This window comes from Sceloporus occidentalis, unplaced genomic scaffold (genome assembly GCF_023333645.1).
Source record: "Sceloporus occidentalis isolate IW3139 unplaced genomic scaffold, rSceOcc1.0.p SCAF_1, whole genome shotgun sequence".
Lineage (NCBI taxonomy): Eukaryota > Metazoa > Chordata > Lepidosauria > Squamata > Phrynosomatidae > Sceloporus > Sceloporus occidentalis.
Genome location: NW_028316981.1, coordinates 155,880,477 through 155,952,565, shown reverse-complemented (window position 1 = coordinate 155,952,565; position 72,089 = coordinate 155,880,477).

Sequence of the window (72,089 nt, the reverse complement as noted above, 5' to 3'; positions counted from 1 at the left end):
TGTGTGTCTCTGTGTGAGAGTCAGACAGCGGGGGGGGGGGCTTGTCTATTAAGGGTCTGGTCAGCAAAGACCATCTGAGTCAAGTTTGGGGTAGAAATTTGGGATTTTGAAACCCACCAAAACTCACAAGCCTGCCACAAAGGCCTAAATAAGATGTAGACACCAGATTCTGTCTGATCTTGGAAGCTAAGCAGGATCAGCTTTGGTTAGTACAGTGGACCCTTGTTATACGCTGGGGTTTGGTTCCAAGATCCCCCGTGTATAACAAAATCTGTGTATGCTCAAGTCCCATTAAATATAATGACATAGCAAAATGGTGTCCCTTATAAAAAATGGATAATCAAGGTAAATTTATACTTTTTTGGAACATTTTCAAACCGTGTACGCTTGAATCCATGTATAAAAAATCCGGGTATAAGAAGGGCTGACTGTAGTAGGTTGGGAGAGTGCCAAGAAATTCCAGGTGCTGTAGCCTTATTTTTAGAGGAGTGCCATGGCAAACCACCTCTGAGTATTCTTTGCCTCAGAGATGGAAATTCATGGAGTTACCATAAATCAGCTGGTGACTTGGAGTCACATGTACATGTGAGCGCCTTCAAGTCACACATCAACCATATGGTGACTCCATGAATTTCATAGGGTTTCTTAGGCAAGGAATCCTCAGAGGTGGTTTTTCCTATTCCTACCTCTGAAATATAGCCTACAGAACCTGGTTCTCATTGGCAATCTCCCATCCAAGTACTAATTAGGGCTGACCCTGCTTAGTTTCCAAGTTCAGATGTATTTGGCTTTGGAATTTTATTTAACTTGAATCTTCTTAACACCTACTCCGGCTGAAAAAAATATCCTAAATCAATCCAATGAGAACTTTGGAAACTTTAATCAGCTCTCCAGAGGCACAGTGGGACTATTCCCCATTCTAATGCTGTAGTTGGGATTATTACTGACAGGTCACTCTACTGCTGGATTGCTGCACCACCAATATATGATTTGAGTTATTCCTCTTTTAATACGAAATTGTTGTCATCATTGTTCTTTTTAGTGCCATCAGTGTACATGGCGCTTCACAAGATAAGCACTAAGAAATAATAGCCAGATGTGTACAATCTAAAATGGAGGCATCTTTGCCTTGAACAGGAACTTCAAACCAATTGGCTCTGCAAAACAACTAGACCTGGTGAAGAGAAAAGGTGCTAAAACTAATTTGTTGATGCAGATCAACGCAGCAGCCTGCATTTTTCGAATCTATCTGGGGCCATGGCTATGTGAGACTGTCAGGATGACAGCTTACATTTCAGAATTTACCACTAGTACACTGCCCACTTCTGTTTCTAGCAAACCTCTCTGGCACCAACCATTGATATTACAACTCTCCCACTGCTCTTATGGTGTTGTTATTATAGTCTTTGGTCTTCAAAGAACTATGTCTGCATAGACTCCTCTGGAATAAGGCAATATTGAGCCTTGACTACCATGTGGGTGTCAACACCAGTTATGATATGAATGAAACTTCTAGCACTAAGGCATTCTGAAGATTAGGACTGCTTGGCTTTGAACTCGGATTTCTTCCATGAGTCCTGGGATGAGTCATGTTGATCGCTTGTTTCCTTTTGATTCTTAGCATCAAGGCGTTCTGCTTATTGTGAGGAAGAGAAAGAAACTGGAATATAAAACAGATCACAGTTGTTCTTCATTTCCCTTCCAGCTCTTCCACATAAAAGAAGAAAGCCAGATAGACCAGCTTGAGTGGAGATTTCCCACCCTCCCCAGTACTTTTGATTAATTTTTTACAGTATTTCACTCCATCTCTACCACCTTGTCTATGCGGCCTGTGTACAAAACATCAGTGGCAGCTTCACAAAGCAGTCTTGGTTCACATCAGGAAAACAGCTTGATATTTGTCTATACCCAAAAGTGGTGTAATCTCAGTCATTCGCATCTTATTCACACAAAAGCTAAGAGGCTGCAAGCTAGACCTGCAAGATATGGGTCCAAGTCCCATTTCTATCCAACATTCAGGGGATGTCACTGGTCAAGTCATGGTTTATCAATATCTGTTTTTATTTTGTAACACTGGGGGGAGGGAACTTCTTGCATTTGTATGCTGAACATAATAATGAAAGAAATTCATTTTGAAATGCAGAGGAGCCTGGAGAATTCTGGTTTGCAAATGAGCTGCGTACTCCCCGGTGACGGGGAAATGTGATAAGATCCGTCTTCATAAAGTTACATCCTGCAGCTATTGTGGAAGCAAAGACAATGCGATAAACTCCTGTGTGTATGCACATGTGCATGTATTCTGGTCAACTAGAAATAATATCAGAAGGAGAGATAGAAAGAGAGAGAGAAGCTACTCTCCCTGCCACTCCTTAAAACAAGCTGGGAAGCTTTTCTCCACTGTAGAAATAATGCAATTTGACACCACTTTATGTGCTGCAGCTTTATGTATCCTGGGATTTCTAGTTTTACAATAGCTTTACATGTCTGTGACAAAGAGTGCTGGTGCCTCATAAAACTACAAATTCCAGGACTCTATAAAATGGAGCTGTGTGGAATTTGGGGTGATATAGAATTTGTTTGCCGTGTGAATTTTCTGCTTATGTGCAAGCAATTTAAATGGACAAATGATCACCAATGTTTGGCTGGAAAAGCAATGAGCAGATTAATTTATTCCATATTCAGGTCCCCCTCCCCCCAAAAATGTTTTCTTCCTAAATTTTCCATTTCCACACAAACATTACAGAAACATAAGATGAAGTGGATGTGATCACCAGACCAAAAGATCAAGGTGCTTTTTTTCTGGCATCTGTCCATCCACACCCTACTTTAGGACCGGGCCACTAGTGTTCTCTCTCTAATAGGTTTTCCATCTGCTATTCTCTCTCTTTATTGCTGTATAACTACAGTACCTTATGGAGTTGCCTACCGAAACTGTGGATGAGGGGTCTCCAGCCACTACCTAACTGTAAAATTCAGTTAGAAAATGCTGCTTTCTATCCTGGATATCATGTTCTGCTTATTTCACACAGTAAGCTAAAATGATATGGTCCTAGTGTCAAGCTGCAAAATGCATGAGTGCCAAAGGAACAGTCTTTCTAAAAACTGGAAATAGCCAGCATATGTTGTTGATATCTGCAGGAAGAAAGCAGCAGCATCTACAACCCACAATATGCCTGAGTAGAACTGTGGAGGCAGGAGGAGGGAGACATCTATTATTTCAGAGTTCCATGTGTAAGGTTTCATAAAGGACTGGAACATTAGAGAATAGCTGTTTCTCTAAAATGTTAATAAACATTGTAAAGGCACCATAACCTGCCTGATATTAGGAGCTAAGCAGGATCAGCTCTGGCTAGTACTCAGATGGAAGACTATCAATTAATATTAGGTGCTGTAGGCTTTATTTCACAGGAAGGAACTGGTAAGACCACATATGACGATTCCTTGCCTAAGAAAACCCCTATGAAATTCATGGGGTTGCCATAGGTAAACAAGCAACTTGAAGGCACATTTGCAAGTATCACACACATTTGCAAATACCAGCTGGAAAAGGTGCATCAAGACAGTAGGAGCTCCAGAGTAGGGTCATAGCCAGGGCAGCAGGGGCAAAGCATACATAGATCCAGTCTTAAAGTAGCCATTAGTCAGATAAATGCACAAAGCTGGTGGGAAAGAGCAATTTGACACATGTGGAAAGAAAATCTTTTAAAGCTCAGAGCAGCAGGAGTGGGGAAACTTTGTTCCTCCAGATGTTTTGGGCTGTATCATCTCAAAGCCCCAGCCAGCATGGCTAGTAGTAAAGGATAATAGGAGTTATAATCCAAAACATTGGGAGGTACATGGTTACTCAAGTGATGTCATTTGAGTACAAACTGAGGACTGAGGGGTTATCCACTGTGGAAGCATGCTATGAAATGATACACTCACCCTTACTTGAAGTTTGAACATTCTCCATCACAGGCTTAGCCTGGAAGCAGTTATCCTGCTCTGAGTCTGTAACAGAATGCCAAGTCCTCACAGTTCAATAGCCAAAGGATTATGCAGTACCCTATAACAAACAGTCCAGAGTCAGAAGCCATACATTCAAGCAAAATCCACAAGTAGCAAGAAAAAAGAATCAAGAAGCAGCCCAAGGGTCTTAAATCACAAGCATCAGATCTCTCAGTAGATGCAGGCTGAGACAGAGAAGCCATGTTTGTCTCCAGCAACTGAAATGGGGAAAGGCCGTTGGCTTATAAAGCCCGCTAACTCTGCCCGCCCAACCTGCAAACCGTATTTCAAGAAGGTGCTTTCCAGCTGTATGTGTTCAGCCTCTCACTTCACCTGCAGGGAGGGACTTGGTGTGTGCCAGATTCTGGAACTTTGTTCTTTCCCTAGGATTTGGAGATATCTCTCCTACTACTTCATCTTGTTGAACACTGAGGTAGCTATCAGACTGAGTTAGAGGAGGGCATGGCTGTGGTAGGTCTGTTTCATCTTCTGAAGCCAAACTCTCAAGGGGGGGGGGGGGGACTGACAAGTAGGTCTGTTTTGTTTCTGGTGTGTATGTCATGACACCAGTTCTCTTCAGTCTGACTAGCTTTCTCTTCCTATGTGACATTCAAACTAAACCATAATGAACTAGACTAAATTAGGTCATCAGCACAAAAGGATCCATGCAGGATATAGATCTCAGAGCTCTTGATACCCTTCTGTGGACATTAGAATGTGTAAAAATGACATTTTCTACAAAATCTGGCATGTGGTACCTGCTGTGCCTTCTTGTGACTGTGTTCTGGAGCTGTTGACCATCACTGACCTACTGGGACTTCAGGACTCATACCAAGATCATGGATCTTTCCTGAGGCACTGCTGAAACCCTGAATTATTAACTGACACCCGAAGACAGACTTTCTACTGCCACACAAATGTTGAGACAAGCAGGATGTTCATGGAAGATGAAAAGACTCTTAAGTCCCTGTTGTGCCAAAATTACACCATGAGTTGTTGAGCAGCATCTTGGCTAGGCTGTGATTCAAAAGAGCTCAGTTTGAGCTGAAGCTAAACCAAGACTGGACCAATATGTTTGAAGTAACCCTTTCTGATCCTACCTCAATTTGGTATCTCCCAGAAGATATATACCCTTCCTCTCTCTTTACAATGAGTGAGCAGTTAAACACAACTTAAAACACAGAGCTTAGGAGGCTGAAAAGACAGAAAAAATGTGGCTGGAATTGAGGGTAAGCATAACAGTTGAAAGACAATGGGTGAAAATTCCACTAGTGTGTCCTATAAGTTTGAAGAGAAATAGGCTTATTCTCAACCCCCTATCTCCTCCAATACAATGCACGCTTCCCAGTGGTTTGCTCCTTCATCCTTTCCCAAAGTTGTATGGATCTATTTCTACTTCTCATGAGGGAAAGAAAATCCCTGATGTGTGCAGTGAGGATGGGTCAGGAAAGAGGACATAAAAGAGTGTTTTGTGTGTCTGTGAAGTTTATTTCTTTTCAGTGGAGATTTACAGGCCTTTGCTTGCCATATATCTGTGAGTAACCTGCCTATAACTGATAAGATAATGAAATTAAGCAGGTCTCTAGGTGAAACCAGTCAAGTCAGGGCTTGAAGTGAATCTTATGCCTGAGGGTCAGCTTGAACCTGGAAGATGATAAAAATTTATCTCAAGGGTTCAGCAGCTGTGAACTCATATACTGAGGAATCTTTCAGCAAAGATGGGAAAGAGGAAGGATATATATGTTCTGAGAGGCTGAGCCACTGAAGCACAGAAAGAAGAGAAACCCTGATGTTCCTATGAAAGCTGACAAAAAAGGGGGAGGGGGAGAATGAACAGGGAAATTTGATGTCTATCCTTCACCACTTAATAGCCATGCCACTCAAGTGACAACTTGTACATTGCCAAAAATGAATAGATGCATCATTTTAAAAAAATTGGGGGGGGGGGATGTGAATTAGCATAACCTTTGCATATTTATTTGTTACATTAAATTTCACTTTCGTTCCAATGAGCTGAGAGCAGCACAGTATCAGGATCTGAGCCCCTTGGAGTTCCTGCCATCCTTGCTTGTCATTTATGCTATACCTTCTTGGCTTTGTATTACTGGATGATGGGGTGTGTCATAGCAATAGCAATAGCATTTACATTTCTATACTGCTTCATCGTGAACTCAGCACTCTCTAAGTGGTTTACAATCTGTAAGCTAATTGCCCCCTGTCAAGCTGGGTATTCATTTTACTGACCTATGAAAAGAAGGAAGGCTGAGTCAACCTTGGAGCCCTGGGATTGAACTCACAACCTTGTGGCTGCAGTACTGGTATTTAACTACTGTGCCACCAGTGCTGGAGAAGAGTGCTGCAGAAGAGTGTTGAGAATACTGTGGACAGCCAAAAATACAAGTAAATGGTTCCTTGAACAGATCAAGCCTGAACTCTCCCTGGAAGCCAAGATGATTAAATACTTTGGCTACATCATGGGAAGGCATGACACTAGAAAAGACAATGGCTAGACTCAAGAAAGTCATGGGCCTGAATCTACAAGACCTAAGCAGAGCAGTGGAGGACAGGGAGGCTTAGTGATGTCTCATTCACAGGGTTGCCATGAGTCGAGGTCAACCTGAGAGCAGCTAAGAACAATTGTGTTATTTAAATGAGCTATGAACTGAAAAAAATTTCTCATACAACCTGGTAACACACACATCTCCTTCATCTTCCATCATGAGCATAAACCCATAAGAATTTAACCTTATCCAGTAGAGGAATTAATTCACTCAAAAAATGAAATTATCTTGTGGGGAGAAGAGTCCTACTAGTTCCAATGAAGATGGGGGAGGGTGTGTCCTTTGTGTGCAGAGAGAGTTATATGAATGGGCAGCCTATTTTGTTTCTATGTTAATAATTACTAAAAACATGAAAAACCATTGCTCTGTATCGGGGGAAGGCTCTGCCTGTACAGGAGGTTCTCTTCTTCACTCTTCATATGTGAAGAGAGAAGGTAAAGTGGTGTGATTAGTACATTTTCCCTCCTCACATGTTTAAACTAAATTCTGAACCGCTGAATAGGGATCTGCCCCCAAAGTATTAAAATTTAATTAAATGTAATTAAAATTAAAATGAGATGAGATGTGCCAGTGTTTTTTATTCCCAGAAGCAGTTGCTCAATCCTTCCTTCCTTCCTTCCTTCCTTCCTTCCTTCCTTCCTTCCTTCCTTCCTTCCTTCCTTCAATCACTACTTATTTCACAAAGTATCTCCCATTTCAGATTTTTAAATGTCAAATACTTCCTTGACAAAGTATCCTTGGTTCTTGTGGGGGTGGGGGGATTAAATTATTTCAGTCTTTATTTTTGCCATGCTAATTGCATCAATTTATATTGGTGATAATTGCACACTTCAGATGGGTCAGAATGCTCCTTTCTGATCTATTCCATGGATCTCTAAATTCCCCCATGGAATATCCTATACTTGTTCTGCTCCAGAACTTCCATCTATCTCAATAGAGAGAGGTTAAATACAACTGACAGCCACATGCTTAAAACAAGGACAAAAGGATGAGAATAAATCAGTTTCTATCAGACTGCTAAAAGACAAGAAGGGAAAATAAATGATGGAAGTGAAGGATACCACCTCCCTGAAATGTCAGATAACCAGAGCCTATGCTGTTCTTGCTATGAGTGGATGTGAATTTGTTCTTTACCAACTATATCATATTTTTAACATGCAAAGAGCTTGACAATAACCCAGTAAAGAAATCCAATCCAATTCAATCAATCAACCAATAAATAAGTAACAGTTCAGTCATCCACCCAGTGATGCATTTGAACAGTTTTAGGCTGCAATTGCCCTGCAGAAATAATCCAGTTTGTCACTGCTTTAATTGTCATAGCTCTGTACTAAGGAATTCTGGAGACTGTTGTTTTGTGAGACATTTAGCCTGCTCTATCAGAGACCTCTGGTTCCACGACAAATTACAAATCCCAGGATTCCAGATGCAGATGCAGCCTTAGACTCTGGAATATATAATCTTGTGGTGATGATGGGAGAATGTCTTGGATATTAATAATGTACATGTGCTAAAAAAAACCCAACAATAACCAAACCTGTGCTTGAAGGCTCTGGATTCTACTGAACATGGCTCTAGAGTCCTGCCCCCGTGTCCTACCTTCGTCTTCACAGTTCCCTCTGCAGTAGAATAAAGACCCATCAGCAGTGCATTTATTATCACATTAACCTATCCTTTCTTCAAGGAGCTCAGAACATTGTTCTTCCCTCCCCATGCTTTTTATACAAAACATTCCTGCAAGGTAGAGGAAGGCCCTGTGCAGACCGGCTTTAAAGACCAGCTTGGATGCAGAGTCAGGCATAGTATCCACATGACACCCTGAGGGAGGCATGATGCCACACACCACTCCACATGGCAAGTGGCATCACAGCACTCCTCTGGCACTGAGTTCGCACAATGCAGCACCGAAGGAGTGCTGTAAAGCCATGGTGCCATAGCTATCGCATCATTTGCAGGATGCAAAAAGAAGCCACTTTCTGCAGCTCCTTTTTGCGCCCTGTAAAGGCCAGATCGGGGCTGTAGCATACAGTTGCTGTGGCCCTGATTTAGTTGCACAGCCCCTAAATACACAGATCACAGCCCCTAAATGCACAGATAGCAACTGTCTCTCAGTGTGCCTCATTGCAGAGTAGGGATCTGAACCTGGGTCTTTTATGTAATTCAAGGAGTTGGCCTTGATGGCCTTTCTCATCCCTTCTAGCTGTCAAGATTTTATGAATTTTTACATAGAAAAGAGCAATAGAAAATAGAAAATAATATTGCTGTGTTGAAATGTTATTTTCTGTTCAGAAAAGCCTGTAGTAAAAATTTAATCTGCACATTGACAAGTGGGGACTTTGGGGATGGGGGTGGAGGTAACAGCATTTTCTGCATATAAAATACTGTATAGGGAATGGTATTTTCTGCATAGAAAAAAGGGTGAATTTTGTACCAAATACATCTTGAAGATTTTCATCAGTCCAAGATTCTTCATATCATTGTTTCCCAACACTTGAGGAACATGGTTTTCAATACATTTTTTTTAATATTCTTGATTATCTCTTGTGTACCAGTTCCATCTCTTGTCTAACAATTCCCACTATATCACACTGGCTGTAAATGGATGCTGCAGTGCAGTGATTCTTAAGCTTTGGGTCTCCAGATATTTTGGATTTCAGTTCCCAAAAAGCACCAGCCAACACTGGATGTCAGCAAAAACTGAAATCTAAATTCCCCAAAATGGGTCGGTGAGAACCACTGCGGTAATTAATCCTGTGTGGGTTTAAGCAGGAGAGACTCAGGCTCAAATGTCTTCTGAGCTGTGAAACTGTGTGATAAGGTAACAGGCTTATAAAACCTTGTTCCATGATATAACTGGTCTGTTCAGTGTTACTAACCCCTTATCTGTATTGAGCAAAGTATAGATCACAAAACTCACACTATAGGAATCCAAAGGTGAGCCTGACCATAAACAGCAGAGAAAAAGAAAATGGGGAGGGGGAGAGACACTTATAAGAAGAAACCATTATTTACCACATAACAGTAGAAAAACATGTTTGTTAGCAGATTTTCTTGTGCTAATCTTGAATCGTTCCAAACCTTGGCACTATATTAATCTGCTCCCATAATTTATTTTGTTATATGAACTATGCCCTCAAGAATCAGAATGAGCTATATAACAGTCCAACCAGCATTTCAGATGTTTAAGTGGTGACTACAGCCAGAATCCTGTTGCTGGCTCATGCTGACATGTGGCTTTGCTGATTGGAGGATTCTGGGAGGTGTGGTCCAAATGTAACCTTTCCAAGCTCTAGAGGAAGAAAGTCCTGCTGTATTCAGTAAATCTGACACCAAGAGAAGTAGACAGAGGATTGCTCTATCACTTTATCTCTGGGCAGACATTATGATGAAAAGAGAATTGTTGAAGACCAACTTTGTTCCTATCTGAATTGTAAAAACACTGTAATGATAAATTATGTATAAAATAAAGTAATCAAGTAACAATCAGTTCTGTTCTAATGGCTAGCTGAAAGAATTATATTTATATTTATTTATTTATTGAAAATGCACATATTAAAATGTAGGTCTAGAATCACAGAGTTGGAAGAGACCACAAAGGCCTTCCAGTTCAACCCCTACCATGCAGGAATATACAATAAAAATACTCCTGATAGATGGTCATCCAAAGTCTGCTTAAAAGCCTCCAAAGAAGAAGACCCCCCCTCCAAGGCAATGTGTTTTACTGTCAAACAGCTCTTACCATCAGTAGAGGCATCATTAGGGGGTGTGGAGTGCAGCAGATAACACCCCAGAGAGGGTATCATCCAATGGGGTGGTACACCTGGTGGGACTGTTGCAGCTGTTGGATGATTGAGAAAGGGTGTCTCATCCCTTTTATGCTTGCTCAGCAGCCATGCTGGAGCCCAAACAGAACTCTAGGGGCAAAGGCACTGCCTCCTTCAGTGGTGGTGGTGTCTGGGGGTCAGTATCTTCCAGAGACTGTGGAATTCTGCCCCCCCCCCCACTACCCTCTTCCCCGCACCAGGTGACACCAATCCCAGCTGAGCCACTGACCATCAAGATGTTCTTCCTAATGTTTAGGTAGAATCTCTTTTCCTATAGTTTCAATCCATTGTTCCATGTCCTAGTCTCTGGAACAGCAAAATAAATAAATAAATAAAGAGAGAGAGAGAGAGAGAGAGAGAGAAAGAGCTTGTTCTATCCTCAGTTCACATGGAAGCTGCTAGCCTCCACTGCCATAAAGACACCTCAGGGTACCTGCCTGTCCCACTTGCCTATATCATTTCCCACATGTATCTGCCACTGGAAGCAGCAAATTCACAGCTTAGTCACTCAGCCCAATACCTGCACAAGTCTCACAGGCCATCCCACGGATTTGACAAGATGCATCATTACAAGCATAAGAAAAGAGGGAACCTAGAATCCTTATAAAGTTCTGCACATGAATGTAAAATGTCTTGGTGGTGCACAATTATTCCATCTCCCTGATTCTCCAGTGCTATGCTCACACCTCTGTTAACATTCTTCCTTGCTCTGTAACCCCAAGTGCTATCACCAACACTCTAATATAGGAAGAGCTCTCTTGATGGAAGAGCATTTCTTATCTATATACCATTTTCTCTTGTTGACTGGGGACAGAGATGATTGCCTCCTTTGTTTTCCTCCTGAGCCTTTATTAACAATTGCATCCTGGGCAGAAAGAAGCCAAGTATTTCCCACTGAGGAGATGCAGTCATAGGAGAAGCTTCATCTCTTGAATTTCTGCCCGTCATGCCACTGGAAAAGGCCCAAGGGCTTAGGCAGGAAATTCATTGCCATTCCATTAGGGCCAGTACATAAAGCTTTGTTTCTCAAGGACCAAGAACCACAGAGAAAATTTCCTATGGTTTCATAAAGATATTTATTAGAGCACTAGAAAACCAAGATATTTCAGTCTTCTGCTGTTAGTTTGGAGATGCATACAAATATATTGCTGCAAGAGCATAGCAGCAGAGGAGGGAGCATTACTGCTTAATAGATGGATACACTTCTGTTCTGAAGTAACCACTTTTTGCATGGAGGCAGGGGAAGAGGTAAATGAGCCCATAGTTAACCAATATGATAGAGCTCAAATGAGGAAAATCAGCATGAAATGTCATCCAGTCCTGACCAAAGCTCTGTTCAAAGTGTTTCCCTGAATATGTGCAGAGCTACATGGGTAGTGAGCCCACAACCAAGCCCCAACTCCAAACTTCCTCAAACACCCAGCATCCCCAGAGGTTTCAGTGTGTGGAGTACAAGGTCTGCAAAAGACTTGGGTCTAATCTGTACTGCAAAAAAAAAAAAAATGCTGTTTGACATCGCTTTAACTGCCATGTCTCAATGCTATATAATGCTGGGATTTGTAGTTTTGTGACATATTTAGCACTCGCTGTCAGAGTGCTCTGATGTCAATATCCCAGACTTCCATAGCATTGAGCCATGGCAATTAAAGTAGTGTCAAACTGCAAAATTTCTGCAGTGCAGATTAGACGTGAGACACTATTACAGAGGTGCCATGATCGGGAAGCCTGTCAAGGCAACTGCATTTAACCTTAAAACAAGCCAACCTCTGAAAACTGTACTGGGGCAGAAATGAGAATGCAGTTTTGTGGAAACAAAGAACCATTTCACTGTCTAGGTCAGGCCTAGGCAAAGTGCAGCCTATGGGCCCAAAGGTTATTTTTATGCTGCCCATCTATTTCCAAAATGGAACACTTTTGTCCATCTCTGCACTACCCCCATCCTCATAATGTTTAGTCCTATCTAGAACTTTTTTCAAAACAAGAAATGACCCAACACTGCCTACGGCCTCAGCTGAGCCTCTTAAGAGGCTTTAACAGTTATTTTAATTATCCTTCTTGTATACTTGTTGTGACGTCTTCTTTCTCAATATCTTTATGAGCTTCTGTCTCTGAATGTGTTGTTGCTATTGTTGCTGTTTCCTTGTAATATATTTTCCATCAAAGGAAACATTTTCAAGGTGATCTTTTTTAAAAGCCATTGGTTATGAAGCAAAATTGTTTCAGACTCTCCAACAATCCTGATCTGTCAGGAGTGATCCAAATTAATCTTATGTCATCCCAATTTTTCAGATGCTTTTGAAATTGGCCCCAATTTCTCTCTCTTCCTTTCACTTTCCCCCTTTGTCTTCAGTGTACTTCAACTGGCGCAGAGTTCAAAGTGCAAAAATAGCATGTACTCCATTAACTCAGCAGGGCGGAGAGGAGAAGAATGGGAAATCTTCTCCTTCCCACTAGGCTCAGGCAAAAGCAAATTGCTCCATCTTTCCTAGCTTGTGTATTCTTCCTCATTTACAGCTTTCCCTATCTTGACCACACTTAGGCTATGTCTGCACGGGTCAAATAACACAGTCTTTCCCATCTTCATGGTGATCAGTCCAGACAACTCAGGGTCCAATCCCTGATTCTGGTGTGAATTGTCCTGATATTATACAGCCAGTTCAGCACTGAACCCATGGTATGTCACCCTTAAATCATTTTTTTTTAAAAAAACTTACATTTTGCTCCAGATCCTTCCAAAAAATCCACAGCCCTCCAGAGTAATGCTGGGCAGCTGTTTACAATGCATCCTGCTGTGCTGCTTTCTGCTGCAGTTGATAGGGATCACACCCTTGGAGGTCAGAATGAGAAGTTCAGCTATATGATCATTACTGAGCACCCCGTTGTCATCCTCAGAAGGAGGAACCTGTGTTAGCAGTGGTGGGGTCAAGTGGCACAATAAGACATGCATGCCTCCTGATTTTGCTCTGCTGTGCCCAGATAATAGGGAGAGTTTGGAGCTGCTTCACGGAATACTTCAGGCTGCTTCCCAGAGTATTCTGGTTCATGCAGACATGGTCTTGGATGTTGTTTGGCCATAAGTTGTTTCAATTAGGTCCCATTAACGTTGTTTCAACAAACCACAGTGAAGACTGACCACATTTTAAGGTTCAAATGTTAAGGTTAAACCATGGCTGAGTGAAAACAGAAGTGAAGGCTTCTAAAACTTTACTGATGGCCACATGAGAGGCAAAGGGGGAGAACAGGAGTCCAAGGCTTGCACAGACTCATTCCCTTCAAACTAAGGTCTAGATCCATTTGCTAGCCTTAGATAGAGTAGACATGCTGAATCAATGGGATTTACTCAACAGTTGACTTACCATTGACCAACCAATTCAATTAGTCTCTGTCTGCCAGTTTATCATGCTATCTTTTTCTTCTCTTGCTTCACCCCCAAAAAACTACTTGTGGCTCCAGTTCAACCAGAAAAGAAAAAAGTTTGTACCTGGCAACAACAGCTGCTTTGGGTGAATGAAATCCCCCTCCTCATCTAGCACTCAGATTTTGTGTATGAAGGAAACCCCAGTCCTTTGATCCACAGTATTCCTCGTTCTGAACTTGCAAAGTTCACTGCTAATTTTCCTGTCTTTTGCAAGGAATACACGCAACCTGCAACCTTCCCTGCCAAAAATAATCCCTTTGATGGAGAGAAGAGGGCATAATCTACAAAAGCTGCTGTGTTCACAGTTTCATGTAACTTTGCTAACATTTTTACCAGTCCCAGCAGCAGACATCCATTGCTTCACAGAATATACAAGTGGAGAATCTTTTATCATGTGCCCTGAAAAGTTTTACTTGCTGGTTTCTGCAGAGCTTTCTAGTGTTAATGAATTTACAAGCAAGCCAAGCTTTTTTTTCCCTAATAAGTTGGCAAGCATACTGTATTGTTAGATATCTCCTATCCTTATAACCTTCTAGATGATAGAATTAAGCAGTAATGAATCATTATTATTTTTAACCCCTTCAGGGAAGTATTATTAGGGATGCACCCAGTCTTCCAGGTAACTGATCTTTGTCTGTTTCCCACCAAGAAATTTCCCTTAAATAGTTTTATTAAATCTTGATGTTGCTAGGATACATGGTTTTCTTTTTTTAAAAAAAATATCTCAGTGCAGCTGAAATATTAAGCAAGATGAGAGATACAGACAATTAATATGAAGCATTAAACTTGTACAAGACTTGCTTGCGCAATTGAATGCTTTAAGCAAAAGCTCTGCAGGAAAGAAGATGAATAATAAAACTCTGACTATCTGAACAGATCTGCTTTGGCAGGCAAGGCACTTCTTCAGATCAAAATGTCCAATTATAAGGAGTGAAATGGTTTTCTTGAGGTTAGTGAACTAATTCTACAACAGATATACCATTTGTAGAAATAAAAGTAGGAAGCCTGGAGTCACATTACACATGATCCAAGGGGAGAGAGGATGCACATTTGTTTCATTCCTGAAAAAGCACCTTTCATTTTGGATGATTTGTGGGGCAGGGAACTTGAAAATGCATGAAAAATTGTTCTATACATTAGGAAGGGAAAGAAATTCAGTCTGACAATACTTACATATCAGCCAAGGTATATCTCTTGCTGTATAGTTCAAAGCAATGGGTCATGTGAATCCAAATATGAGTGATTTCTGTACTCTGTATTCAGTGCAGACTTTAAATCTGTTCTAGATTTTAATCTGAATTTTCAAATTTTAAATCCAAGTTAGTGAACCTGTGTTTTAGATAGGGTTTGTCACCTTGGATAGATCTGCTGAAGTTAAATCTAAAACCCAGAAAGATTCCTCATCCCATTAACATAGATGCAAAATCATTTAAACCAGTACAAATAAAAAACATGTAAAAATCAGTAATAAATATTTCTGTATGTCTGTTATTAAAAATAAATAAAATAATTGTTGTTGTTGTGTTCCTTCATGTCTTTTTGGACTTATGGTGATCCTAAGGTGAACCTATCACAAGGTTTTCTTGGCAAGTTTCTTCAGAGGGGGTTTCTTTTCCCTTCCTTCAATACTGAGAGAGTATGACTTGCCCAAGGTCACCCAGTGGGTTTCATGGCCAAGTGGGGAATCATAACCTAGTCTCCAGATTTGTAGTCCAACACACAAACCACTATGCCATGCTGGCTCTCAAAAAGAAGCTATAGAGTTAACATTTTATGGAATTCTTTATGAAGAAATATACAAATGAACAAAATTATACAGCAGACCACTAAAAGATAATTGCAATTAATTCTTGAAACCCTGAAAAGGAAAAAAAACACCATTGCATTTGCTGGTGGAAGGAGAACAAGGAGGGAGCCATCATAAACACTTTAGGGGGAGAGATCAAACATTTGGGAGCAACCACTGAGAATGCTCTGCCTTTTGTTTCCATCAAACAAGTCTGAGAAGGCAGTGGGACAGAGGAGAGGGATTTCTCCTATAGATCTTAGAGTTTCTAGGGAGATACAGTCCTTAAAAATCACCTAGATTTGAGCCACACGTGGTTGTGTCATTCCAGTAGGTTTATCTGAAGGAGGCAAGAGAACATGCATGGACTAAATACATTAGAAGCCTCTAGGAGAGAATATTCAGACAAATTTAGAAGAAATACTCAGGAAGCAGGGGTAAATTTCATCTTGCTTACCCAATGGAAACAATGTTAGAGTTAAATATAGATAAAGAATCATTTGCTTGGACACAAACTTGCATATACCTGGACACAGGTATGCAGGAGGGATAGTGAAGGTTCCTTGGGGAAGATGGATGCGGGTGACTCACTAAGACTTTCCTCTGGAATCAAAGGCGGGTTATAGACCGCCCATTTGGGGCGGTCTGGACCCGCCCCTTTCCCCAGAGTATCAGGGCCTCAGCGGCTAGAATGGCAGCCGCTGAGGCCCCGATCCGCAGCTTTTCAGGCTGCGGGGAAGCAGCAAAACGCCGCTTCCCTGCAGCCTGAAAAGGGGTGTCCCTGGGGCTTCAAGCCCCAAGGACACCCCGTGGCGGCGGGGAGAAGAGAAAGGGGCCGCTTGGCCCCTTTCTCTTTTAGTCCGCTGGGTGCAGCCGTCTGAAGGCTGTGCCCAGCGGACTAAACCAGGAAGGAGCTCTGAAACGGAGCTCCTTCCTGCTCCGTGTTCAGGGCGCACTAAGCGCCCTGGCGTGGAGCAAGGATGTCACGTCCATGCCGCCCCGTCTAGAGGCGGCGCGGCCGTGACGTCCTCACGGTGGCGGCCGTATGGAAGGGCCGCTGCCATTTAGTGCGTGACGAGCACGCACTAGGGTCAGGGCGGTGCGGAAGCACCGCCCTTTTGTAACCCTAGTGCGTGCTCGTCACGCACTAAAGTGCCGGTCTGTAACCAGCCAAAGAATCCTAATTATAAACTCCTCTATCCACCACCCAAAGTAAGACAAGGGCATGACCTTGTTGAGGTCAAAGAAGATTATAGGATTGTGAAAAATGTTCACCAAAGGTCCTGTTTTTGACTAAAGAGGCTGTCTCAATATACTGGGACAGCCTGCTGAAAAATTGCCAGTGAGAAAGAAACAAGGAGTGCTTCACTTTTCACTGAGGTTTCTGTAATTTGCTCCCAAATATCTCTGCACAAAATAATTGTCCCTTGCTTTTGCAAAGCAAAATGTGCTCTCACACACATGCACACACACAGGAAACACGGAAAGACTGGCTGATTGATCAAAACGATTCTAAGAACCCCACCGATGTTTCCAAGTTTTCTAAGTCCATACATCAAGGGACTAGCTATTCTAGCTTAGCTGCACTTTATGAAAAACAACATTCTTGCAAATGCAAAAGCTCTCAAGCTCTCAAGACCAGCTGAAAATATCTCACCTGTCTTGCAGTCAGGGGGAATGCTGTTTCTTGCTGTTGCACATGAGAATTGGACATGCAATGATTTGCATTTCTAGAAAACTGAGTTTTCAGCCTGTTTGGAATTTCCCTCATCAGTAGGGTATGGGCCGCTCACTTCAGTACAGATGTGAAAAGTAGGAGAGGGGGTGGGTGGGAATGAAAGGTTTTTTTTTTTAATTCCAGGGTACTTTTTGATAACTTTTTGAAAGCAAACTTTATACCCAGAAATGACTGAGGGCAAATAGTCAGTACAATGCTACTATTAACTAAGCAGAGTTCTCTATAGCCCCTGTCTCTTAGCTCCTGAGATGTACAATCTGTATTTGTTTGTATGAACTCTGTTGATATTTAAATGAGATGTTTGTCATGGAAACCACAGAGTCTCTGTGCATATTCTGGTTATAAGCCATAGGCTGCCTTTCCAAAGGACATTTTTACATAATCTGGATCAACTTTATATATTCTAGGGCAACACAAAGATGCTTCAGGTAAATTTTATAGCCTGCATATTCATGAAAAAGGTCTTCGGATGGTAACTGGGTGGTGAAAGAGGCCATCCATATGACTGCACTCATCTTGGCATATGTTTGCAGTGACATCGCAAGCACATCTACCTTGCAGTATTTGACTTGAAGGAACATAATGATGCTTCATGACAGAGCTCTGAGCTGAAACAATTCTGCTTACAGAAATGGCTGGTGGGAGCACATTTTATGAGACACTCATGCATTCACTTCATGTATAATAAAGCCAAAATTTTCTATGAAGTGTTTGATCCTTTCTTTATGTGCGCCTGTCCCAAATTCCATAAAAGTAAAGCAACATGCCTTGAGTCCCAGTTTTGAGGAAAAGGCAAAGCATAAATAAAAATGATGATGGAGAGGTGATAAGTCATGATGATAATGAGAATGACTGACTCTCAACAACTGTATGTATGCTTTCCATGAGCAGAAAGTATTTCCCATCATAGTGTCATCTTCAAATTTGGGAAAACTGAATTTTTTTAAAACAGAGCTGAGAAGGGGCTACAGAGCATGGAGAGGTGGAAATTCTGTGGCAGAAAATTGATCACCAGAACCCCAGAACTAGAGCCAGTGTAGTTTTGTGGGTTGAACTAGGATCAAATCCCCACTCAGCCATGGGCACCCACATGGGCAAGTCACATTTTCTCAGCCTCAGAGGAAGTCAATGGCAAATCTCCTCGGAACAAATATTGCCAAGAAAATTGTATGATAGGTTTGACTTTGGAACACCATACATTGGAAATGACTTCATGGCACACAGCAACAACAGTCCCAGAACTGTTTTTCACCTATTTTTAAATGCTATCACAGCTTTTGAAAATAAATAAATAAACTGGGGGTCTTAGAACCTTGCAAGGAAGATCTTAAAGCTATTCCTCAGAAGGAAATTCCACTCTATTCGTGTGCAAAGACAATGCTTACTTCCAATATTGCTCTGAATCTGGAGTGCATACTGATGTACACACCATTTGACCCCCATGTGCAAGAATGTCTTGGCATAACAACACATTAGTATCCCCCCTCCCCATTCTCCCACTTAATTGTCTAAAAGGAAAGACATTTTAAAATATGTTACCTGCAGCTGAGGGCTGGAAAGGTGACCTTCAAATCCCTTCTTTACACTCTCATTTTTTTCTTTACAGCAGAACAGAGATGGTTTTAAACTAGCTGGCTTCTCCCACATCCCTAACCAAACAGGGTTTTTGTTTTAAAAAAATACAGGCAATAGAACTAATTTTATGTAGAAGAGAAATCTAAAATATAAAGTGCTATGAAAAGATATCAGCTTGTCAGTCACTCTCTCTTGCTGCTTCTCCTTTGCTCTTTGGACACAACTCAATGACCAATTTAAATTGGCCAGGGAGATTTCCCAAATCACAAAATGAAGTAGCCTTGACCCACTTCTATGTTATTACTTGAAAGGTGTCTCAGTAAGAGGGGAAAATTGTTATGGGAAGCAAAGGGGAAAGTGTCAGCTTGGACACTAATAAAAAGATACTAGTTTTGAAGAGGACAGGTTCAATAAACTTGGCTTCCTATTTCTCTTTTCAAAAATAAAGCTGATTAGATTTGTACATGCAAGAATAGCTTCAGCTGCCATCACCAGAAATATATACCAGGAATATATAAAAAATGTAATGGTAACAACCTGAGTACTTGTCATTCAAACGACATTTCTTAAGGAGGGAGGAAGGAAATAAAATGAGAGGAAGAAGATGAAGATGTCACTAGCCTCCAAAATAGGAATTTTTTTGCTTTGCTTTCCCAGATGCCTCAACAATCTCAGCTAACAAATCTGGAACTCATTTGCTGAGGGTTCCCATTTGCTGAACTCATTTATAACAAGACCCTTGAGATTTTAGTTTACAGTTCTTGCTTAAGAAAATCACTCTCAGCATCATGCAAAGCTATTCATCTTTCCTCTTGCAATGTGGCCAACTGGAGACTGTTGACAGAGACAGGGTTTTTTTAGCTCTGAAGTTTCCATCATATTGTTTTTCACAATTCTTGATTATTGTTTCCTCCCAGAAATTGCCAGAATGTCTTAACATGTTATCCCAGCCAGGTAACAGTTAGCATGTACTGTAGGAAACCACATTGTTTCTCCATATTCTGTCCTGATGCTATTATCTTGTTCTGAGTACAGCTTATGCATCAGGGCAATCAAATGTTGTAGCACATCCATTTCTTTAAGAGTGATCTAATTTGTTTCCTAATCTACACAATGAAAAGCTTTGCTATAAACTATAACGCACAGGCTGATTTTCTTCTGAAATTCTTTGATGCACTCCACTGTAGAACTTGTGCTTTTAATATGACCCCTAGGGCCTTTTCCTTTCTGTCTTGAAGCCAGCTTGGACACTGGTCATTTCTTGCTCCATATATTGTAAAGGTCTTTGCTGTAGAATTTTGAGCATCACTTTGCTTGTATAGGACATTAATGCAATGGTCTGGTGATTACTGCAATCCTGGGTGTCCCCTTTCTTGGGGATATGAATATATATTGAGTGTTTCTAATGTATGGGCCATTATTTTTTATTCCATACTTTTTGACATTTTAATTAGAACTAGAGCATATCTTGTCTCTGTAGTCTGTTGCAGCTGTATTCGTATGTCATCTGTTCCTAATGATTTATTTTTTCCAAGTGCTTGAGTGCACCTTCCTCTTCACCTTCTAAAATTGTAATTCTTCAATGAATCTGTCATACTTTCATCTCTTTCATATAGATGTTAAATGTATTGTTTTCATCAGTTTTTTGTTTTTTTTTACTGCTACTTGGTCATGTAATGTGTTCCCCTACTGGTTGTAGAGCATTCCCACTCTTGGCTTAAAATTCACTTTGAGTTCTTAGATCTTGTTGAAGAGGTCTTTTGTTCTATTTTGTTGTTATCTTTTATTTCTCTGCATTGTTTATTATAGTAGTTCTCTCTGTCTCTGTGCACAAGTTGCTGAACAGTTGCATTCAGGATGCTGGCCTCATTTCTGTCACCTTTTACTTTTGCTTCTCATTTGCCTTTAACTGATTGAAAAGTTTCACGTATTATGTTGTTGCTGTTGTTGTTGTTTTTCATTCCTCCCTGACTGTGACTGCATCCACACTGCAAAAATAATCGAGTATGACACCACTTTAACCACCATGGCTCAGTGGTAATGAACTCTGGGACTTGTAGTGTTGAGAGACATTTAACCTTCCCTGTCAAAAGAGCTCTGGTTCTAGAAGAAACTACAGTTCCCAGAATTCCATAGGATGGAGCCATAGGATGGAAGTTAAAGTAGTGTCAAACTGCATTATTTCTGCAGTGCAGATATGGCCAACATCGCTCGCTTCAATCTAGAGTTTTGGCTTCCATTCAATTGGGTTTAATAGCACAAATCTATTCTTCATATTATCTTTAAATTCTATGGGGATGTTCTTTAGGTTGTATTTTGGCACAATAGTTAGTTTAGTGTTCTTCTTTAGCTTTATTCTAATTTTTTTATATCAGCAGTTCATAGCCTGTGCCACAGTCTGCTCCTGGTCTTGTGTTTTTTTTTTGCAGAGAGAATGAAGCTTTTTCATCCTCTGATACCAGTTATGCAGTCTATTTGATTTCTGTACTGCCTTTTGAGTTGTTTGACGAATGTGTTTGTAATGAACCAACTGTGGGCCTTACAAAGTTTACATCATGCTTCATTTCTTGGTCTTAGCTGAAACTTTCCTACTATCTTTGATTCTGCTCTGTTTCCTACTTTTGCATTCCAATAATATATGATTAAGAACAAGTCCTGTTTTTGTGTGTGGTTACTTTTCTCCTGTACTCTATGACAGGATCTTTTAATTTCTTCTTCTTCTGCCTCAGTAGTTGAAGTATAAAGTTGGGTTGTAATTACAATGAGGAGTTTTCCCTGAAGACTTATTGACACAGTTCAGTCAAACTTTGTATTGTATTCTTTTACTGTTTTTTTCTATGTCTCTTCTCAGTACTAATACCATCCTATTTCTTATGAGATTTTCATTTCTTGAGCAAAACTCTGTTTAATCTGTTTCAAAATGTCCCATTTAAGTTAGGTTTAACAAATTAAATCATTTAAGGTTTCTGGAAAGTGAATAGATCAACAATAGGCCAAAGTGTTGGAAGCAATAAATCCTTTGTGATAGTGATATTTGTAATTTATGTTAATTTGGTATTCATGTCATTTTTAGATTTTCTTCTTCAGGTTGGGGTCGTCACTTGTTTGGCTTATCTTTTCTTTTTCCTTTTATTCCCCTTTAATTTTCTTTCTTTCTTTCTTTCTTTCTTTCTTTCTTTCTTTCTTTCTTTCTTTTTTTCCATTTGTGATTCAGATTGATGTTTGATTGAGATTTGTTTTTAATGTATAAAATACTAATATAGACGATTTTACCAAAAAAAAGTCCCAACACTATTTGCTTTAAATCACCTATCTGAAGTACAGTACTTGAATATTTATCCATTCTATTTCTTGTTTTAATATGAAAGGCATGCTGGGTAGGGCATAATGCAGGGAGGCAGGGTTAGGGAGGAATGCAGAAGACAATGCAAGGCCGCAGTCATGCTACTGTTGTCTGGGAATGCTGCCAACACACACTCACATGGCTGATAAGAGCCTGCTAGGCAAAAGGTAAACACGCCAAGCTGTCAAGAAGCAATCCTCCAGCAGCAATGCCAAATGAAGAAGAAAATCTACAAATGACATGAATACCAAATTAACATAAATTACAAATATCACTATCACAAATGATTTACTGCTTCCAATCTCTTCTGGCTAAAGGTAGGAACCTGAATGCTTTGCTGCTCTATGTCTCCCAAGTCTGGAACTTCTACTGGGGCAAGGCTGGGCTGCTGAGCCTCAGGCTCCACTGGAGAAGACCCCACAGAGCTAGGGTCTGGCTGAGCCAAATCCACTGGGGCTGGGAGAGCAGAGCTGGGACCTGGCAGGGCAGAACTACAGCCTGGCACAGCCTCAAGTTCCTCCTGTACCTGAGGAGCTAGGTCCTCCTCACAAGGACATAGCCAAGGGGGGGGGGGTCTGTGGGATCCGGACCCCCCCTCCGTTAAATACAATGAATGATGTGTAGTGCTGTGTCACCGCGCCCAAGCCCCATTAAAATGGTATCACTTAGTCTGGATCCCCCCCTTCCCAAAATCCTGACTACATCCCTGCTCCTTGTCATCCTCCGAGTCCTCTTCATGGCTGGCCCTGACAACTGCGATGATGTGTGAGAGGGAATGTTTCCAAAATGGTATGTATCCAGTTCCTCTTACTGGCGCAGTTGTGGTGAAAATGGGCCTCATATGATAAACTCCTATGTCTGGCTCCTCCCCAAAAACCTGTCTGAAATGGGAGACCCTACCAGCAGCACAGTTGCCAGCAGCTTAGTCTCTTTTCCACTGTATAAAATATGTTACGGGATAGGAAAAGACATGTTTTATATACAAAAAGCAATTTTTAAATTTTATATTTATTCATTCATTCATTCACCAGTGTATTTTGCACAAAAACATCATTTTTTGCAGATACCAGGCCAGTCACCTACAGGGCACATTTCATTCCTTGGATGCTACCACTGATAAAAACATCTTTCTTGAAGTCACGTGATTCACTTTAGATGGCATAGAAACCAGAGACATAGTTGTGTTAATCTGGAATAGGAGTGTGCAAAAGGATCTTGTAGCACTTTTGAGAATAACAGTAAGAAAGTTAGCATAACTTTGCATAACATTGTAGCATAAACTTTTTTAGATTTGGGTCTGCTTCCTCAGAAGCTATGAAAGCTTATGCCACAACTTCTTTTGTACTGTTTGTCTCAAAGGTGCTACAAGATCCCTTTATATTTATATGGCAGAGTTACCTAGAAGAAGACAATCTTAACATATTGGTAGGCGTATGCTGTGGTAAGTGATCCCTCAGTTACCGCTAAACTTATGGGCTTTGAAAATCATCATCTGCACTTCAAATTCTGCATGAATGATTGCATTTCCTAATTCTGTGTCTTTTTCATTTTTTTATGGGCTAGAATTTGCTGAACTAAAGTGAACAGAAATAGTCTAAATGAAATGGGAGGATTACTTAAACATGCTGAAATTGCAGAACAATTGTAGCAAAAGGGAAACACTGGGAGCAACTATTAATTTCAGATTAAGACTGTGTCAAGGATTGAAGGCTAATCCATTAAACTAAAGTGGCTTTGATATGAAGCTAATGTGAATCAATGTCAGGAAAATCAAATTGTGAGAGGTTACCAATCAATTTCATCACTGAGATCAAACAGAGGTCTGAGAGCTTTTGATAGGATTATAATGAAAGTCAATAGGAGAAATATGAAGTCCCTGATTCCTTTTCAGTTAATATTTGATTGGATTATGGAGAAGGGAAAGGATTAAGATGTGGTGTGTGTGTGTGCACGTGTGCATAAAATAAAAGAGGGTCATTGGGAATTCAGTATTATTCCAAGCAATTCAATTGTTTTAACAAGCATTACACTTTTTATTATTGTTCTTCACCACAAGACACAGTAATCTAGTGCTTCCTAATTGTATGTTCATTCAAACATGTAGAAGGTTCCAGGTTCATTCTTGGGCATCTTCCTTTAAATTGACTAGCCAATAATTTTTTTTCTCATGTGACCTTAAAATTCTTTCCCCTCCCAATTTTCATCTTGAACTCTGTCAGTGCAGTAAGGGGTGAAAAGAGAAATAGAATTGTTCCCTATTCTTTCCTGTTGCCTACCCCAATAATGCTGTCTCCTTCCCAAAACCAGGAGGGTTTTCTCTAGTAGCTACTCCACTGGCCAACATGTCTCTGCCCCCTCCATAAACACATTTCCTCAGGATTTCTGATTGGGGGGATGGTGACAGCCACTAGGAACAGCTTAGCTTTGCCACTTGTAAGCCTCACTCCCATTTTGCCCTCCACAAATAGGAGAGAGTACTTTAGCTTGGCCTACAGTACATAAATATATTTATTTTGGTCAATGGCCAGTAAAAATGAAACAGGGAGAAAGACAGGATAGATGAAACACAACACAATACATTAAAATACAATATTGCATGAAGAGTTAAAAAGAAAATTAAATATAAAATATTTGTGTTACAGTGATTTTAGAAACCAGCATAAAATAGTAATACTAAAGAGCTTATCACACAGAGCCTTACCGTGAACAAAAGTTTCCTGGAGCATTCCTGAAATGCGAAGGTGTGATAGGGTGTTGCACTTCTAAAACGTCATCTAGAATCATAGAATCATAGAGTTGGAAGAGACCGCAAGGGCCATCCAGTCCAACCCCCTGCCATGTGGGAAATCTAAATCAAAGCATCCCCAACGGGCATCCCACTTCTCTCCCATCGATGAAACTTTCATGGACCAGCCATTTTTTGAATAACAGAAGATCCCATTATTCAAAAAATGGCTGCTCCATGAATGCTTCACCAAAGGGAGAGAAGCGGGAAGCCTCAATGATGTTTTAGAAGTGCAATGCGCTATCACACCTTTGCACTTCAGAAACCTTTTTGCCAATGTTTTACTGACGGTAAATGCCTCTGTGTGATAATCACCTAAAACCCTTCACTAGGTTTAATGCTCAGTTTCATAGAATTCTAGAAACATAGAGTTGGAAGAAACCACAAAGATCACCCAATCCAACCTCCTTCCATGCAGGAAGATACAATCAAAGCACTTCTGACAGATGGCTGTCCAGCCTCTGTTTAAAAACCTCCAAAGAAGGAGACTCCACCACACCCTGAAGCAGCATATTCTGCTGTCGATCAGTTCTCACCATCAGGAATTTCTTCTTGACATTTAGGTAGAATCTTTTTTCCTGTAGTCCTAGTCTCTGGAGCACAGGCTTGCTCCATCATCAATATGGCATCCTGTTTTCTTAATGACAACCACCACCACAACACACCACAGGTACTAGGTGACCCTCCATATAGAGAGCATTTCAAACTGTTGCTACTGAAAAGGCCATTCCTCCAGTCCCTATGAATTTAACTTCAAAGAGTGGGAAAAATCAAACAAGGGACTCTGATGGAACTCATCATGGACAGAAAGTAATATTTGGGCTAAGGATAGATGAGCTCTTCTTTACATAAGACTACCACCAGTTTTTCTCAAAAAGTGTTCAAAGCCTTCTGCTGTTTCTAAACTACTCACCAATTCTTCATGCCTAGATATATATCGTTATAGTTGTGGCAATATGAAGCAGAAAGACCATGATCCCAAAGTATGACTTGTTCTTTAAGCTGACCCTTTAGGCTAAAAGAAGACCCTTTGGCTTCATACTGTAACAAACATTGTCCATCCTCTTCTCTGATAGGTTAAAATGCTTGCAAAGGCTTTACCCACAAGGTACTGTGCATTAGTTTTCAGAGATAAAAGGCCCTGTCATCTTACATCCCTGGTCTGTGGCCAAGGTCCTTGGGTATCACAAAGCAGTTAAAAATAGAGAGAGATTTCATGTTTGTAAACCCTCCTAGAAATGTCTCTCTCCCTCCACACCCGCTCTTGCTTTGCAAGCTCTGAATTCCCAGAGGTATTCTCATTTTATCATTATTAACCTCTGTGCGTCTTGCTGTTCCTCTGGTTATGCAGTAGGAATTTTAGGGATACCTAAGAGCTGGTGTCCAAGGAAAAGCAGTAAGCTTTTTGACAGCCTTGACAGAAGTGGTTTCCTTGGTAACAAAACTTACACAAAGAATGTTGGTGCTCCTAGGTCCCCTTCCCTCCCAGTTTATTATTCTACATGTAGGTTTTGTGTAGAGTATTTAGTTCTGACCTAGGGCTTTATTCATTATTTCTACCTACTCCCCTCACCATCCACATCTGAATTTAAAGTGGTGACTGCCTGATTTACAAGGACAGGCTGTTGCTTTGTGTAAAAACTCAAAAAAAAATTACTTCTGGAAGAGAAATACAGTCTTTTGTTCTTTAAAAGGGTATTTTTAAAACATAGTTAGGAAGGTAGGGCCAGTGACAACAAGTTGATTTTTCCCCCTCTGCTAAACAGAGCAGGCGTGTGAAATGCTGATATTGCTGCTTGGAAGCAAATGGAATATTTGCAGCCCTGGTAAGATGAAGGGCATATGAATTCTTTTCCTCTCAATTCAGAATCAGCTCAGTCATTTTGAGCATTCTTAGCAAGCTTTTTAGCAAGGCTTTAGTTTTAGATCTGGTGACTCACAGGTAGAAAATTTTAAATATAATTTTTTTGGGGGGTGGGGGAGCCTCTGAGCATATCCAAAACTTTTTTCTATGCTGCCTATATCATATGGTTCCAACATCCAGTTTTATCCCTCAAAATTTTATCCTGGATCCCTGAAAATCTGTGATCCACTGAAGAGGGGAGTGTCTGAAAACAAGAATGGGAGGGTAGAGGAGACATAGAGAGAGCAAAAGAGAAGGAAATGGAGAGGGTATTCCATTTGGTTACCCAGGTTAGCTTCTAAAATTGGACAAGATCAGTTGACTGAACAGCTAATAAACTTTCAGAGTAAAGACTGAGTGTTTCATTAAGAGTACAAGTTCAACAACTCTAAAGAACATTTGGATACACATTTCCTGTTCTACTAAACTTTGAGGTCAAAATTTTAGAATCAGATAATCATAGAGTTGGAAGACACCTCAAAGGTCATCCAGTCCAATACCCTGCCATGCAGAAATACACAATCAAAGTGGTTCTATATATAAAAATTCATGGTTATCAGAATGTGAAGCAAATTAAAATGAGATCTCTCACCTTTGCATCAAATCTTCCCCTTTAAATATTGAGATGTTTGGTTTCGTTTTTGTAAATATAACGATTTATTCAAAATTAGTTTCTTTCTGCTCAGATCAGGATGTTAAGGCTTTGACATTTTTCAAAAAAGAAAAAATCCTCAGTGTCAAAGAAACTAAAATGGACAAATTGTTCCCCAAGGCTGCTCCACACTGTAGAATTAATATAGTTTTCTTTAACTGCCCTGGCTTCATGAGCTATCTGACAAAGGCTAAATATCTTACAAAACTTCAAATCCCAGAATGAACCATGGCAGTTGAAGTGGTATCAAACTGCATTAATTCTGAAGTGGATGCATTCCAAGGCTCACAGCATTAGGTGTTTAATTCTCAGATTGCTAGGTTCAAATCTCTGTGTATTCAGCTTGTCACTGCTGATTGAGGGTTGTTAAACTTTTTTGTTCTCTGAGAGGCCTCTCATCCCTAAAAACTACATAGCAAGGAGGTGCAACCTGATTGCCAATTCGGGGAGCTAGCTGGGCAGTCATTGCACTTATTGGATTTGGCCAGGGAAAAATGGCAGATAATTTTGAAAATGGTTTCATTTCCAGGGTGGAAAGAGTTTGAGGTTTAAAAAATTCCAATGAAGAAAAAACCAAAACTGGCAGACTTTCACATCCCTAGAATTTCCAGATATTGGAACACATGAATGGATGTCAGGCAAGGGGACTGTTATTGTACTCTGTATTTCCCCTCCTCTGTGCATTCACTAAACATCTTTAAAGGGTTCAGTGTCTCCTTATATAAGCCTTTGAACTGAAATGATGCCTATTTTTCTGTACATTTTCTCTCATGCCTTGCAGGAACTAGACAACCAATGACTAATTCAGCTGAAGGCAAAGTCTCTTGACAAAGTTACTACATATTTATGTTTCCCTTTAGGAGTGTCTCAAACATCGTGAATCAGCTGCTATGCTATTTCCTGTCTGTTCTGCAGAAGTTGTGTGTTTGTGTGTGTTAAAAATACACACATCATGATTCTTACCCACCTTATTGGAAATAAAGCAGGAATGTAGCAGATTTCCTCTAAAACAGGTTCACAATCTGATTTTCATAAATCCTGATAAATTTTAATCTATCATCATCATCTTTTGCAGCATGCAGGCCTGGTATAATTTCAAAACAGCACTGATTTTCCTGAAACGAGAGTCAAAGTCAGAAGCACAGGTCTGGAGGTTTTTATTGTTGGACTGGGAAAACTTGCTTTTTCTTTCTGTTTGAAAGGATGAATGCTCTTTTTTAAAAAAAAAATGTTTAAAAAAAGAGTGAAAAAGAAGTGTTGCACAACAAAATCATAAACAATATAAAGAGGTTGTGTCTGTTTGCCAACCATTCTTTCATCCCCCCTCCCCACAAACTATATACACAAGCATTTTCTATTTGTACAGCGTCTTAAATGTCTTTGGGTTCAGTACTTCCATTTGATCTGTCTTTATGTTGTAGGCTTACTCTATAGCATTAACAACTTCAATTAATTCAATACTTAAAAGTCAACTCATACATTTTATCTTTTTAGAATTCCTAAAGAAATATGTTATCTTGATTGTCTGTAGCCAAAATACTCTTTTAGGATTATTTACACCATAATTTATCACAATATTTATAAAGGATGTTCCAACTGTCATTGTTTTTACCTTAAGATTTTCCCTCAAATGTTTCTGAAGTTTTTTCCATTTCAGCTATTTCAATCAGTTTATGTAACCAATCCTCTATAGATTGTTTTCCACATTTGTGCCAGCAGGATGCTTGCACATGTTATTATATACAAAATTATTCTCCATAGTCTTTTCCGATCTATGATTTGCATATTTTGTAACATATTTAGAAGATATAGTTCTGGAGTACATTCAAAATAAATATTCAAAATTTCACAAATAGTGGCATAGAGATTGCCCCATAATTTTGCTGTTACAGGGTATGTCCACCATATATGATACCATGAGCCATAACTTTTTTGACATTTCCAGCAGATAGAATTGTTGGTTTTATGAATCTTGGCAAATCTGGATGGAGTCAAGTGCCCCCTTGACTCCATTTTAAATAAATTTTCACACATATTTTGATTTTTTTGTAAATTTTTATATCACTTGTCTGGCTTGTGTCCATTTTTCTATATGAATTTGTTTTCCGATATTCCAGGCCCATTTTATCATGTGGTCCTTTACAATATCCTCTTCCAATTTTCTTTTTTTTAATTTAATTTTTTTAAATTAAATCTGTCTACAAAGAAAACATATAAAACAAACCATATTTCATACAATCGTCTTTTCCATTCCCCCTTCTTATAAAATTCGCATTAGTATTTTCATTCTCGTGTTTATTGCTTTTCTTCCTTTTTCCATTAATTACTAGACGTAAATATAGATCTCATTACTAAAGTCTATAGTTTGTGACACTAATTAACCAAATTAACCAAAAGAAATATTTTCTTCTTACCTCCCACACTTATTTCTTGGATTACAATACAGTAACCTTAGTAATTTCTAGTACAGGGAAATTTCTCTTGTGTTTGTATGCTAAGAGACCTTATGCTTCATATCCCATTTTTTCCTATATTATTCCTTTACATTATGAACAATTTGTAATCTATTAAATTTTAACATCACTATACCATTAGTCATTCACTTATATCGCTCTATATACTCAGAGCTTTACCCCTTATAGTTTCTTAGGCGGGATACAAACCGCCGCTTTGTGGCGTTCCCCCGCCGGCGTCATTTGCTCCACGAGGGAGCCGTAGCAGCTAAACCGTGCGGCTCCCGCGCGGAGCAAAAAAGAAGCTCCATTTCGGAGCTTCTTTTTGCGGCGCCTCTATGACATCGTGAGGCGCCGCTGGCGCATTCGCGACGTCATAAGCGCCGCGACACGTCTGGACGCTATGCGTCCAGTACGTAAAGATGGCGGCACCCATGTGGAAGGGGCGCCGCCATCTTGTACATATTGTATACGTACTAGGGTTAGGGGGGTGCGGAAGCACCGCCCCTTCCTAACCCTAGTACGTATACAATACGTACTATATGGCGGTGTGTAACCCGCCTCTGTCTGCATATTGTCCCCACATTCACCACTATATAGTTTCTTATATCCTCTTCCAATTTTCTATGCAACAGAACTCTATATAGCTTGGCTATCTGTTTTGGTTTTTCAGTCAGTAGAAGATTATCAATCTCATTTTTTTTTATAAATAAAGCATCTGATTTTTTTTTATCGGTCTTAAATATATCTTGTATCTGATGATATAGAAACCAATTTATTTTCCAATCCAGGTTTGCAATGACCCTAGATCTTTTAATTCCATCTTTCCCTCATGCTGTACAGTTTTTATTATATCCTTGTAACTCAACCAATTTTTTGTTGTTTTGAATCTACTTAATAAAGCTTCCTGGGGGGACATCCAACCTGGTATCCCCCGATAAAAAGTTGTTCTTATTTTTAACCACACTCTTAAAGGATAAATGCTCTTAAAGTAACTAACAATATTTGTTGGAGTTTCCAAAAGACTCAGTCGATGCTCTCCTTAACTGAGACAATTTGGTGAGGAGAAGACATTATCAGGTGTGCAAGGAGAGAAGCTCAAGCCCTGTCATTGTCTGAATCCAATTGTTTGATTAACAACTCCCTAATCATATCAACTACTGTGTTTCTCACAATTCAACAAATAACAGTAGGAAAGCCTCTGGTTGACAAAATGGAGACACAAATTGCAAGTACCATGCCAGGGAATGAATGCACCAATATATCTGACTAATTCAAGATTTCACACACATTATGTGCTGCTCACTTACAGACTACAGTATCCCAGTTCTACAATGGAACTGAAGGTATTTTGAATTTTTGCTACTGAATCTCCAGACTTACAAAAAAAAAAAAAAAAAAGGGGGGGGGAGCAATATTTCAAGTTTCTCAGACCAGAAGAAATCTGATGACTGGGGTCATTGCTAGACTATTATGCTAGAATGTCTGTGTTTCTCAGTGATGTTAACAGATAGTTACTTCTTTTTACAACAGTAGGCCAGCACAGCTAACTCACTGAAAACAAAAATGATGAAGATTTCTGGAGCATTTCAAAGTCTAATGCACTAATCATAGCCTTAGTTTTTGTGGACTATAACCCATTTCATCATATTAATGAATTTTGTTATAAAAAATTCAAGATACATGCAGTACACATGTTTTAGTGGGAGGGTAATTGTTATTCTAGTTTTAAGTGGATCATGTTATAGTGATATTTTTTTTAAAAGGAATTGTGTTGAAAGAGTGGGGGAAAGAACTGTTGGAGTTATTCATTGCCTCAACAGAAGTTCATAACATGCCATAAACCAAAGCTAAAGAGTACCTAATACCAACCTCAACAAGAATATTTGTGGATGCTATGGCTGAGCTTCTAAAAGGAAAGTTGGAATTATGTTATAAAATGGTTCATTCACATTAATTTCAAATTGGTGTTACAGCGAAAGACTTTTATGTTGAAAGACCTGCTGAAAATTGGTCTAACAAGTAAACTGAGTGATTGATTGACAAGTAGGAAATGATAACATGAATTACTTACAAAAGGTCAGACTTACCTGCCTGCTGAGGCTTTTCAAATACCACACAGATTATTTGTATAGTGAATGGCTGATATTTAACCTCATTTGAATGGACTGCTGTGTGTTTGCTCTGTTTCTACCTTGGAAGTGCCTGGGATAATATCTGTGTTATATTCAATTTCTTCCTATCAATACATTCCTAATGAATATTTGACCTCTTCTGGTCTCCTTGGATTTCAGAAAATGTTCATCTTGAGAACTATAATTAGTTGCTGCAGTGTGCATTTGGCGGAAAAATCAGGGGGTTTACAGCTTGCTTTCTTGGTTTTCCCTCCCATTTATTGAGCTAGTTTCAACCTACATATTCTTCTGGAACAAGGGGATATTGTAGTAAAAGAGGTTTGCAGCACCTTTGAAAGTAACTGAGATAAAGAAAGAAGTTGGTAGCCTGTTGTTTGGTAGACTTCAGTCTACATTTCTCATTTGCATGGAGTGAAGTGTCCAAGAACAGACTTTTATAGGCAAGCTATGTGAATACAAAAATAGTGAGACTGGGTATGGTGATGGTAATCAGTTCTAATGATGGTCATTGTAGGACAAAGGCAGAAGGAAGTATGATAACTAAAGCCAAAGTGGGTAGATAACCATATAAATGCTGATGGGTATTGTGTAGTGTGTAGTATCACACTACTAGAGATGAAAACTACTAGAAATTGTTTTTGATCAACACAGCCACGTGAACTTTGGCGGTCCATGGGAGAGCTATCTGTTTAGAATAATAATAATAATAATAATAATAATAATAATAATAATAATAACTTTATTTTTAGCCTGCCTTTCCTGGGATCAAGGCGGGTTACAACAGTAAAAAGCACAATACAATCAATAACAATAAAACTAAAATACAGAAAATACAAAATTATAACAGCTATTAAAATACAGCTAAAAATTATCCAACTAGCACCGAATTGCAACAACAATGAGGAGAGAGAAGGGGGTTACATTGGAATGTTAGGGGTAAGCCTGCTGGAACAGAATAGTTTTAAGACCCTTTTTAAACTGGTCCAGGGAGGTGGCCGAGCGGAGCTCGTCTGGAAGCGAGTTCCAGAGGTTGGGGGCCGAGGTAGAGAAGGCCCTCTGAGTGGTGGTAGAATATCTTACCTCTGGAACTCGTAATAATTGCTTCCCAGCAGATCTGAGTGTGCGGAATGTATGGGGAGAGGCGGTCCTCCAAGTACCCTGGGCCCAAGCCATTTAGGGCTTTATAGGTAATAACCAACACCTTGTATTGTGCCCGGAAGCGAATCGGCAGCCAATGGAGATCTTTCAGAGTTGGTGTTATATGAGTGGTCCTGGAGAGGCCAGTGACCAGTCTCGCTGCCATGTTTTGAATCAACTGAAGCTTCTGAGTATGGTACAAGGGTTGCCCCATGTAGAGCACATTACAGAAATCCAAATGAGAGGTTACCAGAGCATGTACCACCGTTTCAAGGTCCTCCCGGCCCAGGTAGGGTCGCAGCTGGCGTATCAGACTAAGCTGATAACAAGTGCTCCTGACCGTTGCATCCACCTGAGATGTAAGATGGAGCGACGAGTCCAGGAGCACCCCCAGACTGCGAACTGTGTCCTTCACGGGGAGCGTGATCCCGTTCAGGACAGGTGGACAAACAACCTTTCCCGGTCCAGGGGAACCTATCACGAGCACTTCCGTTTTCTCTGGATTCAGACTGAGTCTGTTTTCCCTCATCCAGCCCATTACCGACTCCAGACCGGCATCCAGAGGAGAGATGCCATCCCTGGTCACTGCAAGAGTCGGAGGCAAAGAGAAGACTATCTGGGTGTCATCAGCGTACTGATAACACCGTGCCCCGTGTCTCCGGATGATCTCACCCAGCGGTTTCATGTAAATGTTGAATAGCATGGGGGACAGAATGGCTCCCTGAGGGACACCAGATGTAAGTGCCCTCCTATCGGAGCACACGTCCCCCAGCTGCACCATCTGGGACCGACCGGAGAGGTAGGAAGGGAACCACTGGAGCGCAGTGCCCCCAATTCTCAACTCTCTCAGGCATCCCAGAAGGATACCATGGTCAATAGTATCGAAAGCCGCTGAGATGTCTAAGAGCACTAACAGGGACACACTACCCCTGTCCATGCCCAGACGGAGATCATCGACCAAGGCGACCATGGCAGTCTCAACCCCGTAGCCCGCCCGGAAGCCAGTTTGAAATGGGTCTGGTGAGGCTCTGCTACACCATTACAGCTGCTGTACAGAAGGTATCACTACACCATTACATAACACAGACACAGAAGGAAAAGAATATAACACCTTCCTTACATAAGCAAGTCAGAGAGAGCCTTGTAGGCCTCATTTAGTTGTTAGATACATTGGTACACATGTCTCTCTACCATGGAAGACCTCTGCTAGCCCATATGCTCACTGTTTTAAAACATCAAGAATAAAACTCACCCTTTATCAAGGGTTGAATCATGTGACCTTCCATATTTTGCTAAATTGCAACTCCCAGTATTACTCATCATTGACTGTATTGGCTGAGACTGCTAGGATTCACAGTCCAACAGCATTTATTGAAAGAATCATTCCTTTCATATTTGGAGGACAGCATGATTCCTACCCCAATCAACCTTAATTGATAGATCTACACCTGTCACTGTTCTGTTGATTAATGGCAGAGGATGGCAGAGTTGGTAGATGACAGTATTGGCACTTCCATGCTATCAAACATAGGCTATGAATTCACAAAGAAGAAGTTTCAGTTCTCTGTTTTTATTACTGAAAGAGCTATTCCTTTCCCATTTAGTTCAATGAAACCAGACTTTTTCATTCACTGGCATGTGATTTGTTTTATTTCCACTCATTTGCTTCCATTGTTTTCAGTGGAAGGCCTGGGTGCACTTTGTTTCTTGTATCTTTGGTGTTTTGCACCCAATTAGCACATATTTGGGGGCATTCTGTTTGTCCACCCATTTACACCACATTTTAAACAGAAAAGAATAAACATTCCCTATTTTATATACTTCCATATCTTTTTTTTAAAATGCAGTGGAGCAGAATAGTTCACTTTTGTTTAAAGACATCATGAAAATGATGAAGTAAAATGAAGGTGGAAAAATGGGTTTGTTCACAGAGTCAGATATGCAGTTTGAGGCATTTATGAGAATCAAATGTTTGCAATGGAAATTATTTTGCTTCAGTCTAAGATTTGCTACAAAAAAACCCCTTTTTCTATTTCTCAGTACTCAGGTGGTATATAAATGAATAGTTGAGTAATAATTTCACACCCATTACTACTAAAGCTGGGATCATTTATAGCCCAAAGTAGACCGGCGATTCATTAAACAGCTTGTCGCTGAGCTCTGATGCCTCCATTTTGAAGCAATGGAAAGGGAAACAAAGTTCTACCATAAATCCAAAGGAATTTTAATTAGTTAAACTCCAAGTAATAGCAAATCAGTTCAACCACCGTGTTTTAGATTTCTTGCGACATCAGCTATCACTGATATTCCATTAAACATTATTAGCTTAATTATTTTGTCCTTAGTAGAAGTGTGCTAATTAACTTGGTAATGATAAATATGGAATTGAATGTCATTTTGAAACCCTGAAAGATTCTAATTATCCTTAAAAACTGAGGTATGGATTTTTAAAAATAAAAGATTACAAGAGAAAAGTATTTTTCAAAGGTGAGAAGGAAATTCTGCAGCACCCAGCAAAAGAACATTTTAACAATTCTGCAGTTTCCTATCAGTGCTTTTTTTTAAAGCAACATACTCTAAATAGACATTTTGTTCTCGGTCTGCTTTGATTTGGCAACTGTATTCTGCTTTTGTGAAGTTCAGAGCCTTTAAGAACTTGCAGGGTGCATTCTGAGAAACGCTGACCGTGAGAGGCATAGAACTTGTGACAAACCAAGAAACCATCTCGGAGTCAGGGAAATATCTTCTTCATTAGACTTATAGCAAAGTTTTTCTTTTCAGAATGTGATCAAATGGGCTTTTAAGTTTAAAGATGGGGGAAAAAATAAAACAATTCAAATGTTTAATTGCTTATCTTTTCCCATCTGCAGATACTTCCAAATTTTCCCTTTTCCAGATGTCCAAGGAAACAATTTCTTCCTGCAATAAAAAGCGATTGCCTGAATGCCCAGGCAGGCCACTTTGCCACTTGGAGCAACAGCAATCCGCCCCAGAATGCATCTGGAGCGAATCCTCTGCCCTGATTGGTCGAGCAGAGCGGAAGGGGCAGCCCCTTCCGCTCCGCTCCGTTCTAGGACAGGCGGAGGACTCTATGGTGGGGAGTTCCGGTCCTCCAGGGCAGCTCATTGGTCGAGCTGCCCTGGAGGAGGAGTCTCCCCGCCTACATCATAGGCCGGGGCCATAGGCCTATATAAGGCCGAGCGGCGTGGCCCCAGTGTCAGTCCTTGCTTGGCTCTCCCACCTTCCCACCGCTTGGGTCTGTGGGTTTTTGTCACTACTGTGGTTCGGCAGCATAGGCCATGGATCTGCACGGTGTGGTATCAGGGCTAAGGAGTTCTGGTTTGGTAGTCATTTGGGACCCGGGGGCGAATAGGGCAGGCGTTGTGGCCATTGCGGGGGCCATAACGCGGGAGTACCTCCCGGTGACTAGGGGCTTAAGGAACAAGTGAGCGCATGGTGGCATGGCGGTCAATTGGCATTCCTTAGCCCCTAGGTCATCCCAATGCCTGGCGGTTACCAGGCTTATTGCTGATCAGACAAACATGGGGCTGTTTGATCTCGCAGATCCTGTCCTTATGCTTTGTGCCAACCCTACCAATTGTTTGAGTTTGTTTAATAAAGTTGTGGCCTTTCCTCCAGCTTGGTGTCATGTGGTTATTTGCGGCAGCCTCCTAGGCAATAATCTGCAGAACAAAAATGGTGGTTTATAGACATTGGATGTCCCAAAAACTGGTTCCCAAGATGTCACCTTTAAAAAACTGGCAGCAGCAGAAAAGGAGAAAGTGCTGGTGAGGATATTAGCTAGGCTACACCTTTCCTGTCCCTGACATCCCCAAACCAGTGCCAGAGAAAGTAACTAATTAATTACAAGGAAGTAACTACTAATTAGTTATCAGTTAAGTTATCTGGAAGTTGTAAGTTTTTGAATGAAAAGGGGTCACTGAATTAAATTTATTTTTAAGCTAAAGCAATTGTCTTAAATTGTAATTTCACCATAATTCCAAAATTAGGTTATAAGTTAACTCAAAATTTTTCTTCATTTCTCTTATCACAGCTGTTAACATCCTCCCTTTGCATGCACAACTCACTTTTGTTGTCCTTTGAAAAAGCTTCCAGGATGCCAAAAATGACTTCAACATGTGCCATTTTCATACTCTCCACTCTGTCATCTGCAATGATTTCCTCCCTAACTGTCTCTCCTCTGCAGCTGTCAGAAGGTGACCAGAACAAATCATCTGAAGCATATGGGGAATGGGAAGAGCTGGTGGGAGAGAGGAAGACACAAGCCAAGGGGAAAAGAAAAGAATATCCCCTCCCCACATTTTTCCACCTCATTTGCAATCAAAATATTGTAGAATATCCTGCAAAGTAATGATCTATTTAAAAAGAAAAATTCCCTCCAGCTGCATAAAGTCCAAGTACTACTTGTCAAAGGCATGGGTTCTCACAGGAACCCCCACTCCTCACAATAAATTAGAGTGTCTGAAATTTGGAGACTTTCTTGTTAGCAAAAAAAAACCCTGGAGGGAATTGTGGAACATGAAGTGAGAGCTGTTTGACAGTGGAACACACTCCTTTGGAGAGTGGTGGAGTCTCCTTCCTTGTCTTTAAGCAGAGGCTGGATGGCCATCTGTCAAGGGTGCTTTGAGTTCCTGCATGGCAGGGGGTTGGCCTGGATGGCCCTTGTGGTCTCTTCCAACTCTATGATTCCATGATACTATGATTCATTAGGAAGCAGATATTATTCCATATTTTTTTCTTTGAAAATCCTCTTGGTGCTTTCGGTTGTTTTTTAAACAAGAAGAAGCCAAAAAAGATGATGATAAATGATATCACTGTTTATCATGGTTTTATATTTGGCTCACATCAAGGTTAAAATATACATTGAAGTAGCTTTGGTCTTTGAGGCATGTGAGTCAGGAAGGTGTACTATTAAGAAGGTGTATTAATTAATAGGAGAATTAATAGGATGGTACAATGATACATTGCTTGGCCTTTTTTTATTGCTAGAATCAACTCACATCAAGATTTATTACTTCTCACAGACTTGACCCTGTCAGCCAATCAAAGTTGCACATGTCTTCTAATTAAAAAAGTAATTTCCCCTGTGAGTACAGATGTTTTGCTGCAACTTAGTTACACATCTGTGCAGTCAAGAATACAGAAATTGCACTTCATACATCCTCAACAGAATTGGACTAATGAAATGTTATGGCTTTAAATATTTGATAAAACAGAGCAAGATCAATCAGTTTGGAATAAAAATCAGAATTGCTAACCCTCTCTGTATTCAGCATTTGGTAATTTCCTGGAATAACTTCTTAGAAATTCATTATTGCTAACCCTCCCCCAAAGGAAGGCAGCATGACTATGCTCTCTGAAGGATGTAATTTGAACTTGATGTTGTCAATAATCCATCACTAGAGCCTCTTAAAGTTGCAATAATACAAGGGCTATGAAAAGCAAAAAGGATGTAAGTGTCTTCAAGTTACAATGATAATGAGTACAACAGTTTGCAGACATGGTTGTAAATCAAATGAACTGTGGCTATAAAAGAAGCAGTAAGGCATTTGGATGGGATCCTGGACCTCGTCTGCAATAAAAGAAGCCTTGCATAGAAATGAGAAGCCATCTATATCAAGTTCTGGCATGGGCCACCGAGATGATGATGATGATGACATCTTTGAAAAAGAGCTCAGGCTCTGGTGGCAGAATAGCAGTGTTACCTCTCTGTTGTAGTTTTGTTGTTCCTCAGAAACTTATCCCATTTTACTATGCACAGGCTTCTGTAGACTGGAACGATTCCCTTTCTTCAGCATACTGTATCTCAGCTCTCATGTTGAGCTCCTACATGATTTGTGATAAGGAAAGATTAATCCATATCCATTGTTTACTATATCAATTAAACTAGAGGCATAGAATATTTTTTCCTTCGAAATTTCATAACTGTATTCCATATAATTTGCTTTGCACTTGTTGCTTTTTATAAACTGTGGAACAAGTTCTAGAAGAAGAGGTGTTGTAAATTAACACTCCACCTTATATCAGAAAATAACTAAATAACTTACAAACACAGTAAGAATGTGGATTGGATTTAGAGGTTGTTGTTGTTGTGTGCCTTCAAGTCATTTCCGACTTTTGGACTCCCTAAAGTGAACCTATCATGAGGTTTTCTTGGCAATATTTGTTCCAAAGGGGTTTGGCATTGCCATCTTCTGAGGCTGAGAGAGTGTGACTTGTGCAAGGTCACCTTGTGGGTTTACATAACTGAACTGGGAATTCAACCCTGGTGTCCAGAGTTACAGTTCAACACTCAAGCCACAAGACGACACTCGCTCTCAGATTTAGAGGTTTTTTGTGCACCTTCATGTCTTTATGTGATGAGTGCCATTTTCAAACAAATTATCCAAAATATTATGGGAGGAGGAAAGAGAAAGTGATTCACTCTTTCTCTGCAAAATTTGGCAATTGCCCTTTTACTGAAACAGATGCAACAATGTAGTTTTGCCAGGTGTGTTACCTGGGACCATTGCTATGCTATCATTTTCATATGGTCACAAAGGCCTCAAGCAAACAGGACAAAAGTAGTGGCTAGAGGCTGCTCCTGCCCCAATTGCTGCAGGACCATGGCAACCACACATGGCTGGTCCTGACCCAAGCCACTGCCATGGTCCTGAATAGGGCTACTGAAAAGGAGCAGTTTTTCCCCCCACTCCTTTTTGGCCAGGCTTGTCTGAGTTGGAGTGGGCTTGGTGCGGCCTCCGGCTGCATTTGGGGTGTGCGTCATGCCACATCCCCAAAGTGGCCTGATGGCAGCTCATTAAACCCATCTGTTTCATCCCAAATATATCTTTAAAATATACTGACTACAACACAACATCCCCTTATCAGAACAGTAATAGTCATGTGCAAAAATATGCTATGCTGGCAATACACAACCCTATGCAGAATAGCAATATGAATAACACATGTCAATGACTGGGTGCCATTATGCAGTGTATGTTGTGTGAAAAGGCATGGAGAAAGACACTACTCTCCAGCTTCATTTCTGTTTTGTTTTCTTGTGTAATAAGTCTCTTGGAAAACCATCCAGTTTTCTAAGCCTCTTCACAATTCAAGACTTACTCTGCACAAAATATGCACATGGTTGTTTTACAATGAAAACAGTATCTTCTGCATAGAAAACAATGTTTTCCATGCAGAAATACCATGTCCTATGTAGAAAATACTGTCCTGCACAGAAGATCCTACTTTCTGTGTAAAACAACTACATGCAAATTTGAACAGAATAAATCTGTAATTGAAAAGCTTCTTATCAGTCTAGGATTTTACTCATCAGGCCTCCTTGAAACTAAAAAACTTCCCATAAACAAAACAAATTAAAAAACTATGGCTTTTTAATAATTATTCAAATATTATATTAATATGAAGTCGAAGGCCTTCATGGCTGGCATCCATAGTTTTTTTAGGGTTTTCCGGGTATGTGACCATGTTCTAGAAACATGAGGAATAAACTCTTCTAGAACATGGCCACATAGCCTGGGAAACCCACAAAAAATATTTGAATATTCTTTCCATCCCTAGCAGAGTCACAATGTGCAGTGCACAGCTGCAATGTGTAACCACAATACACAAAATTGCTGCATGTGTTACTCTTCTGCTGCTGCTGCCAGCAAAATATCTTCAGCTCACAAAAGCTGCCAAAGGTAAACTAACTGTGGTGAGGATGAAGAGAAAGACGGGGAGTGTTATCCAGAAAGCCTTAAACAGTCTGGGAATAGGAGATCTGAAAGATTGTTTCCTTCCATACACAGTTGACCACGTATCAGTATTTAGTATTTTATCAGTACTAAGCAGCCATCTTATACATCCTATCACTTAGACAGATTAGGTTAGTGGGCATTCTTTTCTAGGACAGCACACCAATAATAGACCTCCTTCCTAAGATAGCTCCCTCTCTATTATGCTCTAGATGAGCAGTGAAAAATATGTTGTTCTATTGAGCTTTTAATGATTTTAAATATTATTTTCTGATTTTACTGTACTGAATGCTCTGGCTTGTCTTCTGGTGTTCCTCTACTTATTTTATTGTTATGATGCATTTTTTTCTATTCACTTTTTATTTCCACTTTTATTGTTTTGTGTATATTGTATACTGAATTTTGCATATTGAAAACAATAAATTTTGTATACATACAAAACAACCTCCGTTTTGTCTATTAAAAACTAATAGGCATCTGAGTGATTTTTTTTTATAGAAAAATATAGTATAACATTATTCAGTGATAAACAATTTAAACTTAAACATTAAAATTAAGCCAAGTATCATAATAAAAAACCCATTCATTTTGAAGGTGATTTTTCCATTTTTTCAAATACTTTGTTCCTTCCGTTCTTCCAAATCTTACTATGTTTGGTGTAATAATATACTTTTCAACCTGTCCTTTTCTTCTGTTCTTTCACCTTCTTGAATCAGTCATTACTAATTCGATTAAACCTGGTTTTTTTCCAAATACATCAATGTAATATTCGATCTCGTTAATCTCTAAAGCCAATAACTGACATTATTCCCCACTTATCGCTTAAGTATTTCATTACTGGATGCCAAATCTCTACAAATCTTCCTAGATTTTCATATTTTATTAGACATGTCAATTTAACTAATTCAGCCATTTCCAATAATTTAATTAGACATTCTTGTATAGAAGGGATTGAACTCTCTCTCTCCATTTTTTGGCTATTGCAATTCTCGCTGCTGATGTCATGTAATGTAATATCCTAGTTTTGCTATCACCTAATCCTTCATCTTGCATTCCTAATAAACAGAATTCTGGTTTCATTTGTACTTTCAAATTCAAGATTTCTTCCATTAATTTATGTAAGGGATTCCAAAAAATTTTTCACACGTCCACCACCGATGATATTATGTCCCTACTTGTTTTTGACATTTCCAGCATTTACTACTTAGATTTTTGTACATTTTTGATACTTTTTGTTGCATTAGATACCATCTACTATGCAATTTAAAATATATTTTCTTTAATAGTTCATGCAAGTGAAATTTTGGCAGGTTTTTTCCAAATTTTTTCCCATTTTTCAAATTCTAATTAATGACCAATATTTTGGGCCCATTATAAATGATTTATAAATATGTCAAATAAATAAATAGCTTGCTGGGGGCAGCCCTATCATTTTGCAGTGGTATGGCCACAAATTGCCAGAATCTGTAGATACTAAGAGGCTGGAAGGTGAGGAGTATCCCAGCTGTTCCTTTATGTTAAAACACAGAGTTGTGTCTGCCCCACCAACCCCAGGCCCCTGAGCAAAGCTGCTGGTGTGGTTGAAAGCACCACTGCATTACAAGTACTGAAATAAGTTCGGATGCTGGTCCAGTTAGCCTTTGTACATGGTATGGAGGAAGAAATGCTATCTTATATTTCATTTCAGTCAGCAAAATATTGTGGTCTTTACAACATGAAGAGAGAGAAAGAGAGAATGAGGATGGAAGCATTGATCATCCATCTTCCCAACATTTTGATTCATTCTTTGAGAGCAGATCTAAGGATTTGTTTGATGAATCTGCCGGTGGTTTCTGCTCTATCCTGACAGGCTGTGAAAAACTCTGAACCCTATTCTGAAGGAACTACTAAGTGTTTGCATTGTGAAAGACCGCATACTGTGCTGGCTTATGGGGTGGCAGACATGAAGGATAGATCATGACACATTTGAAACTGGGAGCATCAGATGTCAAAGCATTCTGACAATGCATTCATTCCTGGGATTGCCACACATTTTTTTTCCTGCCAGGGCTCAATGCACCTTGGTTGTGAGCAAAGAGTGTATAGTGTTGTTATGTGTACAGTTATGATTTAATGTGCTATATTTCCTAAGCCCTGGATGCAGCACTTTTGGCTGCCATCACTATGATAGCAAGAAGAAGAAGAAAATTCCTCATTCTACAGCAACTGGTGTTAACCTGAGCAAGGCGGAAAAGGAAAAGGTTGGCATGGGGCTGCAAAATGTCTGGAATGTCTGGGCCTCTGAGACCAGGAGAGTGAAAAATAATATACAATAAAATAATGTACATTACCACCCCCATATTTGTGATGGATACATTCCCAGATTTAGCGAAGATGAATAGCAAAGATGGCACATAACAGTGAACTCTATATTTCTGGTGGAAGTTGATGTTAGAGTCAGTGGTCAGAGGACAGTGCTGCATTAATTACCTGGTTGCAATGGCAGGGTTTGAGTATCAAAAAAACTCCAAGCACAACTAGTGGACACCCAAGGTCATCTTTATGACATTGTCATATCCTGGCTTTCATGGCAATGAATCTACTCCTGATTTTAATATGAATTTCAAAGAATTTATCCAAAGCGCTAGACCCTGTTTTGCAAATATTTTCACCCCCTTGGATAGCCCCTTTAAAGGTCAGGCTAAAATTGCTTGACTGATATAGAGGCCACAACTGTGTTATCATGAAAGAGGGTTCCTTAGTCTTGTTCTCAAGTTATCAGGGCCCAGGGCCTGGAAAACGATAGCCTTTGGGGCAGTTCCAGAATATAGCCAATGCAGTCCTAGGAAGATCAGGAGCTGGGACAGCCTGTCTGCCTATGATCTGGTTGAATTGGGTGAAGTTCTAGGCATTCAACCTGGCACCAGGGCATGGATGGCTTGGTTTGTATAGTTTGGAGAAGAAGCAGTGGAAGGAGTCCTTCCTTTAGCCAAACCCTGTACCATGGAAGGAGTCACAGCAGATATTATTGACAGGGTACAGACCGCCCAAAAAGGGCAGTCTGTCCACACCTTGTTTTGCTGCACGACGATGCTGCAGTGGTTTCTTTTTGCAGCCAATTGTGATGCTGCAGTGTACCAATGGCGCACTCACCATGTCACAATGGCATCGCGACATGTGGATGCTAAGCGTCTGTTGCGTCAAAATGGCGGTGCTCATCTGTACAGGGCGCCGCTATTTTGATGCCCTCATCACGTGAGGGGTGTCTGTAAGCGCTGCCCCTTGCACGTGACGACAGCACCCCATTGCGCCCGTCTGTCCCGGGCCTATTGTAAACAATGGCTAAATAATATAGCCCCGTTTTACCTATGTGTCTTCTCTTACTTCCTAAGGAGAGTGCAAAGAGCTTCAGTTTAATTGCTCATCACAGGACTATTGTCATTATTTTAATCCCCCCCCCCCCACAAAAGTTCAAATTATCTGTGAAAAGGGCAAGACAGAAAAAGCATGGTAAAACAACTAACATTATTTCATTGCATGCAGCCCCTTGCTTTTTCAAGTCAATTTCAGATAAAAGAAACATATTTCTCTTCTTTCTACAGTGAGATGAAGACCTGAGGAGAAAAGTTTAAAGGGAAGCACCATCTTCTTGACCTAGACGTTGGAACCATTGATGAAATATTTATCCTTCTGATAGTATAAATGGAGGAAATGAAAAATAATTGCCAAGATAAGTGATATTTGGATGAAGACCAATGAAATAATAATGAAATAATAATGAAATAAACATTTTGTCTAGGGCAGTTGTGTTGTGACCATGTATAAAATATAGATGGTTGTGTCTCATTGATACTTGAGCTAATTTTGCTGCTTAGGGGAGATGCAGGACACTCAAGTTCAAATCAAGAGCAAGAAAGTCAGCTGCTTGGTACAGAATGAAAAGGAATTTAGATAAGACTGGTAAGGGAATGGTTGAAAGGGTGTCACTGTCTCAGCAAAGGTTTATCCAGGATTTGACTGCCAGTTCTGCTTGATTGACTTTATTACCCAAAATTTGCTGGATTGTTTTGTGTCAGAAAGCAGATGGTGGGCATTCATTAAAAGACACATAGAGTACATGTAGGGGGAAAAACCAACAACAAGGGGGGGGGGGACATTTGGGATCCCTTGTGGTGGGATGAACATTTTCCTTTCTTCCCCTCTTATAATTTGTACAATTAATGGTGTGACAGTCTATGGAATAACCAGATTTCGTTTTCTCTTCCAAAGCACATTATTAAAACTCCCTAAAAGCAAAAGTATAAAGCAGCATCTGTCAACACAGGATGGGAGATGGGGGCCTGCTGTCATTTCCTCACCTTCAAGCTCTGAGGAAGAGTGTGTGAGCATTACTGGCATCTCCTCTTCTTCTTTATTGTTGTCATCATTGTCATACTCATCCTCCTCTTCCCCCTTTTCCTCTTCTTCCCCTCTTAGGGTGGTGTGTGTGTGTTGCCAGCATGCCCTTCTCTCTCTCTTCCTCCAATACCGGAGGAGTGCTGCCACCACAGCAGCACTGTGTGGAAGGGGCAGCACTTCACTTCTGCAATGGGATTTGGGCTCCTTGCATGACACTATCGTCCACTCACAGGGCCTCTGCTCTCTTCACCCATGACTTCACTGTTTCTGCAGCCCCCCTTCACTTCCTTGCTCCTTGCCTTCCGCTGAATCCTTAACAGACTGTAATCTAAACAGCAGAATAAATTATGCAAAATCAACCAATAATTGGATACAAGATGATCAAGTCTCCTTGCATTGACGCTATGATATAAAAATAAATTCCAGCAGTTCAGTTTAGCTGGTTTGTGGATGGAAGTGCCTGTCATGTTCTACTGATTATTTAGTAGTGCTACATCTGTATAAAGATTGTAGAGTCTGTCTGATTCCCCTGCCTGTATTCCCAATCAGGATATTTTCAGCTGTTTTCCTTTTCTGGTTTGATTTAAAATGTTGTCTGCAAGGCAGAAAGGCATGCAAACCAATCCAAAACCTACCCAACCTCAACCTATTATTTTTCCCTCCCATGCAACTAAGCACAGTCACTATTTGAAAATGATGCTGCAACTAAATGTACAATCCATTGATTAGTATGTCTAAAGGCAATTGCTGGAACGTGTACTTGTTATATGAGGTCAAGCGACCGTAATTGGCTTTCCCCATCAAAATTTGCTCTCCCCTTTCTCTCCCCTTCTCTGCTAAGTATCCCCCCTCTCTCTGTTTTATCCCCCAGAAATGTTAGTTTCTGAATCTGTTTAACTTTTCACATTTTGGAAATGCCAATAGACAAAGACTTGCACTTTCAAACAGGGCATGTGGAAATATCAGTAGTAATATGCAGGTGATAAATCTGTTATGCCTTTTAACAGTTGTATTGATTTTTCTCTGGTGATATTTCTGTCAAGAAGAGACATCTAATCTAACTGAAGGTGATGTTACATATAGCCTGAGCTGAAACCACCACAATCTCCTAATCGGCAATAAGTATATTTATGGAGTTTGCACAACATAGCTCAGAATGAATCCCAGTCTATCATACTGTTCCATATTTCTGTAGTCTCCCCCTCCCCATGTCCCTGTCACCACCCAAGGGCTAAGTCAGATTTATAGGAATTTCATTTACCCTGTTTATGCACCTAGCTCTCTCTCCTGATGAGTAATAGGAGCAAGGCATAAACATTTACCCTTAAGGTGTCAGAAGCAATAGAACATTGTATTTGCATACAGGTGATCCATGTTGAAATCTCCATTCAGACATAAAATGTGCTGGGTGAACTTGGTAAACACCCGACACCCACCACTACCACCACCAAGTCCCTCTCCCCTCAAATGTTACATATCCATCACAGACAGACCAACTCAGAAGTAAGTTCTATCAGACTCAGAGGAAGGCAAAGGCAAACACTCTCTGAACAAATCTTGTCAAGAGAACCCCATGACTGGCTTACCTTAGGGTCACCATCAGTTGGGAATGACTTATGGTGACAACAAGCTACAAATAAGAGGTTATTTGTAATTCATCCCCTTTCTCTGTAACAAAGCTATAACTAACTTACCTTATGGTTGCAATGGGATGTGATGTAACTGTAATTTCTAAACACTTTCAGCAGGTGCATGACCTCATTGCTTGGGTGTAATTTATACCACAAGCCAGCAGTTTGTTGTGTTCTGATATTTTAAAAAGTAATTAAAACAATTTAGTTTGCTCTTTTAAAAAAAGTGTAGCAGCCTACAACTATATAATTTGGGAGAGCCTTGGAACTGTCACTAATTGCTGTTAAAAAGTAACTTGCCAAGCTTTGGTTGTCCCCTGTAATATGGAAGCCAATCTCAATACTAATTGTTGTTTATTCATATGCTGCAAAGAGGAATACCCAACTGGCCATAGTACTTGGATAAAATTGCATTTTGGCTGTGCATCATCTGAACTGATTGCTTTACCCCCTCGACAATTGCCTCTTAATAGACAATATTTTCAGCAAGGGCTTATCTATCCCTTTTAAAGCCACTGGTGATATTTACTAGTCGAAACAAAATTGGTCTCTGGGGCCTCTTTAGTTTCACATGAGAGCCAAAAGGCAAGGATGGATACCTGTCGCTTCTTAACAGACACATCACACTAAAATGAAATGAGAGCCTTGACATTCTGTCAGTAACTAAAATACAGACACACTTTAATATACAGTAGACAGGTTCCCATCTTCCAACTCATGTAATTGAAAACATTATTATCAGATCATTTTGAAACATCACCATTGTGATCTGACTTATCAGAGGCAGAGCCAGCCCAGAATGGAAGCAGAGCATCCTTTTGAGGAGTAGCACTGTGGAAGGATGAATTCTTATATCATATGGAACTGAGGTTACCTTTCACTGTTATGATTTAACTAGCAAAATCTCCATTCTTATCACAAGTAAAATGTTTCTGAAGGGAGATTATGAATATTACAGACATTCACAAACAGGGCCCCCACCACTATCACCAGCAAAGCTCTCCAGTATTATAAGATTGGGACTGGGGAAACAACCAGATTAAAATCCTCATTCATCTATGAGCCTTAGACCAGTCACTGTCTCTCAGCCTCACCTACAGCATAAAGATTGATGTTCAGTATCCAGGATAAGAATTAAGTAGAATAACCAATGGTCCAATGATTTCTCCCTCATTGGTGCCACAGCAGCCGCACTGCACAGCACTGACACGATGCCAAAAATCAGCTGCTCTAAGTGGCTTCTTTTTTGGGTGCTGTAAAGGGGAAAGAGCGCTGCCATGATGCCACTTCCTGGAAGTGACATCTGGACGCTGCGTGGCAGCTATGTCATCATGGCAGCCGCCATGTGGACAGGAGGCCACCATGATGATGGAGTCCATATGCCCGGTTCAGAACCCTAGAATCGGCACAGGGACGCCGCTCCCTGCCTGTCTGTACTGGGCCAAAGTTTCTTGGAGAAAGTGCAGGATGCAAACTGAAATAAATATATATTTCTTTCTTCAAGACTTCTCCTGGCCTTTCCTTTGTTATGACTGCAACCAAAGCAAGACCTAGATCCTTTTGAGAGCCAGCTTAGCATAATGCTACAATTACATAACTTCACAAAACTATGTAGCAACTCAAGTGTCCCGACCAGTGATGGTGGAAAGTATGAACTTTTACTTCTGTCCATTTTTCTGTAAATACTATTGACTATTGGGGAAACACTTGCATAATGGCATCTCAGAGTTTATGCAAGCCATTGAAAGTCCATCTGCTTATCTATCTGGACAGTTACACAACCATGAGTCACCAGCAAGGCTCCAGTCTAGATCTCCAGCGGCAGTTATAACAGTGCAGCAGCTGAACTATGACCACTCAATAATAGTAATAATAATAATAATAATAATAATACTTATTATTATTATTATTATTATTATTATTATTATTTATACCCCACTCTTCAGCCAAGGTTATCAGAGCGGCTATATACACCATGAAGAGCATCAGTTGTAAATGTGGTTAAAGCAAGTTAGAAAAAGGGAGCAAGGATAATGTGTAAATCAAATATAGATTCTAATCAATAAAGCGTCTGAATTTAAGGTACAAATATACTCCAGAAAGAAGCACGTCTTCCAGACAATGTGGATGCTGGCCTTTGTATAAAACAAGCAGTAAAGAAAATACCAAAAGTTCATTTTTCTGGTGCCCAGGCAACCAGCGGAAACTATCCACATTATGAACTGCTATTCATTTCACCAGGTTACAGGAAATAAAAGTAAATGTGATGCTGTTATAATAATAATAATAATAATTTTATTTATATACTGCCCTTCTTAAAATCAGGGCGGTGAACAGCAACTATACAACAATACAACAATAAGCCATACAGAGTTAATTAAAAACAATTCAATAAAAATAATAAAATTTCATGCCAGCGAAACAATGCTGACGAAGGGGGGGGGGGGAGGGGAGTATGTTCCTCACATACTCTAGATAATGGGTGAACCCAACCCAGTTTCCACTAGAAATTAATCAAGGAAATTTTTATTATGTATTTTTAGTAGTATTATTATGTCTGCTTGATATTTTAAAAATATTCTAGACTAGGAATTGGATGTGGTGTTCCCATAGATGTTAAACCAATCAAATTAAAAACAAGAGGTGGGGGGAAATTAGAGCATCCCCCAGCCCCGAATCTTCTTTCTGAGCCTTCCATCTATTGGGAATAACCCCACTGATTATTAAAGGTCCATCTGAAAGGCTAGCAGGGAGGCAGCTATCCTAACTTCTCTTGAAATTTGGTTCCATAACTTGCAAGCAGCGTTTGAGAAAGGTCTCACTCATAGTCTTATCAAAAACATCTATGGAAGGTGGTAGGACCAAGAGAAAGACTTGCCCTTAATTGCTGATAACTCAGATGAGCTCATAGACAAGAAATACAAGCTTTCCTTCAGATAGCCTGAAAATAGCTGCTACGTGTTTCCTGTGTAAAAACATACGTGCAGCTATCCCTGAAAAAAAAAAGGCAAGCATGGTAGCATCCAGAAATATAAAGCACCATGGTTTCATATTGTGTTCTCTAGAACGTGTAGCAAGCTCATGAGAGCTACAGTCTGCCCACAGTGGTTACTAGGATCCTTCTTTCATCATCCTTGCATTTCAGTAATTTGCAGGTGATGATAAGGGCTCCTTGGAATTGCTGTGTGTTAAAATGGATCCACTTGTATCTAGTCCTGGAAACACCTGAATCCAATCCAAAATGTATCTGGGCCAAATGCTCAAAGCTTAGTGTTTAAGTCACCTCTGGCCCTCCTCAATTTTTAAAATTCATTCCAGTACCATTGACAGCTGCAACTGGAATATGGTTGATTGGTCACACCTAAAGTAGACCTATTGAAATGATTATGAATAGTGAGCCCACTTGATTCAATGGTGCTACTTTAGTTATGTCTAAGAATGGGATTAAGGAACATAAATTGCTAAAGTTTTACCAAAGTTTCATTTATTATCTAGTAATCTCCTGCCATTGCAAGGCCAACACACTGCTATGTATGCATGTTTCCTGATTCAATTCAGTTTGGTGAAGGGGGGGGGGGGGTTGGAAGTTCATTAAACTCAAATCTGGGGAACTTGCAGCCCTTCAGCTTTTGCTATACTGCAGTTCTTATCAACACCATGGCCAATGGTCATGGATGAGAGAAGCAGAAGCTGGGCAACATTTGGAGGGCCACAACCACCATCCCCTTAAATTAAGCATTATGGAAAGCACATCCACTCAAGACATCTGAGTCTGGATCACAGCATAATACACATGAGAGATACAATGGTAGAAACATAGTTTCCAGTACTAGGATAAAGTATATGCTTTAAATAAAGAATAAAGGTAGAGACTTATTCCTGTTAAAGGTGGTCAACTGTTCCATGAAGTGATTCTCTGCTCAGCACCTATATATAAGCATAACTGTCTTGTTTATACACTTCTATGGTAGGAATAATGAGCTCCTCTAAATCAGTGGTGGCGAACCTGTGGCACACGTGCCAGAGGTGGCACTCAGAGCCCTCTCTGTGGGCACACATGCTATTACCCTAGCATAGAGTTTGCCAGAGTTTCTTACTAGAAAGCCAGAGGGAACTGGCACTTTGCAATAAATAAGTGGGGTCTGGGTAGCAGTTTGGGCACTCTGTCTGTAAAAGGTTCACCATCACAGCTCTAAATGCTGCTGAATGATGACTCCCAGCATTTTTAAACCACTGGCTAGGCTGACTAGGGACACTGAGAGCTGCAGTCCAAAATTATAGTGTTTGATTCCCCCACCTATTCTTGTATGAATATTATTAAATGAGATCTTATAATATATTGTGCCTCTTCTGTTATGTTTCCTATTTCTTTTTAGTTACAAAATAATTACAATTAAACCTGGAAAATAAGAAGGCCTAGTAAGGGGGAAATATTACTGACATGAAGACAAGGACTGCCAAACATTTTAGAAAATGTTCAATTATAGATGCAGGAAGTGTAAAGAAACTACAGGGGAAATCACAGTAAAAAAACAAACCTGAAATGTGAACTCGGTTGATAATGCCCCAAAGAGCTCTGAGACTTATATTGTGACAAAATGATCTCCTACTGGCCTAGAGCTTTCAAAATCTATCTGTACTGCAGGGAATTCCCCATCTTGTATGGGAAAATGTAAACAGTGAACAGTGTTCCAGGTTCCAAAATAATGCTCCCTTTTGTCACAAGACATACCATATAGCTGGAGGCTTCTATAACTGTCTATTAAATTAACATCAATAAAGACTGGTAGGTAGACAAATGCAGAAAATAATGCATTTCCTGGTGGCCAGGCTCCAGGATAAAACTTTTCAACAGGCAAAAACCAATCACAAAGCTCATAGTATGGTAGCTACTTGCATTGGAACTGGAGACTTTTTTAGAAGTATAGGCTTTGGTCAAGGTTGGAAGTTAATCTGAGTGGTCTATGTGATTCCCCCTACGGTAAGCTATAGCTATGCTGAAGTTTCACCACACAAACATGTATGTGTGAGGGGAGGAGAGAGTGGGGTGGTGGTGGACAGAGGCTGAACATGAACTGTATTTCGCATCCCTATTCGAAATCAACTAAAGGGGAGGATGGAGAGATTGCTTTTGGAATTGTCAGGAATTGGGCAAATGTTTTCATTTAATGAACCCCTCAGGTTGGCTTATCAACTGAATCAGCAATAGTCCAACCAACCAAATGATCAGGTTACCACCACCCCCATCCCACCCACCCCCCACACACCCATTGGTTTTGGCAATGCTTGGTCTTCTGTAAGCAAGTGTTGTCTCCCAGTGGGCTTTTCAGAATCCACCATCCAGCCTCCTGACCCTTCTGTTTCATAGCATTCCTCTGTGTTTCCAAAAGAGGCACTTTCACCTAGAGATCCTGTCAGCCCCACCCAACAATGATAAGGGATTGTGTGAGAGTCTGAAAGATCAAGGAGTTCCCAACCTGGCATGCAACTACGTATGGGGGCATATGATATAGTTACTCAATAGCAATTCAACCACAGTGACAGATAATACTTAACCATTCATTTTCATCTGTAAAGCTGTCAACACTCTTAAAAAAAGCAGGACAAATTGATAACACCACTGCATATTCAAGTAACCACATGCACATGATTGACTGTGGGCAATCAAAATAAAATCCATGTGTGGATTATACTATACAAAAGGAATAACTCCTGCATGGAGATCATTCCAGAGAGTAATGAAATTGGCTCCAAATGCCATAAAAAAACCCAAGCTATTAAAAAAATGACAGGAGTTACAAATGCACAACCTGGAGTTATGTCTTCATAACTGTGTGATATCCATGATCTCTACATAGTCCATAGTTTAGGGAATACACAGGGACTATGGAAGTTCCCCAATCTCCATTTACCAGGAAGCAGCCACTGTGATCAATCAGGGTCTGTTCCCCTGTTACTCACACAAGTGTCTAGGAACATCATTTTGCTGCTTCCTGATTGACAGCAAACTAGCACCCCATTCATCTCAGTGGCTGCTGCCCAATATGTGGGGGTTGGACGGTCAGGACAGGTTTCACTATGTAGTTCCATAACTATACGGGTTACACATTTGTAACTGTCCAATAGGATTCTGATTCAAAATATAATTAAACTAAAAGTTTTAAATATAATTAAACTATCAACAGAATTAGGTTTTTTGTGGGGGGTTTTGGGCTATGTGGACATGTTCTGGAAAAAATAGAATTAACAGCAGTGAAAAGTATGACCATTAAAAACATAAAACAAAAATATAGAACATTTTGAAAGGCTTTTCCCCCCTGAGCAGTCAGCCCACAAACTCTTGCCAAAACAAAAAGGGTTCACTTCATAGCAAGGAGGGCACCAGTCTCTATGAAGGGATTAGGAGCAGCCACCAAAAAGGCCCTGACCCATGTTCCCACCAGCCATACCTGTGAGGGTGGTGGGATAGAGAGCGATGTGTCTCCCCAGAAGATCTCAAAACACGGGCAGACTCGTGTAGGATAATATGGTCCTTCAGGTACTTGGACCTGACCTCTGCACAGGGCTTTATAGATCACAACCAGAATTTTGTACTGTTTATTCTTTTAAAAGTTTTCCTTTATGTATGCTGTTTCCTATCCATTTCTGCTGTTGGCTAAAGAGTGAACATTTTTTCATCTGTACACAATTGTAAACAGTATATAGAGATGGTGGTGACGGGTGGGATTTGATTACCAGAGACCAAAAGATGCACACACAGCTATTTCTTTCTGTCTCTAGATATCAAGCTCTAAAATCCAGTATCACTGCATGAAGATATGAAATACCTGAACATTATCTGAAAGCACATACATGCTTCAGTGAGGAGATCCAGACAATATTTGGCACCCAAAACCACAAGAATAATATAAAGGAGATTTGGAAACTGGAAGAGATAGAAGGGGGAAAGATAATGTTGATTCCACTACAAGCTCAACAAAACATATTTCCCTTGTCTGTACAATGGCTCTGCTTTTCTGGCAGATTCTTTGTTCCCCTGCAAAATACTATCCATGCTTGTCACTACTACCGCAATGGAAATGTAGGGGAGGGCTCTGGCCAAGCTAGCCAACCATTAATAGCTTGATTTACAGGGTCCATTATTATCTTTAAGTGTATAATGATCCAGAAGGATTCCACAATAACAGAAAAACAGTTGTCTGGATAACCCTCCAGCTCAGAAGTGAGCTGGGGAACCATCTGATAGAGATGTGCACCTTAGAAATTGCAACATTCCCCCACTGCAGAATGGAAGAATCATAAGCTGTCAAAAATGGCCCAGAATGTTCCAATCAGTTTTGGTGATGCCAAGATAAGGAGGACTCCTTTTTGCATGTGTGGTGGACTTGTGAAAAGGTGAAAAGTCAATAGTCTAAGGTTTATATGTTAATCTCAAAAAAATGTTTGCAGTGTTACTAGAGATGTTTCTGATGGGCATTAGGGATAAAAACTTGATAGTAAATGTGGATCACTTCTTCACTATATGACAACAACAAGAATATTGTTTGCTGAAACCTGGACATGGACTGAAGCACTGACAATGGAAGAATTGGTTGTTAAGTTTGCTGAGACAGCCCAAAGGAGTAAATTAGTGTGGATTCTAAAAGATAAGCTAATTGAAGACTTTTTGAAAGACTGGAAAGTGTTTATGGACTTTTTGAGCAATAAGAATTCTAACAATGCAATAATCTGTGACTATGGTTATTAGTAATTTTAGTAGAATTATTTAGTTGATGGTTGTTATTTAGTTGTAATGGTAGAATAACATTTCCTTTCTTTTTCATTTTTCTTTTCATTATAGTCAGGATTGGAGGATCAGAGCTTTAGTGTTTATCAGTTATATTTCTTTTTTTCTTTCTCTCTTACCCCCTTTCTTATCTTTCCTTTTTTATCACCGTCTCTTCTTTTTCTTCTCCCACCTTCTGGATTCTTTATCTTTGTATATTATATTGATTGTAAATTAGACTGTTTGTGCTAAAAATTAATAAAAAATAATCTCAAAAAAGAAGAAGAAGAGGAGAGGAAACAGTAATATTATTATGCCATTTCTTTCCCCACAAGCTCTCCTAGTCTGTGAGAGTTATTTATAAATAATTTATTGCAGAGATTTATTGCAGTGAATTTCTCTCCACCCCACCTGCCTTCCCTTATGATAGCTGGTACACAAGCAACGATGGGAACCTTAAATTGGTGTATTAACCAGAACTGGCTGGTAGTGATATCTGAAAGTGAAGCACAGAGATAAGTCCAGTGCCCTGTGTAATAGTAAAAGAAGGGAGGATATAGTACAGAAAAAGAGCATAATAACTTCAGCAAGGAAAAATGGAAAAGTGCCAAGGGGAAAGTTAGTAACAATCCCTGATCAGAGGGCATCTATAGCCCTCCAAATACTTTCAAACTACAATTCCCATAATCCCTCCTATTGGCTATTTTGACAAGGGAGATGAAGGGAAGCCAAAAAACATGCAGAGGGACTGATATCTTCACCCTAGTGCTATATAATAAAACATCTAGCGGGAAAGCAAACTTGATCAGAATGCAGACAGCTTTCCTAGCACACCAAGGCACATGAAAACAAGAAGTTTTTACATGGTTCATAGACAAATAGCCACTCTGGGGATTTAATTCAGTATTTTTGACTTCAATTTCTTTGAATATTATAAGCAACAGGAAACAAATGTTGCCTATATGTTGATCACTGATTTCCAGTTCTCACATTAAAATCTAAGTTCACTTGTGGTTCTTGTTGTTTTTAGTGTAATATCTCACTTGTTATCCATTAAAATCCAGGGTGGTTATTATTATTTTCCTCTTTTTGAAGGAGATTTTCTTGTGCCTTCTTCTTCTTCTTCTTTTTCTTTTTTTTTTTTTGGGGGGGGGGAGGCTAGGGAAGCACATTGCCTTCAGTATTTCACAGACAGAAAATGGGACACATGTGGCCAAGTAACATCACAGAATGGTTAAAATGGCAAACATTATTAATGACCAAAAAAAAAAAAAATACAAGCTAGGAAAAGCAGCAGCAGTTTGCTTTTTCCTGAGCCTACTGGGAAGGGAAAGATTTCACCCCTCCTTTTCCTCTCTGCCCTGAATTTAAACTATTTTGTATTTTGAACACCGTCTGCAGCAACTGAACTAAGCTGAGGACAAATGAGGAAAGTGGGTGGAAGAGAGAGAAACTAAGGATGCATCTACACTGTAGAAATAATGCAGTTTGATACCACTTTAATTGCTGTAGCGCCATCCTATGGAATCCTGGGATTTGTACTGATTCCTTGCTAGGGTTGCCATAATTCTCTACTATAAACTGGGACAAAATGTAGGACAAAATTTAGACCAAAATATAGGACAATTGTAGGATAAAATTTAGCCCCAAATGTAGGACATTTAAGAAAATGGAGGACCTACATTTTGTCCCGGTTTATAGTAGAGAATTATGGCAACCCTATGCCTTGCAAAACTACAAATCCCAGGATTAAGAAGGATGGAGCCCTGGTAGTTAGTGGTGCCAAACTGCATTACCTTTCAAAGGCAGCTGAAAAAATAACCTTTTGGATCACAACTCTCAGAATCCTTCAGGCACTTGTCTATGCTGCCTGAGGGATTGTGGGAGCTGTACCCCAAAGAAGTAATTTTGCCACGTTCTATGCGAAGCCATCTGCAGACACCTATGCTTGACACCAGATGAAAAGGGGGCAGGGAAATTTGCAACTACTTGCTCCTATTGGTTTTACCCAGTTTGGACACAACATCTGGATAAAACTATTCAATAAAACTAGGTGTGAACAGGGGCCCTTTCACACTACAGAGTTATAATGCTATGATATGATTCCACTTTAACTGCCAGGATTTCATCCTTTGGATTCCTGGGATCTGCAGTTTAAGGTGAGGCATTTGCAATTCTAAGTCAGAGAGCTGTTCTAGTGCTCCTGATCAATCTACAAGCCTCCACAGGATCTGTCATAGGATGCAGCCATGGTAGTTGAATGTTGAAAACTGGATTCCATTATAACCCCCATGGCTGCACCCCATGGAATCCCATGGTCAGAGGCACCACTAAGTTTCTAAAGTTACTAACAAAACACTTTCTAAACTGCAGATTCCTGGGATTCCACAAGATGTTGCCATGCTAATTAAAGTGAAATCATAGCACTGTAACTGTGTAATGTGAAAGGGTCCCAGCACTAGTGGCTGGAATACTAGGAGGGCTAGAGGGAATACACTCTCACTGCTCTTCAATTTTCCTATTCTACTTCTGTCAGTCTCCTCTGGAGGAAAGGGAAGCAATCAGCTGTGAAACATCTAACCATCTAACAGTTGAACACTCTCCCTTGCAGTGTGGTGGAGTCTCCTTCTTTGGAGGTCTTTAAACAGAAGCTGGAAGGCCATCTGTCTGGGGATTGTTAGTTCTTGCATGGCAGAGAGACTGGACTGGATGGCCTCTATGCTCTCTTCCAACTCTATGATTCTAACCTGATGAGCCAACAGCAGCCCTTCTACATTATGTATAAGCTAGGCTACTGTGGTTCCTTGAAATAATGCAGATTGACACTGTTTTAACTGACATGATGTAGTGCTATGGAATTCTGGGATTTGTAGTAAGTTGGGGCACTAGAGCTCTCTATCAGAGAAAGCTAAATATCTCACCAAACTACAATTCTCAGAATTTCATAGCACTGACCTATGGCAGTTAAAGTGGTCAGACTAGATTATTTCTGCAGTGTGGATGCAGCCTTGGTGTTCAATAAGATTAGTATTAAATACAGCAAAAGTTAGTGTTGCTGCTTTTTCTCCTGAGTTCACTTATTTTCTGTGTATCTAGCTGTGCTGATTCCATTGCAATGTTAAATTTATTTTGTTTGTTGCACTGTTTTATTTCTCTGAATTTATGGATTTATCAGTTTATATAGGACCTTTCTCTCCCAGCCATATGTAACATATTTTGATAACTAATGTATATCATGTGCCATTTTGGGTTCAGGCTGCCGTAGAAAAGAGGCATGTAAACTAAGTGAGCACTGTTTGGAATATTGTTTTATATCATTGGGTAAGATTTTAATGCCACAGAATTTGCACTGAGTTTTTGAGATGAATCTGGAAGCAAAGCACTCAAAAGACATTTTGTAGGAAGCAAGAAGAGCTTTGATAAGATGTGTGACATTTTGGGATGAGGGAGGGCAGAACAGCACAAACATTTTTCAGTTGCCACAGAGATTTATCCACAGTGAAATCTGAGCAAAACATGATGGTTCTTCTTAGATCAAAACATGCTAAGGAATTTTGAGAGAAGATTAAGAATCTCATTAAGGCTAGCTAATGTCTTGGTAGCAGAAGGTAGGCTTACATTAGCATGATGCTAATCAGTTATTATATCAAAAAATCTCCAAAGATCAAAGATTTTTCACTTTTATGTTTTTTAAAAGGTATCTTTCTACCCCCAGTTTATTAGTATCAAATTTACATGCATGTGGGTGAGTCTGACTGATATAGCACATATTCTTCAGTTCTGACACATCTTAATGTGTGGGTTGGATATAAACTAAAGAGAGAACTGACAAAAATGATGCTATGACTAATGCAAAACTTAAGCCATATACCCTGCAGAAAGCTTCCTGAAACATGTGCCTCTTTAGACAGCTAGGAGGAGCTGCCTTTTGAATCCTTTATCAATCCCTGTGCATAGAAAACCAGAATGTCAAGGAGATGGCCACATGAATATCCTTCTCCCTGATATCCTGGTTTACTACATGCACACATTAAGAAACAAAAGAAAATCACCCTGGAGGGTAAAACCTTAAGCATATTCAAACATACAAATGGTATGTAAAATGCCTGTTTAATTAAAAAAATGTTTTCATCTGACACTTAAGCAATAGCAGTGTTGGTGTCAGAGGAACCTCTTTGTGTGTGGAATCCCATAATCGGAGCACCACAATTAAAAGTAACCAACCAACCTGGATTCTTATTTATTTTTAGCTTGGTGGTGAGGGCTCCACATAGGCATCCTGGAGCTTGCAGAAACCTATCATGTAGGGGAGAAATCAGCAAAATTACAGCATTTTTGGACAGCCTTTGACATCTTTAGTAATGTATCAGTTGTTTTTGATCACGAACAAGACTCAACAATCCCTGCTTGCAAGGATAGTGATGGTTGGTGTTTTCCACATCAGTGAATTTGCTCTGGTTCTCAGCTGAGACTTTAAAGAGATACCTGAGGTGCTGTGCACTTTTGACAATAGGATTCAGCACCTTAGATAGCTCTTGTAAAGTTCAGCTAGCACCTTTGTCTGGTAATAATAATAATAACAATAATAATAACATCTCACCCATGTCTCCTCATGGCTCAAGGCAAGGAACAACAACAAATCAACAATGAACAATATTAATTAAAACATGCAACAGTTTAAAAGGATAAATAAGACATATGCAATTTAAAACAGTCCACACTTAAAATTCAGCATCTACATCCACAGTTAAAAAGTTGTCTGGATAGGCCTGCTGGAAGAGATTGGTTGTCAGTGCTGTTTTAAATTTTGACAGAGCATTCAGCTGTCAAATCTCTTCTGGCAGGTCATTCCTGAATAAAAAGTCCTCTGGCTGACAGTTGCCAACATAGTCCTGGCTGACTAGAGCAAATATCTGCCAGAGGACCTGAATGAATGGGGCAGATTATATGGGAGGAGACAATCCTGTGGGTAACCTGGACCTAGAACATGTAAGGATTTAAAGTTAATAGCCAAAGCTTTGTACTTTGCCAGGAAACTAATTCGTAAATGCTGTTCTTTCATTGCATTGTTGGAGGTAACTCTGTGAGGGAGTGCTATTGTCTGCATAGAGTTGCAGTGGCATTGTAGTCAACCAGCAAAAGCTTGGCAAGCACTCTGTGTCACAACAGAATTTTAGGACTGTGGGTAGGAGCAGTGCATGTCAGCCCCATATATCCCTGGAAAGCCATGTAGATTGGGTTTAAGTTGAGCTAGAGCTACTGGCAGTCACAAATGGCTCCTTGAAGCTCTCCACATGTTTATGGGAAGAGAAATGGGCGAAGGGTTTAATCCCTGGGTATGGTTGCTATATTGCCCAGTTACCTAGTTTTTGTTTCATGTCACTTGTGCTGGTTTAGCCCATTAACTTCAGGAGCTAAAACTCCAGAGGGAGAATAATTTCTCCAACAACTTTTCCAACAGTGGCAAGAGCAGTTTCTTCCCTCTCCCTGGGGTCTCCCACATATGCTCCTACAGAAAGAAGCAGCTGCAATTGTTTAGGATACTGGCTGCCATTTTATCTTTTCCACAATGCTTTGGACTTGTCACTGTAAGCGCTATTGTGGCAAGAGAGAGGGAAATGGAAGCTGTGGGGGGAAAAACAAGGTTTATAGTTTTCTGACAATTAGGCAAAATGGGCTTCTTTTCCTAGGAGGGCAAGAAAAAGGTTTTCTCAGAAAATTGTGAGAAACGTACCATATAATGTCTTATGAGAAATTGCTGTTCAGTTCTAGTTTCAGCTGACAAAGGCTCGGTGCCAGAGTACCCCAGGATTCCATTGAAGGCATTCCGTTTTGCCAGTCACGTCCCATACCTACACGCCTGAGAATGGAAGGGATGTATACAGAATGATTACTACTTTCAGAATGGGCAGAATGAACCCAGAACTATTACTGCTTATATAAAATAAGCACTGCAAGGAGGACAAAAACATAATAGGTATTTCCATCAATGTGGATACTGTTTCACCTCATTGTTGTTGTGTGCTTTCAAGCCATTTCCAACTTGTGATGATCCTGAGGCAAAGCTATCATGGGATTTGGGGGGGGCTGAGAGTGTGTGATATGCCCAAAGTCGCCCAACAAGTTTCCCTAGTTGCGTGGAGAATTAAACCCCGATCTCCAGAGTCATAGTATAATGCTCAAACAACCACTAATTTTATTTGAAAATCACTTGAAGGAGAAGCTTCTGGGCAAAGACTTAGGAATTGCTGTCATGCCAGATCCATGCCAACCAGTTTTACCCTACTGGATGGCTTTTCTTGATCTATCAGCAAAAGATCTAATGGATACTTCTCCCAGAGGCCAGATTTGCCACTGGGGCTTCTAGTTGCTTGCAAAATGTCAAGATCTTATGGAAGCACACCACTCATACAGTGGGCTATATTGTGAATGGCTTGACATTTTGGCCATGTGCACAAAAGCATCCTGGACCTCACCAAAGTCCTCACTTCACCAGTGGTAAGTGTGAAGTACACAAAGCTGAATGCAGCAATCCAGTGTTACTATGCCACCTGGAATTCTGCTCTGTTAGTCATAGACTGAGAGCCTTAGAATTTAGGGTGCCTATAGTGGATTTCTCAAAAGGGAAGGTAGGAGATTGGAATTTCTGGTAGCTATGGGTCTAACTACTTTGAGGAAGAGTTAAACTGGCTTGAATAGGAAGACATGTTTAAAGGCTATGAGGTGCAGGGAGCAATGGCCAGGGAATGTAGAGTCCAGGTAAGCAGCCACTTGAAAATATAGCATACTTAGAAAGGGAATGTATTTGTGTGTGGTCCCATAAGTTTGAGAAAAGGAGCCATTTTTCTCCCATTGAAAAACCTTGGTATTTGACATGCTTGAACTCCTCTGATTCATGTTCAATTTCTTTGATATAAGGCTCTAAGCAGGAGTCCCAGGGTAAAATTCTATGATCCATTTTATGTGAAAATTTATAAGATTATTATAATAGCCACTTTTAGATTCAGTAATGTATAGATAACACTATCATTGCAGCACAGTTGATGGTTAAGCTGCTGCTGGAAATGAGGAAAAGAAGTTAATTCCTGTATACATGCACTATGTCCAAGGACATGGTGGAGCTTCAAATTAATGAGATCAAGAGACAAATGCAGGTGCCACTACTTGCCCCTGTGCTGTTATCTATTTAAAAATAATAACAATGTACTGAAAACAGTGCAAGGACATGCAATGGGTCTATTGCTCAGGTTCAAACTAGCTATTAATGGGAATCCATAATACTCTACCCCCATCTCTTTAGACTGAGGGACTGAGGGTCCTTGCAATTTATCAGATAATCTGGATTCTGTCTTAGATCCCATTGTCACCTTCTGGCCACCTAGGCACCCAATTCATGATGATGGTTAAAACCAAACAGCAAGAGTTAACGTATATGCTCCACATAAGCATTTTTAAATCTTGGAATCTTGGGATATTTATAGGAGATAATTAACAGGCTCTTTGGTAATCTTTTTGGCTATTTATTATATGCAATCATAGATATTCAAACATATGTGCCTATGTGCCTTCACATTGCCTGTCAGTTTATGGCAACCCCATAAATTTCATAAGATTTTCTTAAGTAAGGAATCCTCAGAGATGGTTTTGTCTTCCTCTGAAATATAGCCAGAGCGCCTGATATTCACTGGCAGTCTCCCATCCAAGAACTAGCCAGGGCTGATCCTGCTTAACTTTCAAGATCAGATGGGATCTGGTGCCTTTAGGGTATTTATGCTACATAAGCATATACATTCTCCTTGGGGAGAAACAGAGACATGTGAATGTCTAGGTGCTGACCTTTTGTCACAATGCATTACATTGCATGCAAGGCATGATACATTTAGTGCATTCCAGTATATGGCAAATAAGTGAATCTTTACCTCTATTCATCTATTTAACAGCCTTTTAATAGTTAACACATGAAGAAAATATTACCATCATAAACTGTATAAAATTTGTCAATAATCAATTAAGAATACTATCTCTGCTGATGAGGAACTATACTTCTATAAACTCATAGGCAACCAAGCATTAATTTGCTTAAGTATTGCTATACTTCTAAGCAGCAGGATCCATTACATTGCTATAAACATTTTCACCGGGCATCAATTACAATAATAATAGGATATGTAGCTATAGTGCTCCTGGGTATCCTCTGGGGTTTGATTCCACGATCCACAGGGTCATCATGGGTCAATATCATCTCAAGGGCAGTTAACAACAAAGTCTCCTCAAGAGGTTTTCAAGCAGTGATCTCTGCAACTGTATACACCTACATGTATACTGGGGTTTGAGCATAAGACTAAGATTCTGGAGATCAGAGTTCAATTCCCCTCTTGGCCATGGGTACCTGCTAGGTGACAATGGGTGAGTCACACCCTCTCAGCCCCAGAAAACCTCACAATAGTTTCACCTTTTGGTCACTGTACGTTGGGAATGACTTAAAAGCACACAAAAACAAACACTAAATACTGCTGGGCAATTAGGAGGATTGGGGTAGAATATATATAGTATGTATGCTAAATTCCACAGTTAACCTATCTACCAGGGATGGACAGCTGTAGTCCTCCAGATATTGGACTGCAACTCCCAGGAGCCCTAGCCTGCATAGCTTATGATGAGCAATCAGGAGAACTACAATCCAGCAACAACTAGAGGACCACAATTTGTTCACCCCTAATACAAAGAAATAAATTTCCTGACCTTCTTATTTTAAAAATAATAAAAAATATAGTACTCATGTGGTTGCATCCTTTATTTATAACAAATGGAAAGGAAAGGGCCTCATGCATATATTGATCTTCTGCCAGTCCATTTCCAGATTGGAGAGTAGCCTGTGGTTGCAGCTTCCTGGAAGACTTTCCCCTTCTCTTGTTATTACAGTCAGTCACTGGCCTCCATATCAGAGAGGTAGCTATTGGCTCACAATACCAGTGCTGCTGAAAAGAAGAGTTCCCACTGGTTAGCTACAGATCTGTCAAGGTCAACCTGGTAAACAACTGCAAAACTTCTCTTATTGCTGTGAAATTATTAAAAGTAAAGAGACCCAGGAATCCATAAGCACAGAACTACCAACTATCTGGCTGGATTAAAACAATCCATATTTCTGATGGATTGGGTTTGTTTTAAATTATTTGTAGTGGGAGATTTGGCTGTCAGGCAAAAGCTGCAATCAGTGGAACTTGCTCCCAACTAATTTTCAAAGCATCCCATTGCAGCAATGCTTCCCCAAAAAATATAGCATTAGTTTAGGATTGTGTGGTCTGTGATGAACCCAGGCAGGGAACAATCCCACCCCAAGCCTTCTGAATGCTACATGGAATGCCAAAAATACCAAAGCCAAAATGAGAGAAAGGAGGAAGAGACAGAGAAAAACAAAGCCCATCTACATTTGAAAAACTGTTATTTTTCAGATTCTGGCCAAGATGGCTGACCATTAGCAGCAAGATTTGCATGCTGCTCCTAGATTTGCAGGAATTATTATTATTATTATTATTATTAAGCATATAAAGATATAGATGGAGTCCACAAGGGCAGAAATGCAGTCTCCTAGACAATCTCCCAGCTGAGGAATGTCTGGTAGAGATGTTCTGTTTGGGAACTGTCTGGTAGAGATGTTCACTCTGGCAATTACAGTGAGACCTCAGTATCTGCAGTAGCTGAAAAACTGAAGAATCATAAGGATTCATTATTCTCAGGCAGACCAGGGGTTTCCAACCTGGGGTATGAGATGGAATTTCAGGGGGTGTGATAAATATGTGAATCTAGATCCAATTCTCTTTTGTTTGTCATGACAAAGTCTAGGAATCACTTGAATCCATAGGCAGACCTGCAGATAGGGTTGCCATAAGTCAGGAGCTCCAAACCGGGACAAATGTAGGACAAGATTTACAAATGTAGGACACTTTTTATAAAATGGAGGACACGCCAAAAATAATGATTTTTTAAAAAATGTTAATATAAATGCATGTTTCTTAGACATGGTCAAAATGGAGGACAGTTTGCTATTTAATAACAAAAATAAAATAAAATAAAAAACCAAGGCTGGTTTGTATATATTTTAAAAAAACACCTTTCCCTCCCCCTGGCCCAGAGGCCTATCCTCCTCCTTTGCTTCCTCCTCCTCCTCTTACTCCTTTGCCGCCGCCTCCTCCTCCTCCTCCTCCTCCTTTGCCTCCTTTGCCTCCTCTTCCTCCCCCTTTGCCTCCTCCCCCTTTGCCTCCTCTTCCTCCTCCTTTGCCTCCTCCTCCTTTGCCTCCTCCTCTTTTGCCTCCTCTTCCTCCTCCTTTGCCTCCGCCTCCTCCTCCAAGGCTCCTGACACTGGCCAATGGCAGACTGGGGCTGGAAACTGGGCCAGCCCCTGCTCGTCTGCCATTGGCCAGAAGGCTTAGGAGGCGAGTGCTGCCCTTAAGCCCCGTGCGCGAGTGCGCAAAAGGGACCAGTGTGTGCTGCTGCCGGCCGTGGCCCAGGCAAGCACTGCAGGCTGCGCAGCAGCTGCGCTGGGGGGGAGGTGGAGGAGGAGCAGTGGAGGCAGAGGGCAGTGCGGTGTGGCGCCCCCATGGAGGAGGAGGAGGAGGTGGGTGGCCGGCCAGCCGCGTTAGCGGCCGCAGTAATGGCCGCATGAGTGCGCCCATTCAGGAGGCTGGGCCCGGGACAAAGGCCAGAATTGGGGGGGAACCGGGCCGGGGCACGCACGGGCCCCCCAAAAGCGGGTTTGTCCCGGGGGCTGCCGGGATATGGCATCCCTACCTGCAGATTGCCGTTAGCAAAAAAAGTTCCAAGTTTTGACAAAATTAAGAATAAGAAACAAGAACAAAGGAGAAATTGAATTTTATGTTCACAATTGGGATTGGCTTTACTGTTTAATTTTTTTTTTCTGAATAAATTAGAATCTAATTTATCAATTTAGATTTGCATTTTATACACTTAAGTTAAAAGCTTATTTTTTAAGTTCCATTTGTTCACCCAGAGTATTGTATGTCATTCAATTTGTGGTTAAAAATTAGAAATAACACTTCTTCATCTTCAAATGTGATATTACTTTTGTAGGGGTTGAACATTATTCCAACATTTCCTAGAAGTGTAAGGTTCAGAAAAGGTTGGGAACCACTGAGCTAGACAGAAGATTCTCCAAACAAAGATTAACAGTATTATCAAAGGACCTTGGATGGCCCATGTTAACAAGGATGGAGAAATCCCCAATTCAATTGAAGATTTATTATGCTTGAGTGAGTATAAATACATCACAGTGTAAATCACAACTTGGTGTCCATTGAGAAAGTGTTTGGAAGAGGCAGTAGAGATGGATAGTATACCACTAAAAGCTGAAAATCAAACTAATTGGTAATTTGAATTGAACTGGAAATAAGCAGAATGGTGTATCCAAGATTTAAATAATTAAAAGGTCTGTATAGAAGTCATATTTTTGAAAAAGGGAAATAAATTTTGCCTCTGACACCATGATTTAAAAAGCAAGTGCTTTACACAACATCATAAACATGTCTACCAGAAAAATATCTAGAGCTGGACTAGATGAAACTAGTCCTGTACTAATTAACATTCAAGCCTTAATATCCTTAATGGGTCTAGCTTGGCAGGGAAAGGAAGAGAGGCGAAAAAGAGGGAGCTGAAGGAGGCACATACAGAATTTGGAGGAAAAACAGAAGAATTTTTTGAGACTCAACTAAAAATTAAATTATTCCAACAACTTTCCTCTTTGTTTTATGAAATGAATGCCAACTGTCCAAGAAATGAATGCCAAACTACTATAACATATGAAAAAGAACTTTGAATTTGCAAATAAACCTGGGAAGTGGCTTTCCTAATAGCTCAAAGGCACAGAGAGAGAGGGAGGGAGAGGGAGGGAGGGAGAGATGAATGAGAGAGACAATGCTGAAGGAATGCTGATCCACATAGTGTCCAAAAATTTAGCAGATATAAACATGTACAAATTTCATATATGCCATGACTGACGCAATAGCTGACTGCTTATTAGATAAAGACACTGCATACCGTGGCAACTATCTGATTTCAGTAAACAAGCCTCATATGTTCGATTTTTTACCAAATGGAGTTTTCAAAGGGAAGGCAATAAGCCTGAACTTAATGCTTGTTCTTGTCCAGACACTCAATACAATATGAAAAATATTGATTGGGGAGATGAACAAACTATTTACTGAGCCAGAGTGTGGCATAATGGACCTTCATTCAGTTTACCCTTAATGAGATTTACCTGCACTTAGTGCACTGTTGACTCTACTTTCTCCTCCTCTATAGTAGTCACATCTATTTCTCTATCCATCTCAAAAAAGCTAAGACAATCCCTCCTCTTCACAATCCCACATTTATTATCAAAGGGGCAGTAAGTCTGGAAATATGTGAGATGTGAAAATGGGCAAGAAAATTTTCATAGTGGCAAAATGAAGGGAAAGAAGATTGCTCATGATGCCTTGGACTAACCTGTCTACTTTTTTCCATCCCAGCCTATATGAAGCACACACATATGTGCTCATGGGGCAAGCAGTTTTTCATACAATAAGATTGGTTGACTAAGCCAGTTTCTAAAAGGCTACAGGAAAGTACAAATCCTGGGTTGTAGTCACTGCATCAGATAATGGTGGCTCTCAAGTAGATCATATTGCACAGACATTCTCCTCTCAGACCTACCATTTTAAGGTATAATTGAGGCATAGTATCTCTGATAGAGAAAGTGATATATACCCATTCTAATGTGTTGCCTTTGATGTCCCTAACCACCACGAATTTATCCAATTCTCGTTTTAAACTGCATCTAGTGGCAATGAATTCCACAGTATACACTACATGGTCAGCTATCTCATTCTATGAGATGAGCTCATAACAAACTGGTTATGTAGAAGAGCTATCAATGAAGGCTGATATCAAGTAATGTGTGAGTTATCCAGACCTTGTCATTTTACTCCTACAGAATGCTTTTGTTCTTTGCTTCCTTAAGCAGATTATATACTCATATAAGTCCAGAAATTTTAATGAAACGTGACCCCTGACCTCACCTGGTTGCCTCCACCACACATTGCACAGCCATCATTTACCACAGTTCCCTCCTCATCCATGCAGCCTTTAGGGTGAGTACAAACAATTATACCTGCTGGAATTTTGTAAATTCTTTAGTATTGCTTTCCATTGCTTCATCCTTTATATCCTTTATTACATGCCCCTAAGTTTTACCCTCAACCTATCCATGGTTCAAATCAAAGTCGATAATTGTGGCCCCAAAACCTGCCCTTGACTTATACATGTGACTGACTTATAGTTGCGCATACATGGTGTCTTGATATCCTGGCTGTTCAGAACAAATTATGCTCATAAGAATTGACAGGAACACTAGAAGATGACTTATATTGAGTTAGAACTGGGCTGTTGATCCATCTTGCTGCATTCTGTACTGACAAGCTGAAGTTCTCCAAGGTTTCCCAACCTTAGTTGAAGACACCAGGGTTTGAAACCAGGACTATTTGACTTCAAAGCGCATGGTGAGATAGAGCCATCCGTCACCCCTACCACAGTTTTCTGGTCATACAAAAAGACTTACAAAAACACTTTTGAACTACAAAAAGTAGAAACATAGAATGACAAAGATGGAAGGGACTGGAAGGGCCATGTACTCCTCCATGTAATTCAGGAAAACACAGCTAAAAGCCTCCTAAGAGATGCCCATAAAACTTCTGTTTAAAGACCTCCAAAGAAAGAGTCCATCATGCTCTGAGGCAATCTATTCCACTCTTAAACAGACCTTGCACTAAATACCATCTTCTTAATGTTTCACTAGAGTCTCTTTTCTTGTAATTTGAATCCATAGGTTTGTGTTCTAATTGCCAGAACAGCAGAAAACAAGGTCATTCCATCTTTCACATAGAATACCTTCATATATTTACAGATAGCCATTATATTACCTTTATCATTTCTGGAGTTATCTGTTTTTCTCAGATTGCTCTGTATTTGGCCACAGGGATCCTAAGGGGTGTTCTGCTGAAGTAGAGAGTCAGTAAGCATGTTGACAAGTCATATTTCAGACTGCACCTCTATCATTTCTTCTCTTTCTCTAGCTTGTGATTGTGTCTCTATCTAATTTGACTCCAAAAAACCACAGTTGATAGTACAGAAGGTTTAGGAAAGTTGTCCAAATTAGCTGAAAAAATCTATCTGTGCTGGAAACTGAACTTGGCAGGTTATTGCAGCATGAAACTGACCCCTACCATCAAGTTCTCATGCTCTCATAAAGACATAATGTCCTCCAAGGGGTGCCTACTATGGTTTTGTATCAGTCAGTCAGTCAACCTTTATTAGGCATACAACAACAACAACAACATACATTTACAATAAAAATTCAGGATCATTATTAAAATTTAAGCCATAATCTTGTTGCCTCCACCAGAAAATTGGCCATTAGCCTGGTAATATGCGGGTTCCAATCTTCCTATAAGTATTCCATAAATAACCCATCCAAACAGATATTCATTTCCAATAACCTACTTAACATTTTTTCCCTTGGAATGGACAAAGCAATACAGTATGATGGAGAACATCTGGAGCTTGATCACAGTGACATACATGATTAAAAAATGGGGTCTGCAAATGTGGTCCATATAAGTTTATTCTTCATAAGTCTGTCCTAGCACATTACTGAACTAATTTTCATTTTTTAAATGTGCAAATAATTGAACTATATTTAATATTTTTCACAAAATACAAACTTCTTTATGCTTTATTCCACAGTAGATATTTGTGTACACATGTCAGCCCTCCCCCCCAATTTTTTTCTTGCATTCCATCCTAACATATATGCGTGCATATACATTATACCAGTGGTGGCGAACCTATGGCACTAGTGCCAGAGGTGGCACTCAGAGCCCTCTCTGTGGGCACACACATCATCACCCCAGCACAGAGTTTGCCAGAGTTTGTTACTAGAAAGCCAGAGGAACGTGGCACTTTGCAATAAATAAGTGAATTTTGGATTGCGGTTTGGGCACTCAGTCTCTAAAACGTTCGCCATCACTGCATTATACTCTCAAACTGGCAAATGTCCTTGGAGAAGTTTCCAATCATGAAAACCTCAATCAAAATCAGTAAAATAGCCAATTCCAAAATTTAAAGGTTAAGAAATGTGTGATCCTGTGGTCTCCAAATCCAGCACAGTTCATCACTGTGTTTTCCTGTGGTCTCCAAATCCAGCACTTGGGAGTTGCCATGTTTATTGGGTGGAGGTGGTCTGCAATTGGGCAGGGCAGTCTGCATCAGCTGCAAGGATAGGCCCTGGTCAAGCCTAGAGTTATTTACTTGTCTTGGTTGTTTGTTTGTTTTTAATTAAATCAGTAAACCAGAAGGTCTCAGCTAGGCCCAAGTGGGTGGACACCTCACCCCTTTATTTTGTTCTTGGGCCAGTAAGCCTTGGACAGTGTGGGGGTTTCAGAACATTAATTTACTATATACGTCTCCCTAGATTCTTTATACTGTAGGCCTGCTGTATTGGGCAATCCACGAATTGGAGTATCATGGCTCACCCTACCCTGCACCCTACCCTGCCCCAGCCATTATTCAATGGTGGCATGTGCATTTGGACATACTGACATGGATGTGTACATGTTGCCACCCACTGAATAATATGGGATGTGACTTGCCTGCAAAAGGTATATTTTACTAAGGACTGAAAGAACATGCAGGTATCTGACTAATATCTCCAATTGGTTTGTAACATCTTGCCTGATGAAGAAGATCATGTGCATTTTAGTTTTCCAATAAAGATATGACTGATGGATTTTTGTTTGGATTTGTTAAATGGCTAACACAGCTACCCCTGCATGTTTTCTATGGGATGTGACCATCCAGGTTTTTTCCCCATCTGCCATGGGGACTGGAACCAATCTCTCATAGATAGGAAGGGTCCACTGTATACTTTATATCCTTTATAAACGTTTCTTTAATACAATAAATGGATCTTTATCAGGGCTATGTGGATTTTTCTAGATCCACTTGGCCCCTACTGGATGGGTGGTTCCTGACATTGTAGTTTCAGAGCTGTGATTGAATCTTTAGTCATTGGGATGTTAATGGTCATCCTACTTGTTAGCAGTGTTTCCAGATCTTTGGTCTTGCAAATGTCAGAAACTTGCACTTTAGCAGTTTTCTACCATTTGAGCACGTTAGCTGGAATTCTGCCCATTTTGACAGTGTATTTATTCAGTATCTGGGTTGCTGTTGCTGTTTCTCTCTTTTCTCTTGGTGTAATAATGAACAAGCAAAGCTTCCTTTTATATTCCCTAAATATGAGGGAAAAGTGACTTCAAGCCACTTCTAGTTCCTATAATGCATATGGAGCAATTTAAATGAAGTGACTCTACAATCTCCTCATTTTTCTGTGGGATGACAGCATCCTGACAATTAGGTAGGGGGTCATATATTTTCATGTAGCTGACATAGTTTTCTTCTTAGACAATATTTCACTTCAGGAAAATACTGGAGATTAGATATGCATTCATCCCGGTATTCAAATTATAGATCAAACTTATCCCTTAGTGAAATTCTCACATAATTTCTTTATGTGGAACGACAGCCTTATAGCTCTCTCGGCAAGAGACTGGTAGTGAGAAGCCACTACAACTTTTCTTGTTCAAGAGTTCCAGACTCACTGCGGGAAGAAAAAAGTGTTGGCATTCTCAACTGTGGGAACTCACTAGTTTTCCACAGATCTGATAAGAGTTTGTAACCTTCTCCCTTTAACAGAACGTTCTCTGGTAGCTGCTATTAAGACAAGGTTTTATAAATAACATTCTGTTGACTCAATGGTGGCTACAAAGAATTCTTATTAATCTGTATGTTGCCAAACCATTGGATTTGTATTATGTTCTATAGGTTGCTTCTATGATGTGTTTCCCCACACCCTGCTATTGACTTATGGTATCTACAGAGAATTCTTATTAATTTATATTTTATCTAAGGTTTTATTTTCTAAAATCAATAGTGCAAAGTGTTTCTATCTTCCCCTTCTTCCCTCACCGCTCCATGTGCGTCCCTCCCGAAGCTGCGCACTCAGTGGAAGAGGACGACCATCCCAGATAGAAGGAGTGTACCGTTCTTCGGTCAAGGGTATACAATAGCTGCGCTCCCCTGCTAGAACCTCCAAACAAGCTCAAGGTCTATCTTTCCCCTATTGACTCCCAATATCCACAAGACAGTCCTGTA